This window comes from Humulus lupulus, chromosome X (assembly GCF_963169125.1).
Source record: "Humulus lupulus chromosome X, drHumLupu1.1, whole genome shotgun sequence".
NCBI classification, from domain to species: Eukaryota; Viridiplantae; Streptophyta; class Magnoliopsida; order Rosales; family Cannabaceae; genus Humulus; species Humulus lupulus.
This window is the reverse complement of record NC_084802.1, coordinates 66,350,180-66,422,268: the sequence shown is the minus strand read 5'-3', so window position 1 is coordinate 66,422,268 and position 72,089 is coordinate 66,350,180. Positions and strand designations below refer to the sequence as shown.

Below are 72,089 nucleotides of genomic sequence, written 5' to 3'. Positions count from 1 at the left end.
ATGAAAGAATAATAGAAACTATAATGAACTAAACCTGAAGATAAAGCATACCTTGGATATCTTAAAACCTTGATCTATACCTCAAACACCGACATCACACAAAAACTTACTTCCCAAGTGTTTAGAAAATATTTAGATTGAAAAGTTTTTAAACCCAAAACCCTAGTGTTTCTCTCAAATAATCTTAGTAGTTTGGAGGCTCTGAATTGTGCTTGAATAATGAATAGAATGGATGAGTGAAGGGTCCTATTTATAGAGTTCAAGGATTGAAACTAGCTCCTTTTAAAATGAATAAAAAAAATGATTAAAAATGAATTTTTCGCTCAACAGATGCCCAGAACTAGGTCAAAAACATTTAGGAACGAGTCAAAGTTGTTGAGGGTTGTTTCTAGTTCAGAATTCTACAAAAATTCAAAAATGACTCACTGGATCCGATATATTGCCTTGGGTAGGTGATATATCTCCCCTACCATGTTTTCGAGGGTTCGTGGTTTCGTTCGTGCGAAGTCGACATGTTTTCCGTATCAATATAGGCGATATATCAACCCTTATACCTGCGATATATTAGCATACGCTGATATTTTAAACATGTTTTTGTACATTTCAGGATAATTTGAAATTGATTAAAACTACTTTGACTGAGTAAAACGTGATCCTAATAGATGATGGAAGGTTCTAGAGCTTCTAGACCTTTCTTTTAATTAAACTATTCATCAAATATACTTAAATCCTTAATAAACATACATGTGACAAGTGTCGCATTCTTAATTATTCTATCTAAACCTTAGGTTATAATAAATAATATTCTTAGGACCAAATATATTAATCAAACCTTATGTTAAAATTAATATTTGTAAACTATAGGCTAAACTTATAAAATCCATAACTATTTCTACGAGTTTCTGACTAAATCCCGGTTTTGACCAATATCCATGTGTAGAGTCCAAGAACTTTACTTAGCTAGTTAGATAGTAGTAATAGTATTATCTTTATAACTGTGGATTTTTGGTTCAGACCGGGATTCATTTGGACACTCATAGTAGTACTTATAGATTTTCTAAGTTTAACCTATAGTTTAAGAATATTAATGTTAACCTAAGGTTTGATTAATATGGCTGATATTAAGGATAATATTTATTATACTATAAGGTTTAGATAAGAACCAATAGTATTTTAAGCACATGTTATGTATGGGTGATTAAGGATTAAGTATTTTGAGGATTAAATTTAATAAGGGTAAAGTTTGAATGCTCTAAGGTCAGTCAGCAGTTTTGAATACGTTTGAAGGCTTAGTCAAGGCTGTTTATTCAATTTGAATTAAGCTAAAAATGTGTAATTTCGTGTTTAAATAATCAGCGAATGCCGATATATCGCAGCACGTAGATACGGAAAACACGAAACGATGCACGTTTGCCTCGGGCATAATGGTCCAGGCGATATATCGCCTATAGGGGGTGATATATCGCCTCCTTCAGCATATTTTGAATGCTTTTGAATTCTTTTTCCATTCAACCTTTTCATAAATCCAGCACCTTTTTGAACGAGTCTTCAGCCTCTGCTGAACGATTATTCAAATTATTTTCACCTAAAAAGCCATTATTTTTATTCAAGTAAAATTAAGATCCTTCCATTCCTAAACTCTATAAATAGGACCTAGTACCCATCCATTATTCATCTTTTGCTCTAAGTTCAGAGGCTGCAAGTTGCTAGGTTAGTGTGAGAGTGTAAACACTTGGGTGGGGAAATCATAAGCTTGATCATCATAAGCTTATCAAACACTTGGGAAAGTAAGGATTTATAGTATTTCGGTTCGAGGTTTAGATTGGTCTTACAAGTCTTCAAGGTAACCCAAACTCTAGTTCGTTTCTGTACTTTTTCTTCAAAAGTTCTCATAGTCTTCTACTTATTCTAACCTTAATCTTTATTTTGGTTAGGAAATCTAAGAACTCGCACATAAGTTTTGGGTAAGTATTTTCTCAATGGTTTAGTCCTTCCATTCCTTTCATTTCTCTTCTTCTCTATACTTACTCTTTTTCAAATGGTTCTTAGGAGTGTTCCAAAGTCCCACCTCTGTCCTCTTATCCCGGTATTTTGGTAAGGAAAATAGGATAGAATTCATATGTTATATGTTTTATATGTATTATCTTATGTTTTTATGTTTTGAAATGTGTTATGAAATGTATATATGTAGGCTTGGGCATATGACCCATATGACTAACAAGACCCCAAATAGAGTATGGGCATATGATCTGCTTAGCTAGTAGGACTCCACTAATCTAATGGGCATATGCCTTGTTTAGTCTATGGGACCCCAAGTAATAATGGCCATTATAGTATGTGTATGATATAAGTGTTATGTTATGTTCTTATGTTTCATATGAAATTTATGTATATGAACTATGTGGTAGATTTTCCTTGCTGGGCATTAGGCTCATTCCTTTTTGTTTATATGTGCAGGAAAATAGCTATAGTGGCAGGTAAGATTCGTGGATGCTTGGGAGAATGTGTATAGGTGATGAATGGATTCAAGGAGTCGAGAGTTCGATTTCGAGGATGTAGTCTTTTATTTATGGTTTATGTGTAATTTTTCCGCACCTATTTATGTAATTTCTTTTCATTTCAATTAAGATATGTTTTCTTTTTAAAACAATGGGATCCCATATCCTGCTTTGAGTTATGTAAGTTTTAACATTGGTTCTTACAAGTTTTTAATAAAGTATGATCTTTTTCACTTGTAAGTTCTATTAAAGATTAGGGTCTATGTAAAGTTTTCGTTAATGGTCCAAAGTCTAGAGTAGTTGGGTCATTACACCATGAAAACTAAAATTTCGGGAAGCTACAATTGAAAAGGGCCACCACTGGTGTAGTGTGAAAACGTCTCCATTGGGTACTACATAATAGGCCAAAATTGCCAAAATGGGCAATGTCCCCATTTTTTACACTTCGCACACTAATACCTTTTCTGAATGAAGAAAAAATAAATAAAAAGTGCAACTCTCATCCTCAGTGTTATTGTTTTTCCTAAAAAATATTTTGTGCTTTAGAAAAAATTATTTTTATTCCAACACTCTCAAGCATGTTATATAGCTTAAATAATTTCTCTAACATTATAAGTACTCACTTAATTTTTGATCGTTTGGTCATTGTATTTCAAGTTTTGAATTCTTTGTTAGCAGCAAAAGGAAATGTTATGGTTATTCTATATAAAAAAATTAATAAAAAATAAAAATTAAAAAACGAATATAAAAAAGGGGAAGAAAACCGAATGAAATTGTGTGGGGTATGAAATCTTGCTTGAATTTTTTTTCCAATTGATTAAGTGTTATTTTTGTCAATATTCTCTCTGAAGTTAAGGTTTGTCTTGATTAATTGTTTTGTGTGAGAAAAAGGAAAGTTGAAATTAATATTTGTTGCCTTTTTGAATTTTTCACAAATAAGACAAAACTTTTCTTTTTTTCTCTCATAGTCAAAATCAGGTAACTACCCATTTTGTGCCTATAACACGTTGTTCCTCAAATTCCCACGATCACTCTCTCATTTAGTCACTCTATCATTTTTTTTGTTCTTTCTCCTTGGTTCTTCTCTATCGTTTTTTTTCTCCCATTTTGCTTTCTAGTGTGTAGGAATCAATGGTTCGAACCAAGATCGTGGGTACTTTGAAGCCATCTGTCGGTGCTTACAACTCCTCATCTTCATATGGTGTTAGTCGTGATACATCAGAACTTCATGTTGTCAAATATGTCGTTCGTTACATATCCAAAGAACAAGTTTCTTTGTCTTTTGTTTTTATTTTTCGTTACTTTGGCACCTCGATAGACAAAAAGGGGGAGTAGTTTGGTATTATTTTTATGTTTTTGTACAACTCTAGACCCTACTTACAGAGGGAGTTGTGTGGCATTTCTTGTTAAACTTTTGTCCAAAAAGTTGACAATATTTATCTTTGTTAGTATGCTTGTTTGTAAGGGGAGTTCTTAGGAACTTAATTCTTTCTTTCTAACAAAGTGTTTACTGCAGGTATTTGCGCTATTATTGATAAAATATATTTTGTCTAAAAATTTGCCAAATGGGGAAATTGTAAGATCCTAATTTTGCCAACTTTTTAAATAAATATATTTTATTATTTAATTCATTTTTTTTCAAAATTATATATTGGGTAAGTAAGTGGATTGTGTCTTTTTTTTGGTAAGAATAAATTATTTATTAAGTGAATTTTATATATAGTCAAGTTTCCTTATTTATTTATGGCAACCTTGTCTACAATAAGTATGTATATTATAGAATTGTTCTCTGCATAATTTTCCTTGATTTTATTTGGTTTAAAAAGAGGAAATAGAATGATGCTTTGTGCCCAAGGAAGGAAATTTCGAAATGAACCTGGTTGGGATTTAAGTCCAAGTTCATCCATTTTCCTGATGCGATAGAATGATTCTCTGTCTCATCTGGAAAATCCTACATTTAATGTAATTGGAAGCTATTTTTAATAACTTCCTGATTTGGTCTGATTGGGACCATAAACGAGATCGGTTGGCTTAGGGTTTCCTAAACTCTATAAATATAGACCTAAGTAGCAACTAATCTCTTCCCTTCACTATTCTAACGCTTCATTCTTTGAAGAGATCTTTTTTACGTAAAGAGTAGTCTTGGTACAACTATCTCATTGTTTTGTTTGTTTATTTTGCTTTGTGTTGTTTATTCTTAAACAAGTCATAAAACTTGTGAACGTGACATACAATCTTCGGGAGAAGATTTCCGTAATTCTCACTTCGGGAGGAAGCAAGTACTCATCAAGATTAGAAGGGATTTCATATTTTTGGTGTTTATCAAAATAAGATTATTAAAGTGGAGTATTTCAAAGTTGCGACAAGGATTTAGAGGGAGCCTAAACTTGTATAAGTCAATTGCTTTTTGTATTCTTGAGACTTTACTAATTGATTTTATCTCTGGGAGTGGCTCCGTGGACTAGGTTTTCCAAACCACGTAAAAATCTTCTTGTCTTGTGTCACGTTACTTTTAGTTTATTTACTTCATGTTCATTTATTTTGATTCATCTACAATCTGTCCTGCATCAGAATATCTGTTTGATCAAACAATTGTATAACTATTCCGCATTAATTAAATTGTTTGATAAATTCAATTAGTAATCTTAATAAACATAATTTCATATACATATAAATGTAATTATATAATGTTGATAAATATGGAGGACAACATCTTGAGGAGGAGTGGTATTAAACGTAAATGGCAAAATCAATACACGCATTTTAAATATCACTAAAAATGAAACTAATAATATAATTAAAATGTAAGTAAAACATCTAAATCATAGTTTAAGAATAATTGAAATAGTTTTCTGGCCTATCTAATTCTAATTATAATTTTTTTTTATATATAAATAAAAAATATCTTTAGTTTCTTTATGGGGTTTGTGAAACAATTAAGTTTGATTGATTTTTTTTTTTTTTTAAATGAACCTATTTAATAGTGAGTTTGTACATGAAAGTTATGAAATAAATATCTAAATACATGGTAGTTTTTTTTTTTTTTGCCTAATCTTTCGTTAAGAAGTTACTGAAATTGAATATTTTCCTCAACAAGAAAGCTATTTTCGAGCAAAAAATTATTCTACACATATCCTTTTTTATAGAGTAAAATAAATCTAAGTAAATTGCGATATTAATTAAGAGATGAAATAAAGAGAAATCTTACTTCTCACAGAAAGTGAATACCAAGTTGCTGATTAAAATTTGAAACACACATAATCCTACAAAAATAAATAGAACAATTATAATACCTATTAAAGGAGAATAAAGAAGCAAAATAAAGAGGTAAATAACAAAGCCATTATTTTTTTCCCTTTGTTTATTGAAATAGAAGAGATTTAATAGATGGAAAATGTGAAATAAAATTTATGGGAACTGTAAAATGACCTTTTGTCTTCAACCTAGTTTTGAAATGCTGAGAAAGAGTTTTGAAATATAGATAAGGAGTAAACAAAGATAAAGAAGAAAGGAAAAAATATATATAAAAGGAATAGTTCATAGAAATGAAATTGAGTCAAAATTTGTTGTAGTGAAAACAATGATAAGTCAAGTGTAGTGTGCATGCTTGACATGTTTTCATTTACTTTTGAAATTCCGTTTTTAGTAATTACCAAATTAATTAAACCAAGTGAATTAATTAAAGTGCGGAATGGTAATTAACTGTTTACACAGAATACAGTTCTGTCGGGACAGAAACTGAACACAATAAAAAGACAGTGCAAAACAATAAAGAACACAGCGAATTTTTACAAGGTTCAGAAATCCTTTCGGATAACCTAATCCTTGGGGCCACACCTAGAGAATAAAACCAATTAATAAAGAATCACAAGTACAAAAAAATTGACTTAAACAAAACAAGACTCCCTCTTGAGATTTGCCGCAACTTGTTGTACTTCTCTTCACTAATCTGATTTTGATTGAAACGCTCAACCACTTGAACTCCCTTCAATGGTCAGCGAGTGCTTGCATCCTCCCGACGCAAGGCTTGTAAAAGATCTTCTCCCGAAGACTACAAACGCTGTGTTCAAATTACAATGTGTATTCACTCATGAACATGGTATAAGCTCACCACTAAACACTAATCACTCATAATTCAACAAGATCACATGAATACTTATGATCTTGAAAAACAAAGAAGAACTCTCAAATATTACAATAAAGCTCATGAATAATGCTCCAAAGAGTTCATCTTTCTCACTGCCTTTAGAGCCCTATTTATAGAGTCTTTTTCGTGCTCACAAAGGCAGAGAAAGAGTTCTTCTAATAAAGGCAAGAATCACAGTAGTTAATCTTGATTGATGAAGAGTTGCCTTATTTAGAAGATGCTGATCCGACAGATTCGATATCGGTGGGGACAGCTCAGACCTGTGCCGGATCAAAACAAGCTCAAAAAGGAAACAATAATTAATGATATTAAAAAACCAGTTTCCTGATTGCAATCCTTGAGCTGCACGAAAATATGTCAGTAAATAATCCACAAAATAACTTTGGGTAAGTACCGAATATTTTCAATAACCTTTGTTTCCTTTATAAACAAAAAGAGGCAATATATGCTAAATAAGGAAGCATTTTATTGACCAAAAATCACACAAAAGGAAAGAGAGATTCCGAAAAATGGAATAAAGGAAACCAAATATTTTCCAATCAAATCCGAAAAATATAAGAAAGGAAAACAACTATTTCCGAAAATTATAATAAAAGGAAACAATTAAATCAACCATTTTCTCTTTTAAGAAAAAAAGATATTTCTATAAAAATGCCAATTAGGATTTACAACTTTTTTTTTAGCAAACGTTTTCATTTAATTTATTATTAAGAAATTAATATTTTAATAATTTTTTATTGGAAATATATATATTAAAACAAGAAAAAGTATATATTTATAATTCAGTTTTCATAATTTTTAAAAAATGTTAGTTAAATAATTAAAAATAAATATAAATCACACTTTGTCTATTATTATAAGTGTATTTATAACTCAGTTAGATAATATGAAAGAAATATATTAATTAAATGAAAATGAAGTGTATAGTTATTATTAGGAAAGCTAATTGGATTATTTTAAACATATCAATAATTGAATACAAAAGGGAATAGAAAAAACGTACCATTTATTTTTTGCTTCATAATTGAATTTTTTTATTCCTTGATATGTATTTTAGAGCTAAACTAGAATATTTTTAATTAAATAATGAGATTTTTTATATAATAACCAAAAAGTAATAAAAAATAATAATTTTATTGTAGCACGGAATTTTTTACATTTGTACATATCAAAACTTCAAAATTACACAAATACTACTTCCCCTATCTCTCTCTCTCTCTCATGCAGGCGGCAACCCGACCATCTGCAAGCCATTACCCATGATGACTTCCAGCTGAAACAACATAGAACTCCACCTCAAACAACAGCGAAACCGCAGCCAAAACCTCTCTCACGAAACCCATGATGATTTCGATTCCAAACAACAGCCAAAATCACCCTGAAACAACAACAAAACTATAGAGGATTTCAATCTGAAACAACACCCAACTACAGATGATTTAGATCTAAAAACAATACCACAACAACGACATATCTCGATCTGAAAACAAAACCACATATACAACCCGATCCCGATCTAAGAAACCAGTAACAACAATGGTGTAATGTTTGATTTTGGACATAAACTTTTACAACCAAAAGACAACAACAACTATGTTGAAAATGGCTAGACACAGTCAATTTTTGGGAAAATCAAGACAACTATAAGGTAAGCAACCAAAAAACCAAAAGAAAAATTGAAAAAATTAATTCATCAAAACTTCATGAATAATCTCATAATTCGTGCTTCAATTTTGTAGAAAAATTCAGATCAAGGAAGAAATTGTTGGAAAATAGTTTCTCTAACAATTAATCTCAATAAAACATTACAATCAAGTATGCATTTTTCATATAGATTCTCTTCATTATTCATCTAATTATGTTGAAATAATAGATTTGATATTTTTTCTAACAAATTGAATGAAGAATTTAAACTTTATTTATTATTTGTTGCTCATACATTGTTTGAAAGTTGTTTGCGAGTTGTCGCATATAGTAACCCTGCTATTTAACATTTCAACGAATGGAATCACTACCAATCCCGATCCAGCGCAATAGAAAATGGGATGACAAGAAGAATTACGTTGATTTTAAACCTAGTGGGGAATTGATACCAAGAAATTGTAAATATGAAGAACTTGTGCATACATTGTTGCTGTAATTACATTGCAACCCTACAACAACACACATGCAACTATAGTATCAGGTGAAGGAAGGGTACCCACCCCTCAAAATAGCGGATGATGCAAGTATCCTTTTCTTCTGGCAGCTGAAAATGAATGAGTCTGACTTCACAAGATATCCATTATGTGTGAACACAGTAGACAACATGGAAATGACATCAAATTCAATTCCATTCTACACATATAAAGAGCCAATAATGATAGCAGAATTGACGATGATTGAGAATGAACCACGAACAGCAGAATCAAAAATAGAGCAACAAGAATGTGAAATCATAGAAGAAATCAATGAAACATTTGACTACATTGACTATGCAAAGTTAGTCACTACAAAAATGTTAACAACTAGAGAACAACAAGAATAAGGACCAGTCACCTGACTCTATAGATTCACTTATAATCACAAACCCCCGCCATCCTGAAATCAAAATTCACCAGATCTACAAAGACAAGGCAACAATAAAAAGTGTTCTCAATTACTTTGCAATAACAAACCACTTCCAATACAAGGTGTTGAAATCATGCTCTAGAGAATATAACATTATTTGTTTGGACAAAAACTGCAAGTGGTCCATAAGAGCATAAAAGAATGGAACAACACAAGCATTCATCATCAAAAACTATTACAGAATACACACATGCTCTTTGGAAATCAGATTTGGTGATCAACGACAAGCTACATCAAAATTAATAGGCAACAACATAAAGTCAAAGTTCCTCAACCTAAAAACAACATGCACTCCACTAGACATCAAAGGCGACTTGAACGATAGATACGATATAAAGATTAATTATATGAAAGCATGGAGAAGTAAGGAGCACACAATCAATGAATTACAAGGAAAAGCAAAGGAATCTTACAACCTCATACCAGGTTACTTATACATGCTACAAAAAACCAACCATGGAACTATACTTGTAGCGTCCCAAATTTGCTAGCAAGACTTAGGGCCTTGATTAGCGTCCTGGGAGGACAATAATAGATTTAATTAGGTTAATATGTGAATTTAATGATAATGTGATTAGAAATGCATGTTTAGGTAAATTAAATATGCATGTGGGCCCCATTTGGTTATTAGGGGCATATTTGTAATTTTAGCCCATTGAGAGCATATCTATGATATTTGTGTGTGTTGTGATTGATACCACAAGTGAGGTGATATACTTGTGATGTGCGATCTGAGACGGTCCTAGGGAGTAGTTTAGCTAAAGAGTCCCAACATGGTCGAATACCCAGCTCGGGAGGAGCCTAGGGGTATTTTGGGAACACAGTTGGTGTTCAAGATTTATCGAGGTAATGGGTAGTAATTTAGCAATTATTTGGACATGACGGGATTAAGTGAGGATTTATAGGAACACTCGAGGAATTAGCGGGACATGTCAAATGACAGAATTACCCTTGGAAGCATTAAAGGATTTAGATAAGCTTAAGGGGTAATTTGGACATTTGGCTAAGGGATATACATGGTTTTGGGTGCTGAACTTTAGAAGAAAACAGAAGGAAATGGCAGAAACTCTATCATTCAGCTCTCTCTCTCTCCATCGTGTTTCCCTCTCTCTCTCTCTCTTAGTCTTGGAAGGGTGTTGAGAGTGCTAAAGAAAGTTGTCCAGAGATTGAGGATTCAAGGCTGGAATTTGGGAGGATAGAAGCTTGAAGACTTGGGGAATTAGCTCAGGTTGAATCTGTAACCTAGGTAAGGATTTCATACTGAATTCTCTAAGAATTTTGTTGTAACTGTCGAGTATGGTGGCCTAGGTTCAAGGGGTGATTGATGTAATGACCCAACTACTCTAGACTTTGGACCATTAACGAAAACTATCCATAGACACTAATCCTTAATAAAACTTACAAGTGAAATGATCATAACTTTATTAAAAACTTGAAAAAATAAATGTTAAACTTACATAAAATTTAAAGTAGGATATGGGATCCCATTGTTTTAAAATTAAAACATAACATAATTGTAATTAAAAGGAATTACATAATAAAGTGCGGAAAAAATACACATAAAACCATAAGTAAAGAAACTTCATCCTCGAATCGAACTCTCGGCCCTTCGATTCCATTCCGCCTCAATACACATGCCCAAACTACCAAGAACCTTTCCCGCCATCAAAGCTATTTTCCTACACATATAAACATAAAAGGAGTGAGCCTAATGCCCAGCAAGGAAAATCTAACACATAAACCATATTCATAAATTTCATAATGTAACATAAAACATATCATAACACATATGTCACATACATACTATAATGGCCATTATTACTTGGGGTCCCATAAACTAAACAAGTCATATGCCCATTAGATTAGTGGGGCTTGCTAGCTAAGCAAGTCATATGCCCATAATTTATTGGGGCTTGTTAGTTGTACGGGTCATATGCCCAAGTCTACAATTATACATATTATAGCATATTACACAACACATAATCATAAGATAACATTTATCATAACATATAAATCATATAACATAAATCCTATCCTATTTTCCTTACCAAAAATACTGGGATATGAGAACAGTTTTGGGACTTTGGAACACTCCTAAAAACTATAAATGGAAGGGTGAGTATACTAAAGAGAATGAGATGAAAAGAATGGAAGAACTATACCATTAAGAATATACTTACCAAAAACCTTATGTTCAAGATCTTAGATTTCCTATTCAAGAATAAAGAATAAAGTTAGGGTGCTGAATAGAAAACTATAAGAACTTAAAGAAAATAATACCAAATGAACTAGAGTTTGGAATACCTTGAATGCTTCTATGACCAATCTAAACCTTGAACCAAAATGTGCTATAAACCTTACTTCCCAAGTGTTTGGTAAACTTATAATGATCAAGCTTATAATCCCCAACCCAAGTGTTTACACTCTCACAATAATCTAGCAACTTCCAGCCTCTGAACTTAGTTTGATGAATGAATAAATGGCTGGGTACTAGGTCCTATTTATAGAGTTTATGAATGTAAAGATCTTCATTTAACTTGAATACAAATAATGGCTTTTTAAGTGAAAAATATTTGAATTATCGTTCAGCAGAGGCTGAAGACTCGTTCAGAAAGATGCTGGACTTATCAAGAGGTTAAAGATTTGAATTGAGAACATTTTCAAAAACTTTCAAAATGCACTGAAGGAGGCGATATATCTCTCCTGTAGGCGATATATCACCTGGGCCAGCATGCCCGAGGCAATCGTGCGAAGTTTCGTGTTTTTCGTATCCCCGTACTGCGATATATCGCCCTCTATAGCTGCAATATATCGGCATACGCTGAATATTTAAACATGAAATTACACAATTTTAGCTTAATTTGAATTGAGTAAACAACCTTGACTAAGTACCCTAACGTTTTCAAAGCTGCTGATAGACCCTAGGATATTCAAATATTACTCTTAATAAACTTATTCCTCAAAAATACTTAATTATCACTAAACATACACATGACAAGTGTTACTTTCCTATTGGGTCTATCTAAACCTTATAATATAATATTTATCACCACCAATATCAGTCATATTAATCAGACCTTAGGTTAAAATTAATATTCTTAAACTATAGGTTAAACTTAGAAAATCTACAAGTGTTACTATGAGTGTCCAAATAAATCCCGATCTGAACCAAAGTCCACAGTCATAAAAATACTACTACTATTACTATTATACTACTATCTAACTAGCTAAGTAAAGTTCTTGGACTCTACAATTCTCCCCTACTAAAAAGAATTTCATCCTCGAAATTTACTTACCAAATAACTCTGGATACCGGCCTTGTATGTCCTCCTCCAACTCCCACGTTGCCTCTCGTTCAGAACTATTACTCCATAGGACTTTGACTATAGGAATGCTCTTGGACCGTAATTGCTTCATCCCCCTATCCAGGATGCTAACCGGTCGTTCCTCGTAACTCAAGTCTTTCTGGAGTGCTATCGTATGGTACTTGAGGACGTGAGATGGGTCTGACACATATTTACGTAGCATCGAGATGTGGAACACGTTGTGACTATCTTCTAGTGCTGGCGGTAGGGCTATTCTATACACAACTGCTCCCACTTTGTCCAATATCTCAAAAGGACCTATAAACCGGGGACTAAGCTTGCCCTTTTTCCCAAACCGCTTTACACCTTTCATAGGAGATATCTTCAAGAAGACTTGATCTTCGACTTTGAATTTCACATCGCGTCGCTTGGCATCCGCATAAATTTTCTGACGGCTTTGAGCAGCAAGCATACACTGTCTAATAAGCGCTACTGCTTCTTGAGCTTGTTTAACAGCTTCGGGACCTAGAAGCTGCCTTTCTCCTACCTCGTCCCAGTGCAACGGTGATCGACACCTTCTTCCATATAGCAACTCATAAGGTGCCATACCAATCGTTGACTGGTAGCTATTGTTGTAGGAGAACTCTATCAGTGGCAAGTACTTATTCCATGATCCTCCGAAATCAAGTACACATGCGCGTAGCATATCTTCTAAAATCTAAAGCGTACGCTCGGACTGCCCGTTTGTATGAGGATGAAAAGCTGTACTAAGACTTAACTTAGTACCCATAGCTTACTGTAAACTTCCCCAAAATCTCGATGTGAACACCGATCCTCTATCCGAAACTATTGTCTCGGGGATACCATGCAACCGTACTACCTTTTGGACGTAGATGTCTGCATATTGGTCTACCGTATATTAAGTCTTAACAGGCAGGAAATGAGCCGACTTGGTTAGTCTTTCTATTACTATCCAAGCGGAATCATGCTGCTTATTCGTCCTTGGCAAACCTGTCACGAAGTCCATAGCTATATCGTCCCACTTCCATTTTGGTACGCTAAGCGGTTGCAATAAGCCTGCAGGTCGCTGATGCTCTGTTTCACTTGCTGGCATACAAGACACTTAGACACAAACTCTGCGATGTCCTTCTTCATCCCTGGCCACCAATAAATTGCCTTGATGTCATGAGTCATCTTGGTTGATCCTGGGTGAACTGAGTACGGGGTACTGTGTGCTTCTTGCAGAATCGTCCTCTTAATCTTCTGATCATTTGGCACGCATACCCGATCCTTATATCTCAATAGACCTTGACTAGATATTGAGAAATCTGTGGCCTTGCCTTCTCTGACTGCATCCATATGTGCTGCTAGTGTGTCATCATGTCTCTGACCAATCCGTATGTCTTCTAGCAGATTTGACTGGATAGACAAGTTAGCCAGCTTGCCTACAACTACTTCTATTCCGGCACTGATCAGCTCCTGCAGTAGCAGCTTTTCTATTCCGGCTAAAGCTGCTAAATTTCCATAACTTTTCCTACTAAGCGCATCGGCAACTATGTTCGCCTTCCCCGGGTGGTATAGGATTTTGCAGTCGTAATCCATCACTAATTCTAACCACCTGCGCTGCCTCATGTTGAGTTCCTTCTGAGTAAAGAAGTATTTTAAACTCTTGTGGTCCATATAAATCTCGCACCGTTCTCCGTAAAGATAATGGCGCCAGATTTTTAATGCAAAGACCATCGTTGCCAACTCCATATCGTGAGTTGGATAGCGCTGCTCGTACTCCTTTAATTGTCGTGAGGCATAGGCTATCACCTTGTCATTTTGCATCAGCACGCAACCCAATCCTTGCTTTGATGCATCGCAGTAGACTACGAACTTATCGTTGGGTGTCGGTAGACAGAGTACTGGTGCTGAGCAAAGCTTATCCTTAAGCAACTGGAAGCTTTCTTCACACTTATCATTCCAGTTAAATCTTTATTGTTTCCGGTCAGGTTGGTGAGCGGAGTGGCTATCTTAGAAAAGCCCTCTACGAACTTCCTATAATAACCTGCTAACCCTAGAAAGCTTCTTACTTCAGATGCATTTTTTGGTCTGAGCCAATCCTTCACGGCCTCTATCTTTGATGGGTCTACTGCAACTCCGTCTTTTGATATAATGTGCCCGAGGAACGCCACTTGCAAAAGCCAAAATTCACATTTCTTGAACTTGGCATAGAGTTGATGCTCCTTCAATCGTGTCAAAATCAACCTCAAATGTTCCTCGTGCTCTACTTCATCCTTGGAGTATACTAAGATATCGTCGATGAACACAATGGCGAATTTATCCAAGTAGTCTTTGAAGACCCTATTCATTAAGTCCATAAACGCGGCTGGTGCGTTAGTAAGACCAAAGGACATAACTAGGAACTCGTAATGTCCATAACGAGTTCTAAAGGCTGTCTTAGGAATATCTTTTCCTTTTAACTTGAGTTGATGATACCTAGACCGTAAATCGATCTTTGAAAATACAATCGCGCCTCGGAGTTGATCAAACAAGTCGTCGATCCGAGGTAGCGGGTACTTGTTCTTAATCATTACCTTGTTCAGCTCGCGATAGTCTATACACATCCGCATACTTCTGTCCTTCTTCTTCACGAATAGCACCGGAGCTCCCCATGGCGAATGGCTTGGCCTAATAAAACCCAAGTCTAGGAGTTCTTATAGCTGCGTCTTTAACTCCTTGAGTTCCGTAGCTGCCATCCGGTATGGTGTCTTAGAGATAGGCTCGATGCCCGGTACTATTTCTATTGTGAAGTCAATTTCCCAAGTTGGCGGCAATCCTGGCAAGTCGTCAGGAAATACCTCTGGGAATTCTCGTACAATACAGATGTCTCCAACCTTAAGCGGTGTATCCTTTACCACATCTGTGATGCTGGCTAAGAACGCTTGACATCCCTTTTCCATCATTCTTTGAGCTTTGAGACATGATACCAACGGGGTGTGTAATCCTGAAGCTTGTCCCATGAAGCATAGTTTCTGGCTGTCAGGAGTCTCGAACATCACCTTCTTGCATTTACAGTTGATGGTTGCGCCATGCCGTGCTAGCCAGTCCATGCCTAGTTATACGTCGAAGTCCTTGATCACCAGTTCTACCAGGTCTCCTTCTAGTTCTATGTCCTCAATCTTGATCGGTACGCCTCGTACTATCCGTGATGATAGAACTACTTTGCCCGAAGGCAACTTGGTTACAAACCTAGTTCTAAATCTTTCACAAGGTTTGTCTAGTTTTTCTATCATCCTAATGAGATATACGAATGAGTGGCTCCCGAATCAAATAATACAGAACTTATGTTATTGAGGATAGAAACCTGACCTATGACCACCTTATTGCTAGCATCAGCCTCTCCTTGGGTTAAGGCAAAAACCCTAGCAGGAACCATCTTTTCGTCCTTCTTCCCTTCTGGCTTGGGCTGAGGACAATCTCTTTTTGAAGAGGCTGGAGAAGCCTCTGGTTCGCCCAGGCGTTGCAACATGGTGGAGAATGTCGTGGCCCGTGTCCTCCAGCAGGGAGGGCCTTGCCCTCTGACCAAGTACAGGGTCGCAGCCCTAAAGGGCATGCCGCGACCTTAAATGGAAAATAAGGGAGGTTAAGGTTTTTAGCACGGTAACCTGAATGCTATGGCTCGGGAAGAATCCTACTACCCGAATTAGTAGAATCCAAGGTTCCGGAGGCTAGATTAATATTCTGAAGTTATTTATTGGTTTAGAACTTGATGGATGGTTATTATGAATGCGTTGTGACTAGGTTTTCAGCGAGGCTCGGGATAGAGGACTGTGCTCAGGATCGCGGTATTCAGAAAGCTCGGGACACAAGTAAGAATACTGTTGTACCCATAGAGTAGGGCGTGACACTATTGTTTGAATTGCAGGGCGTGGCCCTAATGTTTCATGTTTTGTATGCATTTAAATATCTATGAATATTATTATATATGTTTATGAATGAACATCGAGGCCGAGAATGCCGATGGCCGGGAACGGCGAAGGCCAAGAATGGCAAGAAGCTGGGTACGGAAAGGGGTCGGGATCGGCGTTGAGCACGCAGAGTGCAGGCCGTTAGGGTGATACCCTCCTAGGGTGCTGTAGCCACCCTCTCGGTGAAGATTGTGAACCCAGGGCCTGGTAAAGCGCCTGGGACGGCGGCCGCTATATGTTTAGCCAGTTGGCTATTTTGTGTTAGGAAAAAATAGATTGCCTCAATGGAAATGGTAAGATAATACAACTCTATGCAATAATATTACAAATCAATATTGATTGATTAAATAAAGTTACAACTCTATAACTGAAAAATACAAATAAACAAAGAAAAGGAAGAAGATGATGAAGAAGAAGAGAATAGTGAGAATACAACTCTAAGCAAAAGATTACAAGTAAAAGAAAGGTGTTTGAAACAAAAGAAAAGATTACAACTCTTAAACAAAATATACAAGTGAATAGAACAAGAGAATAAGAAGAAAGTAATAGAATAAAATGTAAGAACAAAAGACAAAAGTAAACTCTCACTTACACAACCTAAGTGAAGAGGGTTGGGGATCACCAACTTGAACAAAGTTTAAAACCTTTGTCCAAAAGCTTATTTCCCCCTAACTCAAGCAGTAAGGGATCTCTCTCAAATGTTGGAAATGCTTTCTAGAATTATCAAGCCTCAAGGTGTTTCTAGCAAAGTGCTCTAATTGATAGAAATGTTGTGTCTTTCAAGTGAGCTATAGGCTCCTATTTATAGAGTTTAAAGATACCCTTTGAATTTCAAATTCCACCAACCCTCATGGCTGTTACCAATGTTGAATTGGATTCATCTGGAATTAAAAATGAGATTTGGGAGTTATTTGGGTTTTTTGAGCCGTTCAACAAAGATTGAAAAAACTGAAAAATGGTCAGTTTTGGCCTGTGGCCGCAGCCAGAGACATTAGTGGCCGCAGCCATTACTCTTTGTCCCATTGGCTACGGTCACCAACATTCAGTGGCCGCGGCCACTGACCATTTTCAGCACTTAAAAATGTGTTGTTTTTCCAAACGGTTCCAAACCCTCCCAAATGATTTTGTAACTACCAAAACACATTATTGGGGTTAAAATCATATCTCTAACAGCCATTTCACATATGGCTTTATTAAATTCATCTCAATATTGTGTACCACCAAATTTACACAATAAAGGGTAATATTTGGAAGTTACACATTTGTAACACCAAATATGTTACATTATTTGGATATATCTCATATATCTAAATATTGTAACTCTCTATTATATTTTACAATATGTGACACTCTTTGTCACACTTATTTAATCTAAAACATTATAATATAATATAATATTACATTATATTATAAAATAATATAACATTCCCCCACTAGATTAAATAGTTATCTATTGTAACACTTATTTAATCAATCATTATATTTTGAAATATAACATATCCACCACTTGATTAAATAAGAACTCTCTCTTATAGGAGTCATTGCATTAGTGCATAAAGCAAAGTGTTTTTCAACTTGAACTTTACTATAGTGTAATTATCACAAAATTTGTCGAAAATTTGGTTGCACTAGGCATTGAACCATCTTTTCATGATAAAAAATCGGTGATAACACACATACCTTTGCGATGTTTACTTGAGACCTCTATGTCTCGCTTTGCACTGTTAATGGCCATGTGCACTTTCCATTCATTGACGTTCTTGAGAATACTCCCAATTCTCATGAGAGGCGACACCACCCCTAGGTCCATATAGGTAGAATTCTTACAGTATTTTGTTACCAAAAATACTTGTCTTCAGAAGACTGAATTCTATTAAAAAAACCTTTTGGTTTTAACCTTACACTTGGTAACTCACAAGTACTGAATATCTTAGATGGGACTTGTTTTGAGTACAACTAATATTCACTTGATTGACTTGTTGTTACCTATTGAACCTAACACAAGTTGAATAACTAGTGTTAAGATAGGTTACCATCAATCGTGACTCTCTTTAGGGAGTTTAAGTCCCATCCCTCGAGATGATGCAGCCACTAAATCCCTTGTCAGTGGCTTAGTGAAAGGATCCGCCATATTTTCACTTGTTCTCACATAGGATATTGAGATGACTCCTCTTTGAATCAATTCTCTTACATATCCATGTCTTAGACTAATATGTCTAGACTTCCCATTATACACTCCGCTGTATGCTCTAGCCAATGTCGCTTGGCTATCACAATGTATCGATATAGTAGATACATTCTCTTTGATTAGGGGGATCTCTATCAACAGATCCCTTAACCATTCGGCCTAGTTTTTGGTAGCAGCTAGAGCTATGAACTCTGCTTCCATAGTGGAATGAGATATATAGGTTTGTTTCTTGGAACCCCAAGAAATTCCACCTCCACCAAGTGTAAATACCCAACAAGTTGTGGACAAGTTGTCCCCAAGATTGGATATCTAACTTGCATCTATATATCCTTCTAAAATTGAAGGAAATTTGGAGTAGTGAAGGCTTAGTCATTTGGTTTTCTTGAGATAACCTAGGACTCTTCCAATTGCCTTCCAGTGATCCACACTTGGATTACTTGTAAACCTACTAAGTTTACTTACTGCAAATGCTATATCAGGTCTAGTACATTGGGCAGCGTACATTAGACTCCCTATAGCACTAGCGTACTCCAATTGAGCCACCGCTCTTCCTTCATTCTTCTCTAGTTTTACACTATGATCGAATGGAGTATTGACATCTTTAACCTTGAGATGGTTAAATTTGTTCAATACTTCTCAACATAGAGGGCTTGGCCTAACGCAAAACCCTCACTATGTTTCTTTAGTTTGATACCAAGTATGGTGTCAACTTCTCCAAGATCTTTCATCTTGAAGGTTGATGATAGAAACCTCTTCGTTTCTTCTATCCCTTTCATGCTATTACTTAGAATAAGCATGCCATCCTCATATAAGCAAACATTGATCACATATCCCTTACAAGTTTTGGAATACAAACACTTGTCTCCATTGTTATGTCTAAACCCATTAGACATGATGGCTTGATAAAATTTCTCATGTCATTGCTTAGGAGCTTGTTTCAATCCATATAAGGATTTTACAAGTCTACATACTTTATGTTCATATTTTGGTAGGACAAACCCTTCGGGTTGTTCCATATAAACCTCCTCATTGAGGTCACCATTAATGAATGTCGTTTTGACATCCATTTGATGAACATGCAAGTTGTGTATAGAAGCTAAAGTGAACAGAATTCTTATAGAAGTTGTTCTTGCAACAGGCGCATAGGTATCGAAATAATCGATACCCTCTTTTCGCCTAAACACTTTAGCTACTAATCTAGCTTTAAAGGTTTGGATAATGCCCTCAGTGTGGTTTTTCTTATAAATACCTACGTACACCCAATTGGCTTAGACCCCGGTGGGAGGTCTACTAATTCCCAAGTGTTATTGGAAAGAATGGAATCCATCTCATCATTGATGGCTTCTTTCCAAAATGCACTATCTCTCGATTTCCTTCTACCATGAGAAGTACAATAGGAGTTTTCCTAATAACTTCCTCTTTATTTCCTTCTACCATGTAGAATGAAATTCATTGAGAATCTATCTCATACACTACTAGACTTTTATGATTTTTAAGCCTTTGACTTCTTTTAGGTTCAAAGGGTTGCCTTACATCCTTTTGAGAATTATCCTCTTGAGAATCAATTTTGGATGTAGAAGCTTGAGAATTGTTGTCACAGAACATATTCTCAAAAAATTCAACTTCTCTAGATTCAATCACAATATTAGACTCTAAGTCTAATAGCCTATAAGCTTTACTAATGTTGGCATAACCAACAAAAGCACACTTTATGGCTCTTGAACCTAACTTTGTTCTATTAGGATCATTTTTCTTGCAATATGCAAGACAACTCCACACTTTGAAGTACCCTATGTTGGGTTTTCTTCCTTTCCATAACTCATATGGAGATATCTCATTTTTCTTCATCTGTATTCGATTAAGAATGTGACAAGCGGTTAAAAGCGCTTCACCCCATAAGTTGAAGTTCAACTTAGAAAACATCAACATAGAATTTATCATCTCTAGATAAGTCCTATTTTTCCTTTCGGCAACACCATTGTGTTGTGGTGTATAAGGTACAGTGCACTCATGAATTATACCATTTTCTTCACAAAATGTATTGAATTCATTAGAGAAGTACTCTCCTACTCTATCACTTCTTAGCACCTTAATCTTTTTATTTATTTGATTTTCAACTTCTAATTTATACAATTTAAAAGTATCAAAAGTTTCATCTTTATGCTTTAAAAGAAAAACATAGGTATATCTACTAAAATCATCTATAAAAGTAAGAAAATACCTTTTACCACCTCTAGTTAAAACACCATTTAATTCAGAAAGATCACTATGGATTAAATCTAGTAAATTAGATGATCTTTCTACACTAGGAAATGGTTTCTTAATCATTTTTGCCTTAACACATGTTTCACATTTACCATAGTTTTTAATATTGCATGCAATCATACCACATTTAACTACTCTTTTCATGGTTGAAAAACCTATATGCGATAGTCTAAGATGCCACAAAAATAAAGAATCATACTCAACAATATAGGCGGAATTAGCATTTTTGTTGATAACATTGAAAGTTACATCATTGGTGCACAATTTAACCACACCCTCACAAGCGTACCCTTTTCCCAAAAATACATTTGATTTGGTAAGTATAAGTTTACCAGACTCAAAAACAGCTTTAATACTGGGCTTTCCAAGAAAATCACCACTTACCAAGTTTCTACTCATTTTGGGAATGTAAAGTACATTCACTAATGTAGCTTTCTTGCCGGATGTGAAAAAGACTTCAATGGTACCTTTGCCAAGTACCTTGGATTTTCCCTCATTGCCCATTTGAATATCATGGTTGCCCTTTGACTCTTCAAGGGTCTTGAACAATGATTTTTCATAGGTGACATGGACGGTGGCACATGTATCATACCACCACCCTTTCACCTTGCCTTGGACTGCATTCACCTCACTAAGGGTAGCGACTATGTTTTCCTCTTGAGTTGCGTTCACATTAGGTTCTTGTTGGTCTTTTCTATGCCTACACTCTCTATCATAGTGACCCTTTTTCCCACACACAAAGCAATGACCTTTCTCGCCCTTAAACTTGTTTGGGTTTGTTTTTGGACCCAAAGGTTTCTCGTTACCCTTTTTCCCTTTGTTTTTGGGATGTTTTGGTTGTGACACCGAATTTTCTTTGGAGGTCTCTCCATTAGACCCCTCCACAAGTTTATGTCTACATATCGATTCCTCTTCGATTCGAATATGCTTTTGGATTTCCTCCAAAGAATAATCCTCATTTTTATGAAGGATTCTATTCCTATAGCTCTTCCAAGTTGGTGGTAATTTATCCACTATAGCACCAACTTGAAAGGCCTTGGGAAGCTCAATCTTTAAAACTTTCAGTTTGTTAACAATTATTTGCAATTCATGAATTTGAGGAAGAATAGGTTTATCACCAAAAAAATTGAAATCAAAGTATTGAGATATCAAAAACTTTTTGGTACCTTCCTCTTTTGCCTTGAACTTTTTCTCAAGTGCATCCCATATCTCCTTGGATGATTTGGCCTCAGTGTAGAGGTCATAGTGCCTATCGGAAAGGGCATTGAGGATATGACCCCTACAAAGGAGATTGTCCTCCTCCCTCTTCCTTCTTTTCTCCACCTCCTTGGGAGAGGTTCTAGAGTAGATTCTAGAATGTAGGCGCTTTTGAGAGTGGTCAAAATGAATCTCACCTTGTCTTGCCACCTAGTGAAATTGGACCCATCAAACCTATCCAACCTCACTAGGTCTTGATTCGTGATTTTGATGGTCTCACCTTCCATTGAAACAAACAATGGTAAGCTTTTGAATGTTAGGAAAAAATAGTTTTCCTCAATGGAAATGGTAAGATAATACAACTCTATGCAATAATATTACAAATAAATATTGATTGATTAAATAAATTTACAACTCTACAACTGAAAAATACAAATAAACAAAGAAAAGGAAGAAGATGAAGAAGAAGAAGAGAATAGCGAGAATACAACTCTAAGCAAAAGATTACAAGTAAAACAAAGGTGTTTGAAACAAAAGAAAAGATTACAACTCTTAAACAAAATATACAAGTAAATAGAACAAGAGAATAAGAAGAAAGTAATAGAATAAAATGTAAGAACAAAAAACAAAAGTAAACTCTCACTTACACAACCTAAGTGAAGAGGGTTGGGGATCACCAACTTGAACAAGGTTTAAAACCTTTGTACAAAAGCTTATTTCCCGCTAACTCAAGCCCTAAGGGATCTCTCTCAGATATTGGAAATGCTTTCTGGAATTATCAAGCCTCAAGGTGTTTCTAGCCAAGTGCTCTAATGGATAGAAATGTTGTGTCTTTCAAGTGAGCTATAGGCTCCTATTTATAGAGTTTAGAGACACCCTTTGAATTTCAAATTCCACCAACCCTCGTGGCTATTACCAATGTTTAATTGGATTAACATGGAATTAAAAATGAGATTTGGGAGTTATTTGGGGTTTTTGAGCCGTTCAACGAAGATTGAAAAAAATGAAAAAAAAAATGGTCAATTTTGGCCTGTGGCCGTGGCCAGAGACATTAGTGGTCGAGGCCACTACTCTCTGTCCCACTGGCCACGTCACTGGCCATTTTCAGCACTTAAAAATGTGCTGTTTTTCCAAACGGTTCCAAACTCTCCCAGATGATTTTGTGACTCCCAAAACACATTATTGGGGTTAAAATCATATCTCTAACAACCATTTCACATATGGCTTTATGAAATTCATCTCAATATTGTGCAACACCAAATTTACACAATAAAGGTAATATTTGGAAGTTACAAATTTGTAACACCAAATATGTTACATTATTTGGATATATCTTACATATCTAGATATTGTAATTCTCTATTATATGTTACAATATGTGAACTCTTTATCACACTTATTTAATCTAAAACATTATATTATAATATAATATAATATTACATTATTTTATAAAATAATATAACATTTTGTTGGATACCGTGGATTGTCATATATATGTTAAATGTTTTGTGTTGAGTTTTCTTGCTAGGCTTCGGCTAACGTGTGCTCTATGGTGCAGGTAAGGGCAAAGGAAAGGTCGACCAACCATGAGTACGGAGAGCGTGGAGTGACAGGTTCATGTTTGGCCTACTTGGCTGCCACGACTAGGGTTATTTTTTGGGAAAATGTACTATAATGGTTATTTTGTCGCCTAGGTTGACCTTAATTGTTTTTTTGAGTTGTAAAGTATTTTCTAAACATTATTTTGTGATCTCGTCTGTACAACTTTCTATAATTTCAATGAAAGTCCAAATTTTATAATTTTTGTCATTAAATGAGTTTAACTTCAGTTTAGTCACACTTTTGACCTAAACTCTCGATTAGCGAGCTAATAGCACATTTATAACTCACATAGTAGTGGCTCTAAGGAAGTAGGGCGTTACAACTTGGTATCAGAGTGAGCCAAGGTTTATGGTTTCTAGAGATTGACCAAACATGTACGCTCGCTGCCAGTGACATGCTCGACTTAGGGTTGGTTGGTAATTAATAAATTATATGTTTAATTGCTTGTTTAAGTGCCCTGTGTGCCTGAATATATAAATAGAGCATGATGAATGTGTTGATATATGCACGATGTTAGGGCATGGCCCACTTGATTATTGTATGTTATCTGTGTTATTTGGATTTGCTGGTTGTGGTTGATTGATGAAGTTAGAAGGTAGTTTTGGATGTTGTTTTCATGCTTGATGTGCGGCGTCATTGGTTGCAGGCATATTGTAGTGATGCCTTGGCGATCAATCAGACTCCGTGACAATAGGGCCGAGGATGAAAACCAGGGTCAAGACCCTCCACCTGCCCCAGCGAATTGGCAACAATTATTTGCCGAGATGGAAGCTAGACTTCACCGAACAAAGAAGAGCTTCGACTATTGAGGCAACAGGCCCCTCCTCAGGGCATTGGGTAACATGTTCCATAGGTTGTGGCACCAGTACCAGCCCAGCCTGCTGTGGAAAATAGGTGGAAACCTTTATATGAGAGGTTCGGGAAGCAGCATCCTCCCACCTTCGAGGGTGGACCAGACCCACTGCGGGCAGAGCAGTGGATGAACATGATTTTTTCCATCCTGGATTTCATGAGGGTGGAAGAGAATGAGAGAGTAGCTTGCACCACCTACATGTTGAGAGAAGATGCCCGCATCTGGTGGGATGTTGTGTCACAGAGAAGGAATATTGCAGTTATGACTTGGGAAGAGTTCATGTATATATTCAATGAGAGGTATTACAATATCGCAGTCCGAGCTGCGAAGGTGGATGAGTTTACGAACCTGACTCAAAACCAGATGATAGATATTGAGTATGCTTTGAAGTTTAACCAGTAGTGAAGTTCGCGCCGGATTTGGTGCCGACTGACATGGCATGAAGAGATCAATTTGTACAAGGATTGAATGTTATGATCGCCCGTGACGTTAAGATAACTTTTGATCCGGGAAATACCACCTATGCTTAGGCAGTGGACACGACCCTTATAGCTGAATGGGCCGAAGATTAGATATGGAGAGATGGTGCTACTAGACGCGATGCTCGGAGGACAGTGCCTCTTTTACTAGACCTAGTTGGGGTAGTGGCCCTAGTGAGTATAAGAGGAAGGCCCCAGACTCTTTTGTTCCTCCTGGCTTGGATAGGAGGGCAAGGGGTGCTTTCAGTGGCCATCAGGGCAGGGGAGACAACTAGAGGAGTTTCCCAATGTGTCCTCGGTGCAATTGATGACATCAGGGAGAGTGTAGGATCAGGGCTCGTTTTACTTGTGGAAGCATAATTCATTTGAGAAGGGATTAACTGCAAGCTAGGAAGGAAATGCCAAAGCAGAGCGACAGTCTCACTCCTACCAGAGTATTTACCTTGACCCAGACTGAGGCTGAGGCTAGCCCCTCGGTTGTGACAGGCAGATTTCTAGTGTTGGTTCTTCTTTTACTACATTGATTGATTTAGGGGCTACTCATTCATTTGTGTCTGCTAGAGTGATAGATCAGTTGTGTAGACCTAGTGATTTGTATACTAGGGGATTTCAGACTTTGCTGCTGACTGGGGAACTGGTAGTCTCTAGGAGATGGGTTAGAGCATTGCCGATAGAGATAGACAATAGGGAATTGTCTGTGGAACTAATTGAGCTAGCAATGGATGACTTTGACATGATCCTAGGGATGGATTGGTTATCAAAGTATGGGGTGATGATTGACTGCAAGCGCAGAATGGCGACCTTTGAAGTGGAAAATGAGGTACCCTTTGTATTTGTGGGGACAGTGAGTGGACCGTGATTACCTATGATTTTGGAATTGAAGGCTAGAGACCTAATGAAAGAGGGTTGCATAGGATTCCTAGCAAACATTGTGGATACTTCTAGAGTTGTTTTGGTTGGACGGGGTGAGACTAGACTGGTATGTGAGTTCCCTGATTTGTTCCCCGCAAATTTGTCAGGGTTGCTGCCACACCGAGAGATCGAGTTCATCATTGAATTGGCGCCAGGGGCAGAACCAGTATCTAGGACACCTTATAGAATGGCTCCGGCAGAGTTGAGGAACTGAAGATTCAGTTGCAAGAGTTACTGGATTTGGGATTCATCAGACCGAGTTTTTCGCCGTGGGGTGCTCCAGTGTTGTTCGTCAAGAAAAAGGATGGATCCTTAAGAATGTGCATTGAATACAGAGAGTTGAACAAGTTGACCATTAAGAACAAATACCCACTACCTAAGATCAATGACTTGTTTGATCAGCTTCAAGGGAAGAAAATGTTCTCTAAGATTGACCTTCGGTCAGGTTACCATCAGTTAAGGATTAAAGGCGAGGACATACCAAAAACAATATTCCGCATGAGGTATGGACACTATGAATTCCTAGTTATGTCCTTTGAATTAACCAATGCCCCAGCTGCCTTTATGGACTTGATGAATAGGGTCTTCAAGGATTATTTGGACAATTTTGTGATCGTATTCATTGATGACATACTAGTAAACTCCTAGTCAGAGACAGAGCACGAGCAACATTTATGCCTGGTATTACAGTAGTTGAGAGAGCATAGGTTGCATGCTAAGTTTAGCAGGTGTGAGTTTTGGCTACCCCAAGTAACGTTTCTAGGTCATACTGTCAATAAGGAGGGGATTCTAGTGGACCCAAGTAAGATTAAGGCGGTGAGAGATTGGCCTAGGCCGAGTAGTGTACCAGAGGTTAGGAGCTTTTCGGGATTGGCAGGGTATTATCGGCGGTTCATCGAGGGATTCTCCAAAATAGCCACACCATTGACCGAACTGACGTGTAAGAAGACTAAGCATATATGGAAAGACAAGTGTGAGAACAGTTTCAAGGAGCTGAAGCGGTGACTGATCACCGCTCCAGTATTAAGTCTGTCGTTAGACAATGAGAAGTTTGTAGTCTATTGTGATGCTTCTAGAAAGGGTTTGGGGTGTGTAATGATGCAAGCTAGAAAGGTAATAGTCTATGCATTAAGACAGTTGAAGGAGTACGAGCAGAGGTATCCCACATATGATCTGGAATTGGCGGCGGTGGTATTTTCACTTAAGTTTTGGAGGCATTATTTATATGGCGAGAAGTATGAAATATACACCAACCATAAGAGTTTGAAGTACTTCTTTACTCAGAAGGATCTGAATATGCGCCAGAGGCATTGGCTGGAATTGGTAAAGGATTAAGATTGTGACATTTAGTACCATCCTGGGAAGGCCAATGTGGTGGCTGACGCATTGAGTCAGAAGGCCCCAAGATAGTTGTTCAGTTCGAGGCAGATATCAGATAAGTTAGCTGAAGAGATGACTAGAGCATGTATTGATGGTAGTTGGAAAACTAGCCAATATCACTCTTCAATCCACGCTCCTTGAAAAGATCAAGGAGGCACAGGGGGAGGATCTCCAGTTGAGAGAGAACAAAGAGGCCGTCTTAGCTGAAGCGACTAAAGACTTTTGTATTTCGGAGATGGGATTATTGAAGTACAAAGGCTAGATTTATGTTTGATGGATTCCGGTATCTGGCGAGAGATTTTAGATAAGTCTCATACCACTCCCTATTCCTTACATTCGAGTACGACGAAGATGTACCAAGATTTGAGAACTTTGTATTGGTGGCTAGGAATGAAGAGGGATGTGGTGGATTATGTGGCTAAGTGTTTGACTTGTCAGCAAGTAAAGGCTAAACATCAGAGGCCAGCAGGGTTGTTGCAGCCTCTAGGGATTCTAGAGTGGAAATGAGAGGATATCACCATGGACTTCATGGTTGGATTACTGAGGACTGTGGGACAGCATGATTCAGTGTGTGTGATTGTGGATAGGTTTATCAAGTTTGCCTACTTTTTTCCTGTTAGGACAAGTTAAACTGTGGAGCAGTATGCTGAACTGTATGTGAAGGAAATCGTTCGACTACATGGGGCTCCAGGTCAATAGTATCCAATAGGGATTCCACTTTCACCTCCAAGTTTTGGGAGAGCCTGCAGAAGGCTATGGGCACACAATTGCGGTTTAGTATCACTTATCATCCACAAACGGATGGACAGTCTGAGAGGATAATTCAGATACCGGAGGCTATGTTGCGAGCTTGCGTACTGGATTTTGGGGGATCTTAGAGTAAGTATCTCCCTTTGATTGAGTTTTCATATAATAAAAGTTATCAGGCGACTATGAGAGTGGCTTCTGTTGACCCAAACTCTTAAGTCTCCTTGTTTTGATGATTAACAAATATTTGATTATTATTTGTTACTAATGATTTGTTGATTTTGTAGCAAAAACCAAAGTGAATTAGCACTTCAAAGTCAAACTTATGACCAAGGGCAAAATGGTCATTTTACCAAATTTTCTGGAAATGACCCGAAATGGACTTCAAGACTCAAGAAACTCAAGATAAAGGTTTAATTTCATTTCTTAGTCTTGTAAAGTGATTGCAAGTATACTTTAAGTCATAAGTATAAAATCTGGCTCACTCACGTACTAAAAAATGGTGATTTTTTTTAGAATGAGAAATAAATATCCTAAATTCACTTTTAAGAAAATACATCCCGATACGGTCGTAACGCAATTGGAATTTTTGAAATCGGATAAACGAGCTAAAAGTTATAAAGAATTGAAAAACGGGAAAATAGGCATAATTCTGATTTTGCTCTCTGTTTGGCATCCGGAATTCCGGATTAGCAACCGGAATTCTGGTTGCTTACAAACCGGAATTCCGGTTCCCCATCTGGACTTCCGGTTCGCGGCAGACAGCTTCGAAAATTAATCCCTAACGGCTATAAACGGCTAGTTTTTTCCCAAACTCTATATAAACTCGTTTTTTACTCAAAGTTGGAGGTTGGCTGAGCATTTATTACATATACCAAACCAAATCCATTGATTTCAAGGAGCTCTCAAATTTTAACTCATCCAAACACATATTCACACACTTGAGCCAAAATTTGTATTTATTCCTTCTAAGTGTGTTTGCTAATCACTCTAGGTTTCTCATTGTATTATCATACTTCTAGAGTGATTTTTGCTTGTAATATCAAACACATTCCCATATTGAGATTGAGGTGAGGTTTGCACCGATTTTGTAAACAACCCGGTTAGAGTGAGATTGGCACTTCAACAATCCGAAAAAGAGGTTGATAGTCCTTGGTGGTGGAAAACTATTGTAAGGGGTTTGGAAATACCTTGGTGAAAAATTCCCGGTTGTAAGGGTTAGTCAAGCCCGCTAACTTGGCTCGATAGTTGAACTCAAAGCTAGGTCCATAGCTTTGAAGACCAAGGACGTAGGTGGCTTAGTTCTACCGAACCTTGTAAAATTCGAGAGTTTGCGATTTCTTAACCTTCAACTCTTTACATTACAATTTTGATTATTTTCTATTTCTATTTGTTTGCCATATTATTTGCTTTTACTTGATAAATTTGATTTATTGCATAATTTGGCATATTAAGTTTTAAATTTACGAAATTAGTTTAAATTTCCAATTCACCCCCCCTCTTGGAAACATATCTTGGGTTAACAATTGGTATCAGAGCAAGGGCTCATTTATTTGATTAGATTTCACAATCTAGAGCATGGCGTTTCCAAGTAATTCACAAAAAAACATGTTAGAAGGTTTAAGCACAACTAGAGCACCATTCTTCAATGTAGTAGACTTTCCCTATTGGAAAATTAGGATGGAAACTTATCTTCAATCTATTGATTATGATTTGTGGCATATAGTGTCTAATGGTCCTTACATTCCTAAACATGTCATTAATGATAAAGAAGTTATTAAGGCATATGAGGCATATGACGAAGAAGATAAGAAAATGTTTTCTAAGAATGCTAAAGCTAAATATGCACTTATATGTGGATTGGATAGAGATGTGTTCAAAAATATTGAACAAGCCTCTACCGCTCATGATATGTGGAAAATGCTTGAAGTCACTCATCAAGGAACAAATGCTATGAAGGAAACTAAAATTCAAATTTATTCTACTCAATATGAGAACTTTAAGATGAAAGCGGATGAAACTATTGCTAACATGTATACTCGTTTCACTACTATCACTAATGGTTTGAATTCTCTTGGCAAGGTACTTTCACAAAAGGAGATGGTGACCAAGATTTTGAGAAGTCTCACCAAAGCCTATCAAGGCAAAGTGATTGCCATTCAAGAAGCCAAGGATCTCTCAACACTTCCCTTGGAAGAACTAATTGGTTCACTCATGAACCATGAAATTTTCATGAGTGCACAAGATGAAGAGAAAGTTGAGAAGAAAAAGAAAACTATTGCATTCAAGTCTTCCTCCTCCCGTGCCATTAGTGAAGATGATGAGGATAGCCTATGTAGTGACATGGAGGACTTGGCACTCTTCTCAAAGAAATACAAAAAGTTCATGAAATTCAAGAAGAACTTTGGGAAGAAGCCACAAAGAGGAAGTGATTCAAAAGAAAAAGAAAGAAAGAGCAAAGATGATCCACCAATTTGCTTCGAATGCAAGAAGCCCGGTCACATGAAAATGGATTGCCCAATGAGGAAGAAGAATAAATACAAAGGAAGGGCAATGTTGGCGGATTGGCTCAATAGTGATGAGGAGGACTCTGACAATGAGGAGAAGAATGAAGTAGCAAACATGTGCATGATGGCACTTGATGATGGGGTAAGCATTTCTAACCAAAGTGATTGTGATAGTGAAAATGATGATGATAACTTAGAAATGTCATATGATGAGTTGTCAAATTCATTTAAGGAACTATTTGATGATTTTGGAAAATTGCTTGCTAAAAACCAAACCCTTAGAGAAAAGACCAACATGCTATTAAAGGAAATTGAGATTTTGAAATTAAATGAAAAGAAACTTTTGGCTAAATCTCAATGTGTTACTTGTTCCTCATATAAGAAAGAAATTGTTGAGTTGCATGCTAATGTAAAAAGCCTTAAGAATGACATATATACTTTTACAAAAGGTAAAGAAGGCTATGAACTTATGCTAGGGAGTCAATCTTGTGGTTTTGGAAAAAGTGGTATTGGATATGATCCTAGTAGGAAACAAAATTTTTTGAGAAACTTCTTTGTAAAACCAACTAGCCTACCACACTTTACATGCACATATTGTAACCAAGATGGTCATACTATTTCATATTGTCATGTAAAGAGATATGCATATCTAGGCAAGACAAAATGGGTACCAAAGGGTTCCAAAACTAACAAGAAAGGACCCAAAGTTGTTTGGGTACCAAAGGCCAACAAATGATTTTATTTTTGTAGGAATCAACAAGGAAGAGCAAAAGCTTGTGGTTCTTGGATAGTGGTTGTTCCAAGCATATGACCGGTGACCCATCAAGATTTTCGAGTTTTAAGAGCAAGGAAAGTGGCTTTGTCACTTTTGGAGATAATCCAAAAGGAAAAATCTTGGGCATTGGTGATATCGGTAACATATACTCTCCATGTATTAAAAATGTGCTTCTTGTTGATAACCTTAAACATAATTTACTTAGTATTAGTCAACTATGTGATAAAGATTTTCGTGTTGTTTTTGAATCCTCAAAATGCTCCATTGAAAATGCTTCAACCAATGAAGTTATTTTTGTTGGAGAAAGGAAGGATAATGTTTATGTTATTGATGTTGATTCCTTTGATAGCAAAAATAAATGTTTAACCGTTATGAATGATAATTCTTGGTTGTGGCATAGAAGATTAGGACATGCTAGTATGGATTCTATTTCAAAGTTCGTTAGAAAAGATCTTGTTGTTGGTTTGCCATCTATTCCTTTTGTTAATGATAAACTTTGTGATGCATGCCAATTTGGAAAACAAATTAAAACATCTTTTCATTCCAAGAAAGAGATTTCAACCTCTAGACCTTTGCAATTGCTTCATATTGATTTATTTGGTCCTTCAAGAATTGCTAGTCTAGGTGGTAAATACTATGCATTTGTGATTGTTGATGATTTTTCTAGATTTACATGGGTTATATTTTTTAAACTCAAAAATGATGTTTTGGAAAATCTAGTTAAATTTTGTAAGAGTGTGCAAAATGAAAAAGGGTATTCAATCACCTCCATTAGGAGTGATCATGGTGGAGAGTTTGACAATGATGCCGTTTTGTGATGAACATGGTTTTAACCATAACTTTTCGGCTCCAAGAACTCCACAACAAAATGGAGTTGTCGAAAGGAAGAATAGAACAATTCAAGAAATGGCTAGGTCAATGCTCAATGAAATCTCATTACCTAAATATTTTTGGGCCGAGGCCGTTAATACTTCTTGTTATATTTTGAACCGTGTTTTCATTAGGCCTAACATGAATAAAACCCCTTATGAGCTTTGGAAAGGGAGAAAAACCAACATTGGATATTTTAGAGTTTTTGGATGTAAATGCTATATTTTGAACACCAAGGACAACCTTGGAAAATTTGATGCAAAATCCGATGTTGGAATTTTTATAGGTTATTCAACACATAGTAAAGCTTACAGAATTTATCACAAAAGAACTAATGTTGTTGAAGAATCTATTCATGTTGCATTTGATGAGTCTAACCCTCCTACAAGCAAAAGTGTAGATGGTGATGTTGTAGGTTTGGGAGAAGAGGTTCAAAAGCTTGACATTGGAGAATCATCTAATGCTCCATCACAAACTCCCAAAGAGGAACTACCCGAGGAAAAGGTAAATGAAAGCAAAGGTATGGATTCTAACCTCCCTCATGAGTGGAAGTTCAAAGGTGCTCATCCTATAGACCAAATTCTAGGTGATCCTTCACAAGGAGTCACAACTAGAAGCTCCCTTAGAAACTTGTGTAATTTCATTGCTTTTATTTCTCAAATTGAACCAAAGAATTTTAAAGAGGCCGAGTTCGATGAATCTTGGCTTCTAGCTATGCAAGAAGAAATAAATCAATTTATTAGAAATGATGTTTGGGAGTTAGTTCCAAGACCGTCACACCAATCGGTGATTGGAACAAAATGGGTCTATAGAAATAAGGTAGATGAGCATGGGGTCATTGTGCGTAACAAGGCTAGATTAGTGGCCCAAGGTTACAATCAAGAAGAAGGAATTGATTATGAGGAGACCTTTGCCCTGGTAGCAAGACTTGAGTCCATAAGAATGTTATTAGCTTTTGCATGCCACAAGAATTTTGTCTTGTATCAAATGGATGTTAAAAGCGCTTTCTTAAATGGATACATTATGGAAGAGGTTTATGTCTCTCAACCCCCCAGTTTTCAAGATCACAAACACCCTAACCATGTTTATCAATTAAAGAAAGCATTATATGGTTTAAAGCAACCTCCTAGAGCTTGGTATGATCGTTTAAGCACTTTTCTTATCTCAAATGGTTTTTCAATGGGAAAAGCGGATAATACACTTTTTATTAAAAGAAAATCAAAAGACATTATTATAGTACAAATCTATGTTGATGACATTATTTTTGGTGCTACTAATGATGTTCTTTGTGAAGAATTTTCAAAGTGTATGCATAGTGAATTCGAGATGAGCATGATGGGAGAGCTCAACTTTTTCCTTGGACTTCAAATAAAGCAACAAAAGAATGGAATATTCATAAGTCAATCCAAGTACATCAAGGATCTACTTCAAAAGTTTGACTTGGCAAATGCAAAGTCCATGAAAACCCCTATGAGCACCTCCATAAAGATGGACAAGGATGAAAGTGGTAAGGATGTTGACATCACCAAGTATCGAGGTATGATTGGTTCATTATTATATTTAACCTCTAGTAGACCCGATATTTTGTTTAGTGTTGGTCTATGTGCTAGGTACCAATCATGTCCCAAGGAATCCCACTTAAGTGCCGTTAAGAGAATCTTTAGATACTTGATAGGCACAATGAATCTAGGACTTTGGTATCCCAAGAACTCAAACTTTGAAATCATTAGTTACTCGGATGCGGACTTTGCCGGTTGTAAGTTGGATAGGAAAAGTACTAGTGGAACATGTCACTTTCTAGGAAACTCTTTAGTGTCATGGTTTAGCAAGAAACAAAACTCGGTAGCCCTATCCACAACCGAAGCCGAATACATTGCCGCCGGTAGTTGTTGTGCTCAAATACTTTGCATGAAACAAACTCTTAAGGATTTTGATGTTGATTTTGAATGTACACCCATAAAGTGTGACAATACTAGTGCCATTAACCTCTCTAAGAATCCAATCTTGCATTCTAGAGCCAAGCATATTGATATAAGGCACCACTTCCTTAGAGACCATATCCAAAGAGGTGACATTATACTAGATTTTGTGAGCACCAATTTTCAACTAGCGGATATTTTCACCAAGCCTCTTAGTGATGAGAGATTTAGTTTTATTAGAAGAGAGCTAGGAATGACCAACAAAAATGAAATTTAAGGTTTACTAGCTACTTGAATATCATATCTCTCCTTACTTACTTATGCATGTATACTCTCACTATAATATGATTCTATGCATAAATAAGCAAAGTCTTATAATACTTGACCTATTAGATATATGTCTTTGAGGATAACAAATTATAGGTCATGGTATGAATTTTTGGTGAACTTTGAACTCATTTTTGATTGAGTAAATATGTGAATTTTTGCATATGTGTTTAGTATATGTGTTTATGTGTTTGAACATGTCTAAATAAGTCTATCTAGTATGCTTATAGGGTTTCTATGCTTGAATTACTCCTTGAACAATTTTTAGGTATGCTAAGTATTGAAAATTTGTTAGTTTTTGCCTAAATGAGTGTTTTTCGCCAAACTTACTCAATTCTTAACATTTTTCAATTCCGTCAGTTTGAGCACCTCACATTTAACATATTTGAACTATTGCAAAAAGAATTTTTCGATTTGGTTGCATAAAACTCATTTTTGGTAGATTTCTACTTTTCAAGGCCTTTTAAGGCATTTTTCGAAAAATCTACCCAAAATTCTCAATTTTCAATATTTTTCGATTCCGTCACTTCACACACCTTATATTTAATATTCTTGAACTGTTGGAAAAAGAATTTTTCAATTTGGTTGAACAGATTTCGTTTTTGGTAAGTTTTTGGCTTTCTTGAATTTTTTTTAAAACTTACCGTAAATCGTCATTTTTCAACATTTTTCAGATTTTCTTGTTTGAGCATATTCATTTTCTCATATTTTAGGTGTTAGAAAAATTTTGGGGTCAATTGGGTTAAAAACGAAGATTTTAGGCACGTTTTTTAAAAGAGGGCTGGGCTGGTGCACCAACCGGAATTCCGGTTGGCTGTGCACAGACCAACCGAAATTCCGGTTGGCGCCTGACAGCAGCCCATAAGTTTTTTTTGGCCTTTTTAAAATGCATTTTTTTTCCATAAAAACCCTACCCATGAGTTTCATTCCCCCATTCTAACTCTACAACCTAAAATACCAGCCACCACTCTCTTCCCTCTCCAAAATCACTCCCTCAAACCCTCACTTCATCCTCATTTTTTTTTACAAAACTCTCATTCCCTTCTTGTTTCCACTTCAATGGCTTCATCATCCAACCCAAGGAAGAGCAAGAGGGTTGCCACTGCTGAACAAATCAGGGAGAAGAGGGCTAAAGGCAGAAATGAACCTACTCTTTTCTACAACCAAGAGGACTTCAATCGTTTCCATAATGCTTTCTCCTCTAGGCCTATTATCAAAGGTAAATTTTGTGCCCTTCCAAGCCTAGCTTGTGTCAAATTCAGCTATCATTTTGAAATGCTAGGGTGGAAATCCTTTATCAATATTAAGACACCCATGTACCCTAGGTTGGTTAGAGCTTTCTATGCTTGCATCAAACCTAGCCATGCACCCCTATGAGTTAGAGGCACTCTTAGAGATGTCCCCTTTGAACTTGATGTAGAATCTCTAAATAACTTGCTAGGAGCACCCAATGAGGGACTTTTGCTAGAACCAAAAACCACTCTTAAGAATGATGAACTTTTTGCTATGAATGAGTGTTCTAGAGTCCTTTGTGGAGAAGGTCCAATTTTCATAAAACCAAAGTTTCACAATCTTACTTTAGAAGCCAAAATTCTCCAACTATTTATCATCAATAACCTTGCTCCTAGAAGTGGTCATAAGGATGAGGTGAACAACATCGATATACTCATTTTATACCTTATCCTAACCAAAAAGGCAAGAATCAACCTAGGCCATCTTATTCTTCGTTTTATTGTTGATGTGTATAAACCGAACATGGTTAAGTCCCTCCCATTTGGTTTTCTCCTTAGCTACATCCTACCTCTCTTAGGAGTTCCCATCTCAGATGAAAAGAAGGTTGAACCTACCGAAGGAGATAAGCTAGGTCCTAAAACCTTCACAAGCTTGGGGTATGCCCTTATCAACAATCAGTGGGTTTTCACTCCCAAGAGAGGCCAAAGAAAGCAAGAGGACCTTGAAGTAGGAGAAGAAGAAGAGGAAGAGGAGAGCTTTGGGTTACCCACTAGTGAAAGTGAAGAAGAGGAGAAAGCCAATGAAGAAGAAGAAGCTCAACCCTCTAGCCTTCCAATGCCTCAAGCATCTCAATTCAACCTTGAGGATGCCTTTGCTCGTCTTCACACCGACATGAACACTCAATTTACCAACTTGCGGAGTGACATGGAACAAGGCTTCCAAAATGTTCGTAACGAAATGGAGGAGATGAAGGCCTACATGAGGCGTTTTGGGGGGCCACCATCTTAGGCATTTGCATACTTTCTTTGTTTTGCACTCTTTCATGTTTTATTTTTTCTTGTGTACTTGTGTATTTGCATAGATTTATGCCTTATGTATGAATGCTTAACAAGTTTAATCTATGTTTGATTGTGTTTTATTTTGTGAATTCCTTTGCCACCCTTTTTGATGAATCAAAGGGGGAGAACTAATTGAGATTATTTTAACTAATTGAGATTATTTTAACTTTGGCAAAAACCTCAATTTTTGGACTAACGTTTATTTCACTATGAGCAATAAATTGAGGGGGAGTTTACAAAATCATGCAAGGTAAAAATCAAAGGTAAAGTTTAAATTAATTTAAACCCTTGCACACATTAAGGGGGAGCTAATCTAATATTCATATTTAAAAAATATCCTCTTTCCCTTTTAAAATAATCAAATATTTGATATCATCAAAAAGGGGGAGATTTTTTACCCAAACTCTTAAGTCTCCTTGTTTTGATGATTAACAAATATTTGATTATTATTTGTTACTAATGATTTGTTGATTTTGTAGCAAAAACCAAAGTGAATTAGCACTTCAAAGTCAAACTTATGACCAAGGGCAAAATGGTCATTTTACCAAATTTTCCAGAAATGACCCGAAATGGACTTCAAGACTCAAGAAACTCAAGATAAAGGTTTAATTTCATTTCTTAGTCTTGTAAAGTGATTGCAAGTATACTTTAAGTCATAAGTATAAAATCTGGCTCACTCACGTACTAAAAAATGGTGATTTTTTTTAGAATGAGAAATAAATATCCTAAATTCACTTTTAAGAAAATACATCCCGATACGGTCGTAACGCAATTGGAAATTTTGAAATCGGATAAACGAGCTAAAAGTTATAAAGAATTGAAAAACGGGAAAATAGGCATAATTCAGATTTTGCTCTCTGTTTGCCATCCGGAATTCCGGATTGGCAACCGGAATTCCGGTTGCTTACAAACCGGAATTCCGGTTGCTTACAAACCGGAATTCCGGTTCCCCATCTGGACTTCCGGTTCGCGGCAGACAGCTTCGAAAATTAATCCCTAACGGCTATAAACGGCTAGTTTTTTCCCAAACTCTATATAAACTCGTTTTTTACTCAAAGTTGGAGGTTGCCTGAGCATTTATTACATATACCAAACCAAATCCATTGATTTCAAGGAGCTCTCAAAGTTTAACTCATCCAAACACATATTCACACACTTGAGCCAAAATTTGTATTTATTCCTTCTAAGTGTGCTTGCTAATCACTCTAGGTTTCTCATTGTATTATCATACTTCTAGAGTGATTTTTGCTTGTAATATCAAACACATTCCCATATATGAGATTGAGGTGAGGTTGGCACCGGTTTTGTAAACAACCCGGTTAGAGTGAGATTGGCACTTCAACAATCCGAAAAAGAGGTTGATAGTCCTTGGTGGTGGAAAACTATTGTAAGAGGTTTGGAAATACCTTGGTGAAAAATTCCCGGTTGTAAGGCTTAGTCAAGCCCGCTAACTTGGCTCGATAGTTGAACTCAAAGCTAGGTCCATAGCTTTGAAGACCAAGGACGTAGGTGGCTTAGTTCTACCGAACCTTGTAAAATTCGAGAGTTTGCGATTTCTTAACCTTCAACTCTTTACATTACAATTTTGATTATTTGCTATTTCTATTTGTTTGCCATATTATTTGCTTTTACTTGATAAATTTGATTTATTGCATAATTTGGCATATTAAGTTTTAAATTTACGAAATTAGTTTAAATTTCCAATTCACCCCCCCTCTTGGAAACATATCTTGGGTTAACAGCTTCATATGAGATATTATATGGGAGGAAGTGCAAATCACCCATCCATTGGGATGAGACTGGTGAGAGAAGGAATCTAGGTCCTGAGGTTGTTTAGAGGACCAATGAGTCGATTAAGAAGATTAGAGCTCGAATGCTCACCTCCCAGAGTCGCTAGAAGAGTTATTCAGACTTGAGACATAGAATCATAGAGTTTCAAGTCGGTGACCATGTATTTATCAAAGTTTCTCCTTTGAGAGGGGTCAAGCGGTTTTGAGTAAGGGGCAAGTTGAGCCCTAGGTTTATTGACCCCTTTGAGATTCTGGAACGAGTTGGAGAGGTAGCTTACAGATTGGCGATGCCTCCAGCTCTATCAGGGGTTCACAATGTGTTTCATGTATCCATGCTCCGAAAGTATGTATCAGATTATACGCACATGCCGAGTTATGAAAACTTGGAGCTGGATCAGGATTTATCGTATGAAGAGAAGTCAGTTCAGATTCTCAATCGAAAAGATAAAGTCTTGCGGAGCAAGACCATTGCCTTAGTGAAAGTGTTGTGGAGGAACAACAAAGTGGAGGAGACGACTTGGGAACTTGAGACAGATATGCGGGATCCGTATCTCGAGCTGTTCAAGTAATTTCGAGGATGAAATTTCTGTAAGGAGGGGATAGTTATAGCGTCCCAAATTTGCTAGTAAGGCTTATGGGCCTTGATTAGCATGCCGAGAGGGCAATAATTGATTTAACTATGTTAATATATGAATTTAATGATAATGTGATTAGAAATGCATGTTTAGGTGAATTAAATATGCATGTGGGCCCCATTTGGTTATTAGGGGCATATTTGTAATTTTAGCCTGTTGAGGGCATATCTATGATATTTGTGTGTGTTATGATTGATACCACGAGTGAGTGGTGATATACTTGTGATGTGTGATCTAAGACAGTCCCAGGGAGTAGTTTAGCTAAATAGTCACAACGGGATCGAATACCCGGCTCAGGAGGAGCCTAGGGGTATTTTGGGAACACAGTTGGTGTTCGAGATTTATTGGGTAACATGTAGTAATTTAGCTATTATTTGGACATGTCGGGATTAAGTGAGGATTTATAGAAACACTCGAGAAATTAGCGGGACATGGCAAATGACAGAATTACCCTTGGAAACATTAAAGGATTTAGATAACTTAAGGGGTAATTTGGACATTTGGCTAAGGGATATACATGGTTTTGGGTGTAGAACTTTAGAAGAAAACAGAAGGAAAAGACAAAAAATCTATCACTCAGCTCTCTCTCTCTCCCTCACGTTTCCCTCTCTCTCTCTCTCTCTCCTGGTCTTGGAAGGGTGTTGAGAGTGCTGAAGAAAGTTGTCCAGAGATTGAGGATTCAAGGCTGGAATTTGTGAGGATAGAAGCTTGAAGACTTGGGGAATTAGCTCAGGCTGAATCTATAACAGAGGTAAGGATTTTATACTGAATTCTCTAAGAATTTTGCTGTAACTTTTTGGTATGGTGGCCTAGGTTCAAGGGGTGATTGAATTCAAGTGTTAACCTAGGTTGTGAAGGGGGTTTTGCTGGGTTCCTTGGATGTTTTATCAGTTTTGCTGTTTGGATACAAATCCTAGGCCAAATTCTGGGATAAAGGCTCAAAATTGGTGAGTTTTAGAGAGATTAGCTCATAAAATTGTGATGGATTTCTAGGTTTCAGAGGCCCGAGTTGCAGCTCTGTTATTTAGGTGCCGTGACCCGCCTGCTTGAAGAGGCTGGAGAAGCCTCTGGTTCACCCAGGCGTCGCGACATGGGGGAGCATGCCGTGGCTCGTTTCCTCCAGCAGGGAGGGCCTTGGCCTATGACCAAGTTGCGGGCTGCAGCCCTAAAGGGCATGTTGCGACCCTAAATGGAAAATAAGGGAGGTTAAGGTTTTTAGCTCGGGAACTTGAATGTTACGGCTCGGGAAGGATCCTACTACCTGGATTAGTAGAATCCAAGGTCACGGAGGCTAGATTAATATTCCGAAGTTATTTATTGGTTTAGAACTTGAAGGATGGTTATTATGAATGTGTTGTGGCTAGGTTTTCAGGGAGGCTCGGGATAGAGGACTATGCTCAGGAACACGATATTCAGAAAGCTCGGGACACAGGTAAGAAAACTGTTTTACCCATAGAGCAGGGCGTGGCCCTATTGTTTGAATTGCAGGGTGTGGCCCTAATGTTTATGTTTTGTATGCGTTTAAATATCTGTGAATATTATTATGTATGTTTATGAATGAATATCGAGGCCAAGAACGGCGAAAGTCGGGAATGGCGAAGGCCAAGAATGGCAAGGGGTCGAGATCGACGTTGAGCACACGAAGTGCAAGCCGTTAGGGCAAGACCCTCCTAGGGTGCTGCAGCCACCCTTTCAGTGAAGACCACGAACCCAGGGCCTGGTAAAGCACCTGGGACGACACTGACTGCTATATGTTTAGCCCGTTGGCTGTTTTGTTGTATACTGTGGATTGTCATATATATGTTAAATTTTTTGTGTTGAGTATTCTTGTTGGGCTTCGACTCACGAGTGCTCTATGGTGTAGGTAAGGGCAAAGGAAATGTCGACCAACCATAAGTACGGAGAGCGTGGAGCGATGGGTACATGCTCGGCCTACTTGGCTGCCACAACTAGTGTTATTTTTTGGGTAAATGTACTGTAATGGTTATTTTGTCGCTTAGGTCGACCTTAATTGAATTTTTGAGTTATAAAGTATTTTCTAAACAATATTTTGGGATCCCGTTTGTACAACTTTCTATAATTTCAACGAAGTTCCAAATTTTATAATTTTTGTCATTAAACGAGTTTAACTTCAGTTTCGTCACACTTTTGACCTAAAACCTTGATTTATGAGCTATTGGCACATTTATAACTTACATAGTAATGACTCTAAGGAAGTAGGGCGTTACAATAGTCGACATCGAAAAAGGAGAAGATGATAGTTTGTTGTTTCTATTCATGGTCTTGAATGCATCTTTGAGAGGCAGGGCAAAATGTAAACCTTTAATAGTTGTTGATGGCACTTTCTTTAAGTCCGCATATGGAGGAACATTGCTCATTGTATAGCAGATTATGAGAATAACAAGTCAAGGGAGTGGTTTTTCACAAAATTAAGAGAAGCGTATGGAGTTAGAGAAGACCAATGTATAATATCAGATCGACATGAAAGCATAATCAAATCAACAAACAAAGTTTTCCCAGAAATAACACATGGCTACTGCATGTTCCACCTGTTAATCAACCTGAAAACACCTTACAAGAAACATCCAAAGGAATACAATGTACATTTCTTTGGTGAGCAGCAACCTACATAGAAAAGAAATTCAAATATCATATGAAGGAGCTTGATAGCTTGGATAAGCGAATAAGACCTTATTTGCAGAAAATTGGATATAATAAATGGTCAAGATTCTACTCCAAAAACAAAAGGTACTCAGTAATGACTTCCAATATTGTTGAGTCACTTAACTCAGCCACCGTGGCAGCTAGAGAGGTACCTATAACAACAATTTTGGAGTGTTTGCGTGGATTACTCCAAGATTGGACATACACTGATAGGAAACTAGCTCAAAAAACAATGACAAGATTGACACCAGTTGCAGAACAAGCACTCACCAACAAATTTGTATACTCTTTGAGATTAACTGTAAGATTTCTCAATTTTTTCATTTTTTTTTCAATTATTTATGGCACTCATTATTGTTGTTATTGTGTTGCTCTAATGTTGCTACCGTACCTATGCAACATATAATACAGGTAAAGCCAGCAAATGAATATCTATTTGAGGTATTCAAAGAAGATAAGTCATGGGTTGTAAATCTCAAAGAACAAATTTGCACTTGCAATAGATTTCAGAATGATGAAATGTCATGTGCTCATGCTCTTCCTGTGATGAAGGAGATGAACATAGACCCCTACAATTACTGTTCACTTTACTACACAACAAAAGTATGATTAGAAACATACGATGTAGCTGTGTATCTAGTAGGGAAACAATGAGATTGGGAATTACCAGAATCTTTCAAACCCCATAGTGTTGCCTCCATTTGAAAGAGTAAAAGATGGAAGACCAAAGAAAAGAAGAATTATATTTGCTTGGGAAACTAAAAAGAAGAACAAGTCAAGCAAGTGTGGACAAAGATGCCATAATAGGAAGACATGTCGAACCCGACCACCAAGAAGTTGAGAATAACAACACGCAGCACAAAAAAAGATGCTAGTTGGTCAAATCACCTAAATAAATAACATTGGAAGGAAATTGATTAATTCTTGTTTCTCCCTTGTTTTACAATGAAATGTTTTTTTAATGTCTTTATAGATTTTGAGACATATGCATCATAATGATATTAAGCCATAATTATTGATGATTACTTATTATTTTTTAAAACTCATTTTTAAAACATAATATCTTATATTATGAGGTTGTTGTCGTCTTGTTGCTATATAGTTGTAATAGTTAAATAAACAACAATGACAAAGAATAGAAAGATGAAAGTCTGAAAATATATTGAAAACGAAATAGGACTAATGTAACGACCCAAATTTACTAATAAGGCTTAAGGGCCTTGATTAGTGTGTCGGGAGGGCATAATTGGAATATATGTGATTTAATGATTAAAAGTATGTTATATGACTATTTGAATATCTGAGATGCATGACTATGTGTATTAGTATGCATGTAGGCCCTGATTAGGTTAGAAGGGCATAATCGTAAATTTGGCCCCCTGAGGGCATAACTGTATATATATGTGATAAATTGTCGAGATCACATTATTATGTGGATATATCTGTAATCTGTGATCCGAGGCGATCCCAGTGAGCGGTTTAGCGAAAAAGTCACAGCGGGGATTTATACCTAGCTCGGGGTGAGCCTGGGGGTATTTCTGGGAATTTGGAGAGTATATTGTGGTCAGTTTGATATTGAGGAATGTAATTGGTGATTAGTTAGGTGTCGGGAAGTAAGCGATAAATATTAGAGACACTCGAAGAATTAGCGGGAATTGGGTGAAATGACCAAAATGCCCCTAGGTGGATTAAAAGGCTTAGGAAATTATGGGAGGGTATTGTGGTCATTTGGCTTATAAAGGATAGGTATTATTAAGGTTTTATACTTAGTGGAATATGTAGATGGGGCTGGAATTCTGAAGCAAGGAAATGAAAGGAAAGGAAGGAAAGAAGGGAATTAGAAGTCTATCTTTCTCTCTCTCGGTTTAGGCTTTTCTCCAACAGATCTTGAGGTCTTTTGGGACAGAAACTCAGGGAGAGTCAGAGTAGAAGCTTGAGGTAAGGTCCTTTGTCTGGCCTGAAGAATTAGCAAGGATTTAGCAAGGGCAATCCATTCATTTGAGGTAAGGTTCAGGGTAGTATTCAGTTCCTAGTATTGATGTTGAGCTAGTTTTCCTAAGCAAAATTCTGTGGGAATTCTAGGGAGTTGAAGCTGAAGATTTGAGGAGGAGAAGGCTAAGCAAGAGTGGGACACAACCTAGGCTAAGCTCATCCATCAGAGGTAAGGAACTCAAGCTTAAGCTTTGTGATTTCTGTGGTTTTACTGAGTTTCTGAGTTTTGGGTCCAGCCATGGTGAATTCTATGTTTAGGGATGCATGGGATGAGTGGAGGATGTTGGTAGGCTTGTTTTTGTGTTGGGTTGAAGTTTGGAAGAGTTTTGGTAAGGTTTGGTTCAGGGCAAATCGAAAGAGGAAAAATGCAGGAGTTGCTGTTCTGTGACTAGCGCTACAGCGCTAGCCTTTGGGTGTTGTAGCGCTAGGCCAAGTATTCTGGGGCGTTTTTAGGTTCTGCTTGTAGCGCTGTAGCACCCTCCAAAGAGCGCTGTAGCGCTACTCTGTTCCCAGAAAAGGCTTTTTGGGTAATTTTCAAGGGTTTTTGCCTGGGGGTTCGGGGTTTGATTCCACCACCCCGTTTGGTGGAATTAGAGCTTCTTGAGGGCTCAGGATTGATCCCGAGGCTAGGTTTTGGACTTGAGGTTTGGTGATGATTTTGATTTATGGTTGTGACTAGGTGTGCGCTAGGGCTCGAGAGGGATCATGCTTGAGGATCAATCGATCAAAGCCAGCAAATCTAAAGGTGAGAAAATTGTACCCGGTTATGTGTTTGTGATGGGACTAAGTGCTCCCGATAACTGTATAATGTCATAGATGGTATTACGCCATGGGACATGTGATAATCGGCCTAAGGGTGCCGTAAATTATACTTGCGCACAGGGCGTGGCTCGGCCACTGGTAGTTGAGGACAGCTTAACATTCACTGAGCTCGGTTTAAGCGGGTCAGAGTCAGTGGGATAAATAGAGGGTGCGGCCTAAGGGCATTAACCCTAGTTATCATATGTGAATTGATTATTGATATGAAGTGATATACTTGGTATGATGAATAATTGATTATCATGAATGCCTAAACTGTTGAGTACATGATTATGCGATATGAGATATTTGACTGTCTATTGATTGAGTATGCTCTGTTATTGTCTTTTCTTGCTTGACCTTGGTTCACGGGTGCTACGTGGTGCAGGTAAAGGCAAAGGCAAGTTGGACCAATCCTGAGATGGAGAGCTGCGGGGCTGAATGTACATAGTCAGCTATTCGACCGCTATGGCCGAGGAGTGGATTAGGACGAGTACTGCCTATCTGTTTGTTTTGCCTTAAAGTGGCTAATTATTGTTGTATCTGGATTTTGAATCTTTTGTAGACAATCTTTAACTCATTACTTTTGGGATCCCATGTAAGTAGAAAATGTTTATTTATAAGAAATGCAGCTTTTGAGATCAAAATCTTTTAACCCTAGTTCAACTATAGTTTTGGTAACACGTTTTGATTAAATGACTTGATTAGCAAGTCTTGCACATTTATAAACACAGTGTAACGGTCTTGGCTATCCAGGACGTTACAACTAACAAGATAATTGCTGCCAAAATAAACCAAGAAACTAGACTATTATCTAGAAAACTGAAATTACATAAAAGAAAACACAATGTTTGAGGTTGTTCTTTTGTAGCAAAAGCGCTGTTCCAAAGCTGCCGACAACAAAAACAGAATCATGAATCCTTCAAATACAACCTTTTGCACTTTCTTCCAATTTTTTACTAACTTTTTTAGGAGACTTCTTTCAAAGTTCAAGTTGACTAGCAACATTCTCTATCTGCTTCATTTTTCCATAAGAATTAAAAAAGAACAACCAATCTAGAACGGTGACTTCAACTGAAAAATTACTTGATGTAATTTCCTTGTAATCAACAAAATACTCAGCAAAGGATGCAACAAAAATCCCACAATCATTGCAAAACAGACACCATTTAATGGATTAGCAAAATGTAAACAAGCATTAAAAATATTAAATAGAACAAATAAAAAAAAACATAGGACATTACTTACTTGTGCTCTTGTTGAGGCAATTCATCAACACTAAAAACAACAAAAGGAGCTTGGAATCAACAGAAATTGCACTAGGGTCCTTTCTAATATTGTAAAAATTCAGCAACTCAAAAAACAATGGCAGCAGGACAGGATATGGCTCCATAGCTGTCATAGATGTAGCTTCATATCACCAAGACTTCAATGAGTTATACATGTAAATAATCATTTCCTTTATATTCAAATGCTCTAGAATCCAATGACTCTCCTTTCTCATATTGATTGGGAACAAAACATGGTCACACTCAACCTATGGTTTACCACACATAAGCTTTTTACCCTTTATAAACTGAGCAACTGAATGCCTAATGTTAAGAATTGATGCATCCCGATTCTTTTGCAAAAATTTCTCATAAAGAGAAGACATGCTATCACTAAAAAAACAATTTGTTGTAGTGAAGTTCACCTTAGGGGAAGTTGAATACTTCCCCTTCTTCCTTAAGTAATAGAATATGACATCAATATGCTGAAAGCAACATGAAAAAATTACAAAAATGATTGTCATAAACCACATAAAAACAACATTAGCACAACACCATACCAACATTAGTAAAAATACAAAAATTATAGATAAGAAAAAAAAACTCACTGGCTCTGTTAGACATTCTCCACAATGAGAAAGTATGTGGAACCACATCTTATCATTCACTACATCAACTCCAAAGTTAAAGGCGAGATTAAATGTATTCTTACCCTTCAAATAAACATTATTTTTTCTGAAATAAAAAAAACATATTAAAAATAAAAAGAACAATATAAAAAAAATAACTGTTACAAGAAAAAACACATACTAATAATGCTAATAACAAGCTTCGCTCTTTTATTTCGGCCATCAAGAAGCCAAAGATCAAATTCCTTCTCATGTTCATCATTAGGAACCTCTCCAATGTTGTCATCCAGTGGAAACAACCCTTCAACATAAGTCACCATCTGAAATGCTTCATCTTCTTCACAAGAACCAGAACCAGAAGATACAAAATCTTGCTGGAATAGAGATTTCAAAGCTACTCCAGGCTTCATTATTCTCTTATCTATAACATCGCTATCCTTAACATCAACAACATCACTGCCAGAAATAACCGCATTAGAATCTTGCGTTGGTACAACACTAAGTCCCCCCTGAGCGGGTTGCTCAATAATCACCATGCTTTCAACAACTACAGAAGAACTGGAAGGAATTTGTAAAACAACACTCAAACAACATTGCATTACAATGAAAGAAATAATCACCATGCTTTCAACAACTACAGAAGAACTGGAAGGAATTTGTAAAACAACACTCAAACAACATTGCATTACAATGAAAGAAATAATCGCAAACTCATACAACACCATGTCAACAATAAAAACCAACAACTAAACAACAACCCAAACCTTCATTTTTGAAACAACCTCTAGCCCAGATAGCATAATTTCTTCAATCTGAAGCTGACTTACCCATTGAAAAAAGTATCAAAATATTTTTCACTTGCAGCCTTAAAAAAAATATGCATAACTAGTGTTGTAACAATTCCAGAAAAATAACATAAGAATAGAAAAACAACACTACCTTATCAAATGGATCAATAAAATCTCATTCAAATCCAATAACTCTGCAGTCATTCCTTCATGCTTAGACACCAACAAATCCATCTTAGCATTTAAGGAATCAAATTGGAGGGACCCATCAAGGAGGGTTATTGGGATTTCACCACCAACAGAACCCACATTAGACACATAATCAACTTTTGCTTCCCAACCTTCATCAACAACTGCATTGAAAACAAATCCACCCAACTTGTTAATAGAAACCTCGTCATCATTTGGCTTCAGATTCGTCAACCTCAACTACATAACAACAACCAAAAAACATAAACATCATTAAAATATAATAGACAGACAATGGTAAAAGAACAGTAAACTAACACAGAAACAACATAAAACTATACCTTCCTGGCTGGAATGTAAAAAACAATAGCCTTCAACAATCTCATCTCAGGAGTACTAGAACAACTCCACCTAGCAATCCTCGAAATATTTTCAGAAACTATTTTGCAGTACTTCCCAACCATATAGCAGCAGCACTCATAAAACCACACTTGAAAAACATGTGGGCAACCAACTAATGTATAATAAGGTTTAACTTTCTTCTCCTCGTTTGAATTATATATGGCATTGTACCAACTAACTAATTTATCCTTCAAAGACATAATAGTTTCATCAAAAGATTTCTTACCACATGCATACTCACTATAACGACCACTATCAACAACATTTAAATCTTCACGCATAACTTGTTTATCCTTCCTATAACTAAGTAAAATCCATTGAACAAAATACAGAACAACCAACTTTACATCAACTTCATCATCATCACCCCACCTCTTAGCCCTAAAACACTCACGAATAGATTGCTTAGAAATCGTATCAGAACCTGGCCAATATTTATCCAAGAGGTTATTTGACTCTTGTTTGAAGTTCAAACTATTGTACTCCCCTTCACAGTCTAAACCAATAATCAAAGAAAACCCTTAAATACTAAACCTAAGCCCAAAACCACTAACCATAACCCATAGCTCATACTCATTTGGCTGCTTAATTTCCCTCAATAACAACCCATGCATTAATTGAGGCTGAGGATTAAATGCAGGAAGATTAAAGAAACTACCAAAGCAAGTTTGAGATAACATTTCCTTTTTTTTATTAGACAAATAGTTATTAAGCTCCCTAATAACCTCATAAGTACAATAAGAAACAACTTGTGAGCTAAAAGACTGATTCAGATCGATTAAGTAATGTCAATCCCACAAAAAAAAATTTAAATTAAATTAACAACAATAATAATGAAACAACAACATAACAACAAACAAACAAAAAAGAAACAACGACGGGCATCAGAACAAAACCAAACAGCAATAATAAAATAACACCAACACAACCACACAACAACAAAAACACACATGAAAAAAACACAGATATTTTTTCAAACAACAACAGTAAAACAGAAACAAAAATAAAAAATAAACTTAAAAAATCTTCAATAGAACAACACTAATAAAACATGCAAATAACATGTTGATAATAGAAACTTTAAAATGAGCAAATTACTAAAACTATAAATTAGCCTAATAATTTATAATGCATTTTCAAACAAACATTAATACAAACACATTCGGTTCATTCACCTGTAAAACTGATCCAAAAAATATAAACTTCGAAAAATCTTCAACAGAACAACACTAATAAACAAGAAACAACATGGTGATAATAGAAACTTTAAAATGGACAAATTTCTAAAACTATAAATTAGCCTAATAACTTATGATGGATTTTCTAACAAACATTAAAACAAACACATTCAGTTCATTCAACTGTAAAATAGATCCAAAAAATAAGTACAAAACCCTAAAAACAACATCAAAACAATACAATCAAAACAACATGCAAACCTTAACAACAAATTCCTTTTGATCATCTCCCACAACTTTCAATTTCCCTTCGCTTGATTTCACCTTTTCACCTTCCTCCTTTCAACAGCATCAGAATTTTTTTTTCGTTTCTGTGATTGGGATTTCGATGACTCGACTTTTGGCGAGTTGTGAGAGCTTGGTTTCTCTTCAATCCGCTTCACAATAGCTTTCTTCCCCATTGACAAATCTTGTTTAGAGATCTTTGAGGACTTTGGAATTTTTTTAACAGAAGGAGAAGGAGTAGAATATGTCAATCGTAAAATTGTCATAGCTGGTAGTTCATGCTATATACAACAACAAGAATGTAGGCTTAAATATTATACGAATGATTAAGAACACAAGTTTTTGGGGAAAAAATGAAGTCTAAGTAAGATCGTGTATCAGAAAAAGAAGCAATGGAGAGAAGAGTGTGAATGAGAAACTGTCAGAATGATTTTTTTAAAATAAAAACATACATATAATAATTAAAAATATACACGAATTAGACTAAGTAGTATTATTGTAATATCTAAACTTCACATACCGTAAAATTAAAACAATGAACAACAAAAAAGTAAACAATGTGTCGTGTGGCAGTAAAAATGTTAAAATTGTGATAGTTTTGTCTCTTTGAGTAAAATTTCCTTAAATAATCTCTTAATTTGTAGTTGCTGAAAAATTACTGGGAGAATTGTTATCGACTATAAGTGTTAAATAAATATTAATTTTATTTATATATTGTTGCGGACTTAAAAAGTAATTGATTAATATAGTATAAAACATATTCACTTATGCTAAATGTACTTTATAGTTTGAAGTTTTCAATTTATATGCAATAATATTTCTTTATAAACTATGTTTTTTGTGTGTGTGATATCTGTTGAATTTATTCTATCAGGTTAAATGAGAATTCTAAGACATTGAGATGTTTTTGCTCTAGATAATACAACATATAATTGACTGTGTGAAAACACAAGTTCGGGAAGATATAAACCAACAAAATTTAAAGTTTGTCCCTGGGCTTTATTTATAGTCATTGCAAAACTTAATCGTATAGGAAAATGAGTTCTTTTGAAAGGAAATGGATATTTTTTTATTTTCAATTGGTATAAAATGTATTCGCGGTAAAAATACTCTTTTTCTAGTATAATATCCGCTAATGATTTCAGCATCCATTATATTTGGTTCCAAATGTCAACAAATTAAGTGTGTACCATTACATAATCCTTCAGAATAATTAAGATTATAAATTAAAATAATAGGATAATTTGGTTTTAAAATTAATTCATGAGGAGGAATTCCATTTGGTATCAAACTGTTGAGAAAGTCTTCTTGAAAAGATTGCGTTATTGTATCTATTGTCTCATCAAAACTATAATATCTAACAGGATCTCCTGGAAATTGATTAATTAATATGTTATTTATTTCGTCCACATAATCATTTTTCGAAGTTAAAATAACTCTATTAATCATGAAGTATAAATTATTGTGGTACAAATTTATATTGAGAAATACAATATTTTTTAATTTTTGAAGTGATAAGATATCTTCTTCATATGGTATTATCATATTGGATGGTAATTTGATGTCATCATTTTTTTCATGTTGTTATTTTCCTTCACCAATATTTAAAGAAACTTCAAAAATATAGGATCATTGCTTGCTCTCATATTGAGTGCTAAATGTGTTTTAATAAATGATGTCCATAAATAAGATTTTGTCCCTCCTGGAATAACAGGAAGAACTTAACGAAAATCTCCACCAAGTACTATTATTTTACCCACAAAAGGTAAATTGCAATCATTTATATCTTTTAATGCAACATCTAAAGCTTCTATTGCATATTTACTTATCATTGGTGCTTCATCCCATATTATAAGTCTTGTTATTTGTAGTAATCTAGCTAAACCTGATTGTTTGCTAATATTGCATGAAATGTTGCTGTCTATTTGAAGAGGAAATTTAAATCTTGGATGAGTAATTCGTCCATCAGACAATATTGTTGCAACAACTCTAGAAGAAGTTGTTGCCAATGCTATTATATTTTTAGACCTAACATTAGCAAGTATAGCATGATATAAATATGTCTTACATGTTCCTCCTGGTCCATCAATAAAAAATATTGTTGATTCATTTGTTAATACTTTAGATAAAATTAAATTACATGCATATTTTTGTTCTTCATTTAAATGTGAGGCAGCTAATATATTTTCTTTAACAATAATAATTGTTGATTCTTCATTTATTTCCTTATTAAGTTTTTTTTCTTCAGATAAGTCCAATTTATAATCTGTTAAATGATAATCATTTATATTTTTTCCCTTAGATTCTGTAAAATTCTATTTTGGCTAACATTTTTAATGAATATATATTTTATTCTTTAAAGGGTATTTTTCAAAATTTTATATTGGATAATTAAGTGTGATTGTGTCTTATTTTGGTAAGAATCAATTCTTTATTAAGTGCATTTTTATATAGTCAAAGTTTCTTAATTATTTATGGCAACCTTGTCTATAATGAGTATGTATTAAATAATTATTCTCTGTATATTTTTCCTTGATTTTATCTGTCTAGTATAAGGAAACTGAATGATGCTTGTGCCCAAAGGAAGGAAATTTCAAAATCAACTTGGTTGGGTTTTAAGACCAGGTTCGTCCTTTTCCTGATGCTACAGAATTGTTGTCTATCACGTCTGGAAATTCTTGCAGTAAATGAAATGAGAAGTTATTTTGAATAACTTCCCGATTTGGTCTGATTTGGGTCATTAACGAGATTGGTTGGCTTAGGAGTTTCTAAACTTTATAAATACCAGACCTAAGTAGCAGCCATTCTCATATCTTCACTATTCTAATGTTTTATGCTTTTGAAGAGTTATTTTATTTGTAAAGAGTAGTTCTTGGTATGCCATCTCTTTATTTGGCTTTGTGTTGTTTTTTTCTTAAACATGTCATAAAGCTTGTGAACGTGACATACAAGTCTTCGGGAGAAGATCTTCACAAGACTTACTTCGGGAGGAAGTAAGTACTCATCAATGTCAGAAGGGATTTCGTGTTTATCAAAATCAAATTATTAAAGTGGAGTACTTCAAGGTTGTGACAAGAATTTAGAGGGAGTCTAAACTTGTATAAGTCAATTTCTTTTTATGTTCTTGAGACTTTAATAATTGATTTTATCTTTGGATGTGGCCCCATGGACTAGGTTTTCCAAACCATGTAAAAAACTTATTGTATCACATTACTTTTAGTTTATTTACTTTCTGTTCATATATTCTGATTTATCACCAATCTGTCATGATACATTAGAATAGCTGTTTGAACAAACAATTATTTAATTATTCCGCATTAATTAAATTTTTTGTTAAATTCAATTGGTAATCTTAAAAAACAGAATTTCATATTCAAGCATATAATTTAATTGCTCTAATACTTTATTTTGTATTTCAATAGAGTTACTATTTATTTATGAAAATCTTCAGACATTGAATTTTTAAAATTTCCCCATATTGCTTTGGGATTATTTGATTCACAATGTACTATTATTATTGCAAATAAACTACATAAACTATATGAAAATTGATACAATGTAGCTTCTTCAAGACTTAAACATATATAATTATCCCTTTTTAATAATCTATGTAATAGAGCAACCTCATTACTTAATGTATTAACCAATTTTGAATTAGATTTTAAAATAATAAAAAAATGAGCATATGTGAGATCTCTTTTTTGAAATTCAATAACATAAACATATGCTGCTACACTACCGAATATTGTTTTTTTTTTTAATTTCATATTTTAATTCCTCTAATTTTGCTTGAAATATACGTGTTGTTAAATCAGGTCTATTTTGAGCAATCTCATATGTTTGTAATTCTTCTTTTATTTCACACCAATTAGGATTACATGTTATTGTTAAAAATATATCTGGCTTGCCGAATCGTTGTACCAATGTCATTGCATCCATATATCTTTTTCTCATATCTCCTTGACCACCAATAAAAGAAGTTGGTAAAACAATTCTTGTTCCAATTTTTGAATCATGTTTTTCTCCAATTTCAATACTATCAATAGTTCCCTGCACTACAAGAAAAAATGCTTTTAATAACACCAAAAATGTGTTATCAAAACATACCATAACACTTTTTGATGTGTTAAGACCGACTATGTTATCGTAGGTCAGGGTACTTTACATAACACTTTATCATTGTTATACAGATGTGTTATTATACTGTCAACGATAACACACTTTCTGTGTTATTTTAATAAATAGATAAGTGTTTAATTATATTATTTATAGTCGATTATATAACATATTTCAATACTTATAAATTTGTGTTATACTACACTTTAGTATAACACATTTTTTGTGTTATACTACACTTTATTATAACACATTATTTGTGTTATATAATGAAGTTTGCATAACAAAATTCTTTACATAAAAAGTGTTATTGTAATAGATATTATAACACAATTTTCGTATTATTTTAATATTTAGATAAGTTTAAATTCTCATTATATATTCATTTATATAACACTAATTTATTCTATTATATTTTAATTTTTTTTATATATAATTAAAATTAGCTTTCTAATATATACTAGCATCATCAAATGAACTTGATTTTCAAATAACAAAAAGTAAAAACATTCAACATTGCATTAACAATCCACAAATTAGTTTAAAACATTCAACACTGTCATCAACAACAAAATGTTCTGTAAGTATTCAAGTATTCTTAAATATTCAACATATTGAAAAGTTACTACTTTCAGCACAAAATATTCTACAGCTGCCCAACACAAAGCCTTCAAAATTAAGTATCATTTTCTCCTCCAATTGATGGAGAAAGAGATATTTTTCTCCTGCAATAGCAGATAAAAGGTAAGGTATATGCTTAAAAAAATAAAATAATATGAATCAAATAATAAAACTGTATACAATATAAGACCTAAGCAAGCAATACCAGGTGAACATACTACTATCACACAGTGAATAGATACATATTACAGTAAACAAACATTAACATTTTCAGGTTAAAAGGGCCTCAATTTCACCCTAAAGACATCTCTGGTTCAAGTGCGTAATTACTGAGACAACATGTTAAAAGTTTGGGAGATTTGAGTTACAAAAGCATTTAGAATGATACTATTATTTCTAGGGTAGATCCATCGAATCTCATATCTCATTTAAAGGAGAGTGTAATAGAATATGGAGCTCAAACAGGTACTAAACTCTAGACCTTAAATTATTTGGGCACTAACAAGTAATTACAAAACAGTGATACATATTCGCAGTCAATTACGCTGATATAGTACAGTGTAGTGTTTACAAATGTACAGAAATTACTATAGAATCCTCAACCCAATGCAAAGAAATATGAAAAGACTTTCAGTTACTACAAACTATGAGTTTCATTCGAATTAAAAGCCATGATTGATACCAAAAAAATAGATACACACTAAAGATATGCCAAGGTCCAATATAAATGTTTTTTGTGGAAGAAATCACTTCATCGTGTCTCTTTGGGTTTCCTCAACCAAATAATTTAGGGACTAGAATAGTTTAATTCTCTGATACCATATTATGAAAGAAAATTAAATTGTATTAGTAGCTGCAAGACATTCACAACCTGCAAAAGAGAAGTTCAAAGTCAGCAAAATTACTAGTGGTATCAATCTGCATTTTTGCCAAACTTTACAATATTATTCACTAATCAACTAAAGTCAAACAAGGACGAACTTTCAAGTCACTGAATGTATTAGTAGCAGAGAAGTTCACAGAAATCGGGAAAAATACAGATGAGTCTGTTGGGGAAACAACAAACTCCATTGATCCACTGCAAACAATTCATCATACAAGATAACTATTACTTAAATTGAAATCAAATAAATTATTAAGTTTCAAAAGGAAAACAACAGTAACAATTTCAGACCTTCGGTTCGAGTTGTCAATAAGTAGAATGGACCACTCCAACACATAATTCCTTGGGTCGAACCTGCAACAAATAAAAAAGCAAATTGATACGGAACTCAAATAAAATATAGTGCAACTCATAAACAATGCAAATGGATGCAGAATTATAAAAGTGATGACAACCAAGCTCAAACAAATGTATTACAAAGAAGTGTCAGTTAATTTGTTTTTAGATTGTATACTGCCAAGTATCATCTATATTCCTCTAATTTTATATTAGTTATAAGGATTTCAAAAACAATGAAGTCAAAGATATGAAAATGAATAGTTGGTAGTGTGCCTTGCTAAACAATATTCGTATATGCATGATTAAAATACATAGAAACATAATAACAATACAATGCAAAATCAGCAACTTGAGATAAAAAAAAATTAATTATCTTTTCCAATCCAAATTGATATCTAAACAGGACAAGATATCTAAACACCAACAAAAAGTAAGAAGAGAAATACTTAATTATTTATTATCTAGAGAAAACAAATGTTGCTTTTGTTATATAAAGAAGCATATAATGGCATGGTCTATACTCTAATCCACGACAAGCAATTTTGGCATGCATGAATAACAAACTAAATATATATATCTATATAAATAATTGTGATAAGTTCACATATATGATGATAAGTGTGCTAAATAAGTATAGGCCAACATAATCATTCAAAAGTGTGCTAAAGTAGTTGCTGAATTGGAGACCCTTTATGTATATATTGACATAGTTAAAAAATCAAGCAAAGTTAACATTCCAAGATGTCGTTTAACTCACAAATGGAAAGAGAGCTTCTACAAATATACCACTACACACTTAAACAGAGTGGAGAAGAGAAGACGTGTACCTCAATTGAAAGAAGAAAAGAGCAAATAAGTGGTTATATGTGCGAATCTATAAAAATGGTGATAATCTATATAACCAAGACCTAAAGTATAAATATAGTCACTCCAGTCTAAAAACTCACACCTCACGACTCCATTCAACACCTCAAATATCAACCCTAATTGACCAACACCCAATCGTGCAAGGAAGACCCAAATTGAACAAGAGAGATGCTCCTATTTTTATTCTTTATTTCACATGTATACACACATTATAATAAATCATATTAAAAACAATTAAACATAAGTGTATACAATGCACAGAAAATTAATAAGGAAATTTACAAACTTATATATAACACATACATGTATATAGATCAAGCATAATATTTGAAATAACAAACAGAATATCTTAAAAGAATATACCTTCTTATTCAGTTTCTAGAGATCTTTCTCCTTTTTTGAAAGTTTAAATCAAGCCCTAAATCAACTTTTTCCAACCATAATTGTAATGAAGTGAGACTGAAAAAAAAAACACAATAAATTAAGAGCACAGTAGAGAGACTGGAGCATAAAAATACCCCATAAATACAAAAATGGATATTAAAAAAAAAAAGCTTATAGTAACTGAGAGAGGGACAAAAACCGGAGATACCCTGAGTGAGAGAAAGAGAAAGGTAACCAATAAAAAAAACAAGAAAAATATTACACATACCTGGGGATTCCATGTGAAAGAGAAAGAGACAGTGAGAGAAAGAGAGAAGCGGTGAGAAATAGGTAACGTTGAGTGAGAGGAGGAGAGGGTTTGGGGATTTGGCGAGATAAATAAAGAGACTAGAATTTTGGGATTTCGGTGAGAGATAGGGAGAGTTGGGAGTTTGAGGCTTTGGGGAAATTTATGGGAAATTTGGAGAATTTCCTCTTAGAAAGTTTGGAAATTCTTTTAGAGAGGTCTCGGAGGTTCGGGAAAATTTGAGATTTGGGTAGGGAGATTTCTGCTAGGTTTAGATAGATGTGAGGGAGACAGAGAGTTAAGAGAGAGAATGAGATATGTAGATTTAGAAAATGAGAATAGCAAGTGAAATAATACAATATTTGGAACAATTATTTCATTTGTCGCCAATTAATGTATTTGCTCCAAATTATGTGTGCCATTTTTTTTATTAACATAAGGAATCAATAATACTTTTTACCTTATTTTGGAGCATATTTTTTTATCTCAACTTTATTTTAGTCCTGCCAAATTTTATGGGTTTAGTATAACACTTTTTTAAAAGAGTTATACTTAAATGTTGTAGAAAGGGTTATTTGGTGTATTGCTGATATAATTTAACACAGACGTCATCTTGTTTGTTTCTAATAAAATCTAATCTTTAAGTTTAAAGCTTTACACACATATCAACAACATATTGTTGAAAAAGTCGGCCAGATTGTAATAACAAAGATTTATCTGTCGATCTTATTTGTAATTTATAACAATAATATTCACAACAAGAGACTATATTTTTCTTCTTAGTTTTTGAAACAGGAGGACAAAAGAAAGAGAGAAAAAAACATGAGTATGATATATTACAATATTTATGGAAAATATAATTAACAAACAATAAAGTAGAAAGAGCTCAATTACAATTACCGATAGTTTCATTTCTTTCAATGCATCAACACCATCAATATTTTCTAAATTGGATAATCGTTCGTTTATTAAACTGTCTGATTCTTTTATTTTATTTATTCTCAAAATTTGTCGATGCCAACCACTATCTCCATATGGAAATAATAAGGGTATTGTAATGGATCATAACAACCAAAATAATATTGTATTCTGTAACTATATCATGAATGAGAGTAAACAAGTATCTCACGATTTTGATATTATTTTGTAGAGTTGTCATCTAACCAAATTGCAGCAACTTGAGAAACTGAAGGAGAATTATACACTCTTTGATCTAAACAAGGATCACACTTAATACGTATTTGATAATTTTCTAAATTATGTATATCTTTAAGAGATCGTAAGAAAGAACAATATGGGTCGACTTCTAATATATCGATTAATGCTTCTAAAATATTTTCATTAAGTTTTGAAAAATTATGCAAGCGATTTTCTATCTCATGCTCTGTATCATAAAATACAAATATAAATTAGATGGTTTTTGATCTATTGACATAAATTCGTTTATATAATGTATAGATACTTTTATTATTTTTGCATAATTTTTTTATCATATTTAACACCAAATAAAGTAAAAGCAAAAGTATTATTGTAAGTGAGAACATACTTTTGAAATTCTAATGCATCATTTGAAGATAATGTATATAAGTTATGTAAAAATGTAGGAGCAATATTGGTGGTTATAAAGATTTCTCCATTAGAACAACAAAAATGTTGACTTTCATGAGGAATTTTTTTTGCATTGCAATGCCTACAAAAAGTTGGTGCTTTCAATTTCACAGAGGCACGAGGAATATTTTGGATTATATTTGTCTTCTTTCTCCCTTGAGCGTGATCTAAAAAAGAAAGAAGTAATCAAATTGTATTAAAAAAAATAGTTAAATATTAAAATATGTAACATTTTTCGATTATTAAAAATTACTAAATTTTTATAAGAGGCGCATTAGGAATTTGAATTTCATTAAGAAAGTCTTTTTATTGCTTTTTAAAAAAATTTTAAAATAGCTTCATACATAGAAAGATATAAATTATTTAACCTTGAAGTCGAATACCAATTAGAAGCCAATTTATTCATCATTTATAATTAATTTGAAAATAGCTTTATACATAAAACGATGTAAATTATCTAACCTGTTTGAGAAATATTCTCTTGATCCAAAGAAAGAGAACAATTCAATTGTGAATCTGCATGATTAAGTGCTGCAATATATATATATATATATATTTTTTGATGAACCAAAGAATATATTGAACCACAAGCTAATTACAAAACAAGCTCAAAAAGAGCCCCCTCTTACAGAGGTATTACAAGAGACTGAATTTCTCAAGGAAAGCTAAATCTTTACTCTCGAACTTAGTCCTAGACAGATTATCAACTCTGGCTTTCAAGTAAACTTTTAACACAAATACAACTTTATCCACAGTCATAGAACAGAAATTAAATAGACAATTGTTCTTATTCCACCAAATCATATAAACTGAAGCAGCTAAAACAGCTGCTACCAGCTTTTGCTTCAGACCCTTAGGCTTCCCCATCATCCAAGCAGTCCAATCTTTAAACTGAACCGGCCAGATATCATGCCCCAGCCATTCAGCAATTCGGCTTCTCACCAGCTGAGAAAACTGGCATTGAAAGAACAAATGGTCATGGCTTTCCTGCTGCAAATCACAAGTCGGGCACATAACAGAATTCAATTGCATATGGCACCGCACCAGGTTGTCTCTGGTCAGTAAGTGACCCAAAGTAGCTTGCCAAAGGATAAATCTGTGCTTGGGCAAAGTCAGATTGCACCACACCACTTGAGCAAAAGGGACCCTTTCCTTGTGAAGCAGCTGAACATAAAGCTTGCTAGCATTAACTCTGTTGTTCTTAGCTGCCTTTTCCAACTTCTCTTTAGTTATGACAGATATCAAATTAACCAACTTACGCCAGTACCAACTCACATCTGAATGAATTTTGTAATCCCAGAAATTTTGCCCTTTAAGATAAATGGCATCTATCCATTTCACCCAAAGGATATCTTGTTTAGAGGAAATAGCCCAAAGGAACTTAGCTAATAGTACCTTATTCCATTTAGACCCTTCCTTAAACCCAATACCACCCAAGCCTTTAGGAAGGCAAACTTGATCCCAAGCCGTGAGATGAATTTTACTCCTGTTTTCATTACTGCTGCTAGTCCCCCACATAAATTTTCTACAAAGCTGATCAATCTCATTAACAACACTCTTTGGGAGTAGGAAAGTACTCATCCAAAAAGCTCTAATCCCCAATAAAATAGAGTGGATAAGCTGAGCTCTCCCAGCAAAGGACAAATGCCTACTAGACCAATGATGAAGCTTCATGTGGATCTTCTTTATTATAGCAGCACAATCCCCTGCTTTCCACTTTGTAGGTCTAAGAGGAATTCCAAGATATTTTAAAAGGAAGGTACCTTCAGTATAGTGAAGACACTCCAGAATATTCTTGGTCTCTTTCTCTGTCATACCCCCAAAATAAACCCGAGACTTATCTAGGTTGGCTGTTAAACCAGAAGCAAGACTAAAAGACTTGAAACAGTCTTTAATGATCTGAACAGATGCATCAGCTCCCTTACAAAATAGTACCAAGTCATCAGCAAAACATAGGCTCACCAATTTCAGATTCTTACATCTAAGGTGATATCTGAAATCCTTATACTGTGTAGCTTGAATGAGAAGCCTAGTAAAATACTCCATAACAAGAACAAAAAGCAAAGGAGAAATCAGGTCCCCTTGTCTAAGACCCTTCCTCCCAAGAAAGTTACCTTGGACTCTACCATTCATCAAGATTGAGTAAGATGAGTCCTTTAAACAAACCATAACCCATTTAATAAACTGACCTGGGAAACAGAAGGCTGAAAGGATATCCTCCAAAAATTGCCAATCGATTGTATCATAAACCTTGCTTAGATCAACTTTCATCACACATCTATGGGAGATATGTTTCCTCTTGAAACCTTTAATAATATCTTGAAAAATAAGGATATTATGAGCCAACAGTCTATCCCTAACAAAAGCTCCTTGATTTTGGTAGACTAACAAAGGAAGGATCATATTCAATCTACCACATAGCAATTTTGAAATACATTTATACAATGTATTACAACAAGCTATGGGCCTATAATCCACAGCCTTAGTAGGATTCTCTACCTTTGGAATCAATGAAAGCATTGCATTATTGAGGCCTTTAGGCAACGATCCCTGATGAAAGAAACCCAAAATAGCATCTGAAATATCATCTCCTATCTCTTTCCACATTACTTTGAAAAATCCCGAACCATATCCATCTGGACTCAGGCTCTTAATTGAACTAATATTGAACATAGCATTTTTAATATCCTTCTTAGTGAAAGTGTTGCAATATTTACTCTTTAAATAAATTAACAAAAAATGTACATATAAAGAGGAAAAAATTATAAGATGTAGTACAAGAACAAAAAAAGAAATGATTTATATACCTTTTGAATATGCATTTTCATTGATTTATATACCTTTTGAATATGCATTTTCATTGGATGATATATTACTGATTTGATTTATTGAAGAATTATCAATGTTTTGAATATTAGTTCCATTACTCTGACCATTGTGAAGACTATTTTCTGTACTATCACCATCGTAAAAGTTTTTTTATTTTTATTTTGAGAAATACTTGCAATCATGTTTCTTTATGTAATATTTCCTTTCTGCATTAATTGTTTTTTTTTTCGCAACATAATATTGTCTTTGTTAATTACGAACAAGTTCTTTTTCTGCCTCGCTCAAGTTTTTATTTATTTATTTTTTTTTTTTTTTGTATATGCTTCGCTATTATATTTTTTGTTATCAATTTTTGAATGAAATATAATATAATAGCTTCTTTTTGCAGGTCTACATCACATTGAGATAAGCAAGTGTTGTACATATCAGATTTTTTTTTCTCAGAATAATTTTGTCTTTGTTTTTTTTCGGACAAGTTCTTTTTCTACCTCACTCATATTTTCCCTTTTTCTTTGATATGCCTCTTTATTATATATTTTTCTATCAACTTTAGAATTTGGTGTATTTTTATTATGAGTATCTTCTTTCGGCACATATAAACATATAAATCAAGTTGATGTGGACAATTGTTATAAATATGTGCATTGTCATGTTGATCACTACAAGAGAGCATAGAATTAAGAGGCTATACTTTATTTAGAGGGATTGTTATATCAAATCCATTGAACATGGGAATTATTTCTGTCAAAATTAAAACGAAACATAATTAGTAATTCATTCAATTGTATTAGTTAATAAATATATGTAGATCAGGAAATGACTATAAATCGTATAACACGTCAATTTTTTTTTAAAAGCACCATTAACCACCATTATTCTATATATAAGCAATAAAAAATACATGCAAAAAGCGTTAATAAATACTTAACAAGAGTTGGCAGAAATAATCATTTTCAACATGGCTAATTAGCTTCATTTGGCACACAAATAATCATGGAAATAACTAAAACAAAGAAACAAAAATGTAATGTAAATTTGTCATGACAAAAATACAAACTGAGGTATAACATTAAAATTTACAAAGCAAAACAGAGAAGCTATTCTTAAAAAGGAAACACATAGAAGGCGAACAACCAAAATTATAAAAACATATATTATCTATGCAGCTATAATCAAACACTAAAAGAGTAGCTAACCTTAAACTTGGAAAGAAAATAACATCTGAATTCCAATTGCAACTGTTAATAATAACACAGGAGAAGAAAATATGAGGACAAATAAGAAGAATAAGAAGATAAGTAAAAAGAAAGAACACCATATAATAAGTCAAAACAAATGATATCGTACGTGTCAAAATTTGTTGCAGTCAGAACAATAATAAGTCAAGTGTAAGTGTGCATGCTTGACATCTTTTCATGTACTTTATTTTTTTAAGAAACTAATATTTTAATAATTTATTATAACAAATATATAACTATATATATACATATTATAAAATAAGAAAAGTATATTTTTATACGTTGCGTATGGAAAATTTCACTATCTAGGCATAATAGTGTCTCCTATTACAAAAAAAATACTAGTCTTATTCATCTTTTCAATTCGATGCTAAACTTTCAGCAAGTACCAAAAATATCTCTCTCATTTTTTTCCATCCCAAAAACTTTTCCTCCAAAATCTCTCTTTTTCTCGGACCCGAATAAGAAAACCCCCAAAATCCCCAACCCTCACCCCGACTCTCTCTCTCTCTCTCTCTCTCTCTCTCTCTCTCTCTCTCTCTCTCTCTCGCGCGCGCGCGAAGTGACGACGCCCACCCAAACCGATGACCACTGAAGCATCTCCTCGACAACAGAGCCAGTCGACTGGAAAGAGTTTCCCAAACCATGGATCTCTAAAAGATAAAAACTTGAATCAAAAATTATTTTTCAGCTTAAATGCATGTTTTCCTTTATATTTTGGGGAAGATATGAGAATGTGTGGGGTGGGTGTCGGTGGGTGTCAATCTGAGTTTTAGGTTTGTTTTGTTGGGTTTTCCAATTTAGGCTCGATAGGTTCGATGAGTGCTCGATGGGTGCTTGACAACAGGATAGAAACTGAAAAACCATAAGATCGATAATGCTCGATAGTAGCTTGATATGAGTGAGGCATTAGAACTTGAGGGTTCGATATAAGCTCGATGTTAGCTCGATAGAAATCGGTTAGGCTAGAAGAGGTCTGGGCTTTTCATGATGGGGTTGATATTTGTTGGCTCGATAGGATCGATATGAGCTAGATGCATATAGATCGATAGCGACTCGATAGAGCTCGATGGTGGCTTGATATGAGTGAGGCATTGAGACTGATGTGTGGCTCGATATGAGTGAGGCATTTTGGCTCGATAGTGATTGATGATAGCTCGATAGTAATCGGTTAGGCTCCATATGAGCTTGATGCATTCTCGATGCGTACTGACTCGATAGAGCTCGATGGTGGCTCGATATGAGTGAAGCATTTTGGCTCGATAGTGATCGATGATAGCTCGATAGTAATCAGTTAGACTCGATATGAGATCGATGCATGCTCGATGCTCCATTGTTAAGACATATTCTGATATAGCTCGATACTTACTCGATAGAGCTCGATGGTGGCTCGATAGAGTTTTGTTGTTGCTCGATGATGGCTCGATGGGCTCGATAACAACTCGATGGCAGTGTTTACTTCAGTTTTCTTATGATTTTTTTTTTCCCGATTCTATTTAACATTGTATTTTCTTACCAATTGTATTCATGTGTCGATGCAGATGCCGAAGTTGCTTGTTTCGTTTCAAGATGACTTTCATGGCCGAGTCACATATAGGGGTGGTAGGACTTTGGTTGATATTAAGAAAAGGTTTGTGGAGCTCGACCTGATAGAAAGGGCTAAGGAATTCCCTTTCAATCAGTTCTTCTTGGCTTCAGAGTTTCATTTCTCGGGAGTTTTGGTACATGAGCTGGTGTTGAGGAAAATAGAAAGTCAAAAATAAGATGAGGTGCATTTCTTTCTGGGCTCAAAGTCCTGTAGATTCAGCGTGGGAGAGTTTGCTCTGGTGACAAGGTTGAATTTTAGTTATGCATTGTCATAAGTAGAGTTGGATGAGCGCCTGACCAGTGACCGTTTGATAAAGGAGTATTTCAATGATGTTGAGAATGTAAAGATCCTACAATTGGAGAATGCTTTCAAAACTTGTATTGTGGTCAAAGATGTGTACAAGCTGGGTCTGTATTTGTTGGTTGAGGGGGTTTTAATGCCATAAAGGGAAAGTTGAATGTATGGAGAGATATACTAAAGATAGTTAAGGACATAGGCTACTTCTTCAATTGGAGAATGTAAAGCTCCTACAATTGGAAAATGCTTTCAAAACTTGTATTGTGGTCGAAGATGTGCACAAGCTGGGTCTGTATTTGTTGGTTGAGGGGGTTTTAATGCCATAGAGGGAAAGTTGAATATATGGCGAGATATACTGAAGATAGTTAAGGACATAGACTACTTCTTCAACTATTTATGGGGGAAGTTCTCTTACAAGAGGCTTTTAAATTCTTGTAAGAAGGACATGCAGCGCCAGAAGGCTAACTATGAAAAGAAGAAGGATGCCAAGGTGCAACAGGAGTCGAAGTACACTTTTTATAGTTATGCCCCGACGTTATAGTATTGGGCATATGAGTCCATTCAGTAGCTTGCGACGGAGTTTGTTGTGAGCTCGGGAAATATGGTCCCAAGGATGCTTAGTTGGTCTCACCGGAAGAATAATGATTTCACCAAGTCTATTCTCTCGCCGATGTTGTCGAAGAGCACTGTAAGTTATATTTTATTGACGTTAACCAGTTATGTTTAGCTATATGCTTATCTTTTATGATATTTTTTTTAGTTAAATCAATGCTTTATGTTGTTTGCAGTTGATCGTCCTTCTGTTGTTGAAGCCCCAGCCATCAAAGGTCGATTATTACATCTCCTTGACTCCGAGAGATGTTCTTCTGTATCCCGAGCTTGGCCAAGATTCTGAGAAGTTTGATGGGGAGGATGAGGCAGCCATGGATTTTGAGAAAGTGGCCGAGATACTTTCTCAGGTTGCCAAGGTAGCGAAGATTTTTGATGATGCTGTCCCTGAGGCAGAGAAGGTTCCCACCCCTCCCGCTGCCCCTTCTGCAGCCCCAACCCCTGCTGTCCCTGAGGTTAATATAAAAAGGTTGATGAAACAATTGGAGAGAGTCAAGGGTCGACAGGAGGTACTCATGAAGAACCAATCAGTGATCATGGATGCAGTCAGTTAGATCTTGACATTTATTAAGGAACGACCAAGGGACTCCAGGGCAGATTCAGACTCAGAGTCACTGGATATTCCAAATGACTTTGAACTTGTTCCAACAAATCCTCCCACCATTTTTGTGACACCTGATGCTGTGACTCAGAGAGTCGCTATTGTCAACCTTGCGGAGGTGCATGAGGTTCAGTTTAAGAGGAGAAGACACAGGCCAGAACGGTTTGAGGACTACACTGATCCAACGAGGAAGAGACCTCGAAAATGATGCAGCTACAAATACAAATGAGGCATTGGTGCTTGACCCTCCCATGAAGCCATATGTCAAACAGTATAGGACACTCTACAAGTGGATGCTTGGAGACATCTCAATAAGACTATGAGGGATGTGAAGATAGGGTGTCACGATCCATCATGGTTTCTAATGTGGAAGACACACCGGTCGTGCCTTGATGATGGGGTAAGCTATTTATTTAAAATGTTAACAAATTCTATCCTGTTTTAAAAATTGTGAGTTTTGTTTTGACTGGCTCGATGGGGTTGTATGAGCTCGATAGGGGCTCGATGGAGGAACAAGGTGGGTTTTGAGGTTAAATGTGTGAATTGGCTAGATATGAGCTCGATAAGAGCTCGACATGGCTCGATAGGGTTTGATAGGGGCTCGATATGATCTTGATATGAGCTCGATAGGGGCTCGATGGGGGAGTAAGGTAGGATTTGAGGTTAAATGTGTTAACTGGCTAGATATGCAAGAGCTCAACATTTCTCTATAGGGTTCAATAACAACTCGATATGAGCTCGATGCATGCTTTTCAAACTACATTTCAGCCATTTATGCTGATTTTTGCTAACTTTTTCTTTTGACTTCTCTTTGCAGCATATTGATTCAGCACAACACATGCTTCGTAGGCGTCGCATGTTATTCCCCAAGACATATCACCAGAGTGTTGTTGTGATGAACGTAATGTTCTCAGAAGTGATACCTGCCAGATATGATCAGTACAAGAACAATACCAACAAAGAAAGGTACCTTTGGAATGCTGATGTCACGTCCATGGTGACCGACCTAGAGCAATAGTTTCTAGCGTCTTGGTGAGGATTTCAGGATGTATATTGGTGCCAGAACTATCAGCAATCCCATTGGTTTGCCATTGAGGCTTCTATATCTAGTTGGACATTCACCATATATGATTCAGACATCTCGGTGATTAGTGACGCACAGATGGAGGAAATTATGAAGCCATGGTGCATGTTATTTCCTTCTCTATTGCTGCAGAGTAAATTGCTCAAGGATAACTTGATGTTGAAGATTCTTGCATCAAGAAAGAAGCCACATTAGTTCATATGGCACTGCCTACATTGACACTAGCTCACTCAGTCCAAGAGAAGGTAAATAGCATCATCTTTATACTATATCATTTTCTAAGGAAATTTATGGTACTATACATTTAATGTTTATATGTTTTTTTTACAGTGGAGATTGTGGTGTGCAAGCTATCAAGCATATTGAGCATCTCATTTCCGGTCTTCCATTGGAAACCATTTGCAATGAAAATATAGAGTTGTTAAGGAACAAGTGGACAACAGATTTGTGGCATCAGAATGTGTGACCTTGACTGGCTTTCACACCATCAGATACTTATATATTTTGTTTTTTTATTGGACATATTTTACAAGAGTGATTATGATAGGCTTTTCATTTTTTATAATGACTGTATATATACAGGTTCTTTACATGTTCTGTTTGTGATAACTATAGAAATATCACTGTTGTAAAGGTATTGTCGAGCTATATCGAGCTGCTATTAAGCAACATACATATTCGACTTTAAATTTAATTTAATAGGCTATTATCGAGCAGCCATTGATCTAAGAAAACAATCAAGTTTAAAATTCATTTTAACTAGTCTGTTATCGAGCCTATATTGAGCTATAATCGAAACATATCGAGTTTATATTGAGCTACACAGAATTTGGCAAAAGAAAAAAACAAGGGAAACCAATCAAAGTTAATAATAAAAACAAGTCAAATTGGTACAAATAGTTTATTGTCTAGCTTTGTATGAAGCCCTGTTGTGGCCAAGACCACCGCACATACTACTCTTATGCTCTTTGCACAACACTTTGCCTATCGATGGATAACGTTTCGTCTTCATTCTTCCTACCTTTTTCTTCTTTGGGCGACCAACTGGCTATTTCTCAACGGGTATCCCAATTTCCATATTCTGTATGTCCTCAGGAACTGTCCACTCATCCTCGTTGCTAGTTGGGCAAATTTCTTCTTTATACGACCCCCTCCACATCTTAGTAGTGTAGAATGGGGATCAAAGTGAGTATATGTTAACACTGCGGTCGATGGTTGCAGCCACTGCATGAACACAAGGTATTCCTATAAGCTGGTAATGCCACAGGAGCATGATTTGGTCATCAAATTCACCTCCCCATCACCATCTGGGTCTACCACATGAAATTCGAATTGTCCAAGAGCGTGGACTTTCAAGTACCTTGCATCAGCTGCAATACTTGCCAAATCTTTCCCCATTAGTGGTGATCATTTGGATGTGCAATTCTCTACCTCATCACGATGCCCAGCAAACCATGACTGAAGTGTGAAACGAATGAATTCCACAAAAGTAGTGAATGGGAAGGTTCTTGCATCTTTGGTTTTGTTGTTGAAGCTTTCAGTGTAGTTGCTTGTCATTTTATTGCATCGATTCCCAGGAAAGTAAGCATGAGTCCACTTACCGAAGCCAATAACCTCGAGATATTGACCTATGGCAGGATCCATTTTCTTTATATTGTTAAAGAACCTGTAAAATTTAGACTTCCGAAATGCATATGCCGCATTCCACATCTCCGTGTGGCAATGATCAGTCTTGAACTTAGCGATTACATCTATACTTATACGATGGTAGCATGCACCGTGGTAGGCATCAAGGAAGACGACCTCAAGAGCATGAATAATACTAGCATGCATGTTTGATATAAAAAGCCAAATTATCAATAACTCTAATGGCTTCCTTCAATTTCATCATGAAATACTTCCAAGAACTTTGATTCTCATTATCCACCAACGCAGACACAATTTGATAAATGTGTCTATTCGCATCCAATACGACAACACACAACATGTGGCCACCATACCTCATCTTTAAGAAAGTTCCATCCACACACATCACAGGACGACATGATGTAAATCCCCTTCTACAAACTCCAAGTGAGAAGAATCAGTAAAGAAAGCGATCATCCTCTGTGACAAAATCAGTTATTGTACCTAGATTCTTTTACTGTAGCATGTGCAAGTAAGAAGGTAACTTGGAGTGGGATTTTTCACGTGTCCCCTTGACATAACCGAGTGCCTTCTTTCTGCATCCCCATGCTTTCATATAACTCATATCGATCCCAAAAGATTTCTTCATATCCTCCTTTATGTTGTTTGCCATGTAGCTAGTGCCATTAGTAGCATATTTGTTCTTGATAAGGTGCCCAATGACCCAAGGTTCTGCTTGACGGTGGTCTTTCTGTTTCACTTCTAGTGAGCACTTACTATTGTAAACAGTGATCTCAAACATGGAAGACTGCGCTACTTTTTTCCCTCTTAATCTTCAACCATAGTCAGGATCCTTGCAGGTGATATACCACACATCAGTACCAGACTTCTTCACCACAAACTCAAAATTATTCTTCATTCCAAAGAGAGACGCTTTGGTTTTCAAATCAATCTTGTTCTCAAAAGTCTTCTCAAGGTGAATTTCTCCCAACGGTGCACCGTAATAAGAGGTATGTGATCGAGTAGAGGCCATAATATCTTCTTTCATAAACATGGGAGCATTCAATCTTTTGTGATCTTCTGTTGAAAATATTGGAACATTCCCTTCTGTTCCACCAGGATGACTAGAGCTGGTCCCAGGTGTCCAGAGTCCTTGACTTGGTAGGTTCGCCCGTCCAATAGGACGTACTAGCTATTCTTGTACTTGTTCGACTTGCAAATCATCAGATTTGTCAATTGGAACTTCTGCAATATAATATGCCTCTAAATCGTACCTTGAACCTTCATTAAATTTAGGTACTAGATCGTCATTTTCACAGGGTTCGTATTCATACTGGTTATCCCTCAGGTCACCAATAGGACCTCCCATAGGATCTCCCTTAGGTCCAACAGTACCCACAGGATCAACACCAACAGTACCCCCACAGGTGCACCCACAAGATCTATTTCTAGAACAAAAGTGCCCACCTCACTCCGAACTTTATTAACACTAGAACCGGGAGTGGAATATAGATATGAAATGACAATCTTCTTAACAGGAGTGGCACACAAGGCAATCTTTTCTTTCGCTATTACTCCTAAGAATGAACGGACACCAAGATCACTTTCAACATGAATGGGTATAAATAGTTCGTCGCCGCATGTGTAAGGAACCTCCAATTTTAACCCATACATCTTTTTATCAACAAGAAGTTCCTTGTGCAATATGTCAAGAAGTTGCAAGTACGTCACGTCATTCTCCATCGGTATCACTATGCATTGAGCATCCTTAAAAATACACTTCCTCCCTTCTATTTCCAAAACACCGTTGTAAGATACAAAAACGTAAACAATGGAACCTGTGATGAAAAAAAAAACAAAAATAGTTGTTAAAAAAATAGTAATTTTTTTTTTCAGATTTAAAAAAAAAATCTATCTGGCTGTAATTGAACCTACATCGAGCGCTATCGAGCTTCTATTGATCCTACATCGGGAAACACATTTTTAAACTGAACATAATCCTAACCAAACATTTCATCAAGCCCCTATCGAGCACTAATCGAGCACCATCGAATACCATATATCGAGCCACAATCAAGCAGCAGCGACAACTTAATAGAACCTACACCATCTGCATATCATTGAGCCCCTACCGAGCACATATAGAGAAACTACTAAACCAAATAGTCTAGGGTCCAATCGAACCCATATCGAGTTCCTATCGAGCACCATCAAGCTATCATTGAGCCACTATCGAACAACATCGAGCTCACAACTTAACCGTCTTCTACATAGTATCGAGCACCTATCAAGCAGTTATCGAGCAAAAGTGTTGCAGAAAACGCAAAAAAATCCAGAAAAATGCATATTGTGAAAAATCTCTAACAAACCCAAAAAACACACCAATATGGGCTGGGATCTATTCGAAATAGCCATCAAAATGTTGGGTTTTATGCCCTTATAAAACTATGTCGGACATGTAACACGATTTTATATTGTCGATAAAAGTAGTTAAAATCATTTAGTTTGACAACCGTGTTGCTTTCTTGTTTTATTACATGATTATTGAAATAATACAAACATTTATAAAATCCCAAACATAAGGATAGTTACAATTATAGTGACTAGGTCACAATGGATAATAGTTGTAATTATATGTTAAAAATAACGAGTCCTAAGATTAGATCAATGCATTGGATTTTCACTGATTAGGCAATCTGCAATATGATCAACTTACACATTTGGGGTGTGATGTCTTATCCAAGGCATTGACCAAGTAGATAAGATAAGATGTATTTAGTTACATCATACTAGGACCGATATTGATTATTGATTGGTAAATAATTATCGTTGCTATCGAATCTAATAAATGTCACAATGTTGACAATAGGTTAAGTCAATCTTAATTCTGAGTGATAATATTCTGCTAATGATATTATTTAAATCTTTTGACTTATTCGTAACCAGCTTACCCTACGGTCTAGCCTATACTTACATCTTGGAGATTTAGTAGTGTAATTGAGTGAGAGTATTATTGATAGATATGAAATCTATAACTTCTGTAATAGAAGTGAAAAGGTGATTTCCTTAATTTCTTTGTTCAAGAGGGTAAATGATTGAGATCTCATTTTTTTGATTAAGTTCACGAAAATATCATTTATAAGGAACTTAGTGGGAGTTAAGGATAAAATACTTATGAGAGGTAAAACAGTAATTTGCTCCCAGCTTGTTAGTAAGTCATCGATAGAGGATTGACTGACTGTAATGGTTATAACAATGGATAACGTATTTATGGTTTCGAAAATTCGTTCTAGGAATTCAAGAGTTCAATTCCGAGTCTATGGTGGAGTCACGATGAATTAATAAGGTAGTGAAATTATTCGTAAATAAGTTCACAGTAACTTGTTGGAGCTTGATTTCATGGATCCATGGTCCCTGCATCACCTGAGTAAATCATCTAGAATGTCTCAATTAATTAATTTAATTATCAATTAGGATTTTTAAAGTTGACTAATTCAATTTTGGAAAATTTACAGAGATATGAGATTTAAATAATAAAAGAGAATCTTTGGGTAAATTTATTAATATTGATAAATTGGTGTCAATATAAATAAATAATATTAAATAAAATTTCAAATTATAATTACTTAATTTGAATAATGATTTAATTAATTAATAAATAAATAAATCA

General features: G+C 35.5%; 1 protein-coding gene and 1 long non-coding RNA gene across 3 annotated transcripts; one reads left to right on the top strand and one right to left on the bottom strand.

Annotated features, from left to right (window-relative positions):
* Positions 1-41,903: 41,903 nt before the first annotated feature.
* Positions 41,904-42,523, top strand: LOC133805912 (uncharacterized). Its single transcript, XM_062244058.1, has 2 exons — positions 41,904-42,215; positions 42,326-42,523. The coding sequence occupies exons 1-2, from the start codon at positions 41,904-41,906 to the stop codon at positions 42,521-42,523; spliced, it is 510 nt and encodes a 169-aa protein (XP_062100042.1).
* A 12,512-nt stretch (positions 42,524-55,035) lies between these two features.
* Positions 55,036-56,926, bottom strand: LOC133805191 (uncharacterized). 2 transcript variants are annotated; one of them, XR_009878885.1, is made up of 3 exons: positions 56,633-56,926; positions 55,355-55,417; positions 55,036-55,051 (listed from the first exon to the last, which is right to left on the bottom strand). It is a non-coding gene; the product is annotated as an uncharacterized LOC133805191 (long non-coding RNA). The 2 variants fall into 2 exon arrangements; XR_009878884.1 differs by lacking the exon at positions 55,036-55,051 and adding an exon at positions 55,162-55,258 and having other exon boundaries at positions 56,633-56,917.
* Positions 56,927-72,089: the final 15,163 nt, after the last annotated feature.

Coding starts and splice junctions, on each gene's coding strand:
- LOC133805912 (XM_062244058.1), top strand. CDS start 41,904: ATGAAGGAGCTTGATAGCTTGGATAAGCGAATAAGACCTTATTTGCAG. Junction 42,216..42,325: donor TATACTCTTTGAGATTAACT/GTAAGATTTCTC, acceptor CATATAATACAG/GTAAAGCCAGCAAATGAATA.